This window comes from Coregonus lavaretus (assembly GCF_964263955.1).
Source record: "Coregonus lavaretus genome assembly, contig: HAP1_SCAFFOLD_1508, whole genome shotgun sequence".
In the NCBI taxonomy this organism is placed as follows: Eukaryota; Metazoa; Chordata; class Actinopteri; order Salmoniformes; family Salmonidae; genus Coregonus; species Coregonus lavaretus.
Genome location: NW_028157044.1, coordinates 847 through 72,935, shown reverse-complemented (window position 1 = coordinate 72,935; position 72,089 = coordinate 847). Strand labels below are relative to the sequence as shown.

General features: G+C 43.8%; 2 protein-coding genes across 2 annotated transcripts; both read left to right on the top strand.

Annotated features, from left to right (window-relative positions):
* Positions 1 to 17,530: 17,530 nt before the first annotated feature.
* LOC311125862 (uncharacterized protein) lies at positions 17,531 to 68,693 on the top strand (the record flags this gene model as incomplete). The annotated part of the gene is made up of 5 exons (XM_084199894.1): positions 17,531 to 17,664; positions 19,376 to 19,474; positions 29,975 to 30,091; positions 31,674 to 31,790; positions 68,550 to 68,693. Coding segments are annotated over exons 2-5 (416 nt in total), but the record flags the coding sequence as incomplete, so codon positions are not given.
* On the top strand, positions 45,037 to 53,551 carry LOC311125860 (uncharacterized protein; the record flags this gene model as incomplete). The annotated part of the gene is made up of 7 exons (XM_084199892.1): positions 45,037 to 45,074; positions 50,805 to 50,921; positions 51,283 to 51,367; positions 51,498 to 51,726; positions 52,092 to 52,409; positions 52,743 to 53,034; positions 53,315 to 53,551. The coding sequence occupies 7 exons, from the start codon at positions 45,037 to 45,039 to the stop codon at positions 53,502 to 53,504; spliced, it is 1,269 nt and encodes a 422-aa protein (XP_084056018.1). The 3' UTR covers positions 53,505 to 53,551.
* Positions 68,694 to 72,089: the final 3,396 nt, after the last annotated feature.

The window sequence follows — 72,089 nt, the reverse complement described above, 5'->3', positions numbered from 1 at the left end:
TCAGCAACCATCAGTCCTGTGTTCTAATGGCACGTTGTGTTTGCTAAGACAAGTGTATCATTTTAAAAGGCTAATTGATCATTAGAAAACCCATTTGTAATTATGTTAGCACAGCTGAAAACTGTTGTGCTGATTAAAGAAGCAATAAAACTGGCCTTCTTGAGACTAGTTGGGTATCTGGAGCATCAGAAATTGTGGATTCGATTACAGCCTCAAAATGTCCAGAAACAAAGAATTTTCTTCTAAAACTCGTCAGTCTATTCTTGTTCTGAGAAATGAAGGCTATTCCACGTTCAGTTTCATCTCAGCCGTCTCCCCACCCTGATAATAAAGTGTTTTATTGGTATCCTCCACTAGATGGCAGTAAACACCTGCTGTAACTAGACTTTGCAACAGTATGTGTTCGGTTTCTTGGTCCTGGTGACTCCTGGACCCTTATTCATAAAGGCAGTGTCCCAGAGGAGGAGTGCTGATCTAGGATCAGGTCCCCCCTGTCCATTTAATCTGTTTCATTATGATCTAAAAGGAAAAACTGATCCCAGATCAGTACTCCTACTCTTTATGAATACTGTCACAGGTGACTCCTCAAGATGAGGCTCATGATTTATAAGTTATATTCTTTAAGAATCAATTAACATAATTAAATGAACTGCTTTGCCATGAATATATATGTGAGGTCTTAACTTAAAGGTACTATATAGACCTTATGGTTATTTTAATGGGGTTGAACATTCATCCCATCAGATTGTGTAAAGGATTTTATGAGTTCAGAAAAATACTGACTTGGAAGCATCTCTCTGACCTCACCCTGCTGAAACACACCCAAGTAAAGACCACATAGCTACAGTTATATGCTTTTCTGTTTTTACCCACTTTTACAGACAATGAATGGACTGGTATCAATATGAATCAGTGGAATATACAGACTAGTTAACCATGAATAATGTTTACATATCTTGCACTACTCATCTCATATGTATATACTGCATTCTATTCTATAATATTCTACTGTATCTTAGTCCATGCCGCTCTGTCATTGCTTGTCCATATATGTATATATTCTTAAATCCCATTCCTTACTAGTTTCGTGTGTAGTGGGTATATGTTGTGAAATTGTTAGATATTACTTGTTAGATATTACTGCACTGTCGGAGCTAGAAGCACAAGCATTTCGCTACACCCGCTATAACATCTGTCAAACGTGTATGTGTCATGATCGTTATAAGATGAAGCGGACCAAGGCGCAGCGTGATAGGCGTACATACTTTATTAAGTACACTCATGAACAAAAAACAACAAACGATACGTGAAGTCCTAGGTTAAATAACACAAACCTTTCGGAACAAGATCCCACCAAATAACAGTGCCTAACAGGCTGCCTAAGTATGGTCCCCAATCAGAGACAACAAGCTACAGCTGCCTCTGATTGGGAACCACCCTGGCCAACATAGATCTAAACGATCTAGAACACAAACCTAGAAAACTAAACAATGAAACCTACACACCCTGGCTCAACATGAAAGAGTCCCCAGAGCCAGGGCGTGACAGTATGTGACAAATAACATTTGATTTTGATTTGATGAGGACTGTTATTTATTTAATCAATTGTAGAATGCTGTAACGTAACAAAATGTGGAAAAAGTCAAGGGGTCAGAATACTTTCTGAATGCCCTGTATCCTCCTCTTTCTACCTGGTTTCATTTTCCTCTGTCAACCACCAGCCTCTCATCTCCAAGACAAATGAATGAGGTGAGAAAAGGAAGAGGTGGATGTACTTAGGCGGCAGGTATTTAAGGGGGTCAGCCGCAGCACTAGCCGGGACTCCGGACTAATCACAAATTCTTACTCTGAATGTACCATATTTGAGTGATCTAATGTAGTGCCACATAACTACCTTCATTAGCAGCCAAGCATTTATCAACATGTCACCAGAATAAGACCCTGGATATTTATTGGAAAGGAGCATCAATCTCATCACCTTGCACGTTCACCATAATTTTTTTAACCTGTAGCCCAGGCCCGGCGGTAGGATTAACTCGGCAAGGGGGCATCAGGAATTACTATTTTTGCTTGCTGATAAAACAGGGTGGATAATAATCAATAGTACACAATGTATTTGCAGCCACGCACGGCTGTCTTGCCGCAAGAATACAGGCTACTGCACCGTTTTACAAACATGGACAATTCATAACAGGCTCGAGAAATTGCTAACATTAGCCTATTTTTTTATTTTTTTATTAATTTTTTATTTCACCTTTATTTAACCAGGTAAACCAGTTGAGAACAAGTTCTCATTTACAACTGCGACCTGGCCAAGATAAAGCAAAGCAGTGCGATAAAAACAACAACACAGAGTTACATATGGGGTAAAACAAAACAAAGTCAAAAATACAACAGAAATACATATATATACAGTGTGTGCAAATGTAGCAAGTTATGGAGGTAAGGCAATAAATAGGCTATAGTGCAAAAAAAGTACAATTAGTATTAACACTGGAATGATAGATGTGCAAGAGATGATGTGCAAATAGAGATACTGGGGTACAAATGAGCAAAATAAATAACAATATAGGGATGAGGTAGTTGGGCGGGCTAATTTCAGATGGGCTGTGTACAGGTGCAGTGATCAGTAAGGTGCTCTGACAACTGATGCTTAAAGTTAGTGAGGGAGATAAGTGTCTCCAGCTTCAGAGATTTTTGCAATTTGTTCCAGTCATTGGCAGCAGAGAACTGGAAGGAATGGCGGCCAAAGGAGGTGTTGGCTTTGGGGATGACCAGTGAGATATACCTGCTGGAGCGCAGACTACGGGTGGGTGTTGCTATGGTGACCAATGAGCTAAGATAAGGCGGGGATTTGCCTAGCAGTGATTTATAGATGGCCTGGAGCCAGTGGGTTTGGCGACGAATATGTAGTGAGGACCAGCCAACAAGAGCGTACAGGTCACAGTGGTGGGTAGTATATGGGGCTTTGGAGACAAAACGGATGGCACTGTGATAGACTACATCCAATTTGCTGAGTAGAGTGTTGGAGGCTATTTTGTAAATGACATCGCCGAAGTCAAGGATCGGTAGGATAGTCAGTTTTACGAGGGCATGTTTGGCAGCATGAGTGAAGGAGGCTTTGTTGCGAAATAGGAAACCGATTCTAGATTTAACTTTGGATTGGAGATTCTTAGTGTGAGTCTGGAAGGAGAGTTTACAGTCTAACCAGACACCTAGATATTTGTAGTTGTCCACATACTCTAGGTCAGACCCGTCGAGAGTAGTGATTCTAGTCGGGTGGGAGGGTGCAAGCAGCGTTCGGTTGAAGAGCATGCATTTAGTTTTACTAGTGTTTAAGAGCAGTTGGAGGCTACTGAAGGAGTGTTGTATGGCATTGAAGCTCGTTTGGAGGTTTGTTAACACAGTGTCCAATGAAGGGCCAGATGTATACAAAATGGTGTCGTCTGCGTAGAGGTGGATCTGAGAGTCACCAGCAGCAAGAGCGACGTCATTGATATACACAGAGAAAAGAGTCGGCCCAAGAATTGAACCCTGTGGCACCCCCATAGAGACTGCCATAGGTCCAGACAACAGGCCCTCCGATTTGACACATTGAACTCTATCTGAGAAGTAGTTGGTGAACCAGGCGAGGCAGTGATTTGAGAACCCAAGGCTATTTAGTCTGCCAATAAGAATGCGGTGGTTGACAGAGTCGAAAGCCTTGGCCAGGTCAATGAAAACGGCTGCACAGTACTGTCTATTATCGATCGCGGTTATAATATCGTTTAGGACCTTGAGCGTGGCTGAAGTGCACCCATGACCAGCTCGGAAACCGGATTGCATAGCGGAGAAGGTACGGTGGGATTCGAAATGGTCAGTGATCTGTTTGTTGACTTGGCTTTCAAAAACTTTTGAAAGGCAGGGCAGGATGGATATGGGTCTGTAACAGTTTGGATCTAGAGTGTCACCCCCTTTGAAGAGGGGGATGACCGCGGCAGCTTTCCAATCTCTGGGGATCTCAGACGTTACGAAAGAGAGGTTGAACAGGCTAGTAATAGGGGTTGCGACAATTTCAGCGGCTAGTTTTAGAAAATAAGGGTCCAGATTGTCTAGCCCAGATGATTTGTAGGGGTCCAGATTTTGCAGCTCTTTCAGAACATCAGCTGTCTGGATTTGTGTGAAGGAGAAGCGGGGGGGGCATGGGCAAGTTGCAGCGGAGGGTGCAGAGCTGGTGGCCGGGGTAGTGGTAGCCAGGTGGAAAGCATGGCCAGCCGTAGCAAAATGCTTGTTGAAACTCTCGATTATTGTAGATTTATCGGTGGTGATTGTGTTTCCTAGCCTCAGTGCAGTGGGCAGCTGGGAGGAAGTGCTCTTATTTTCCATGGACTTTACAGTGTCCCAAAACTTTTTGGAGTTAGTGCTACAGGATGCAAATTTCTGTTTGAAATAGTTAGCCTTTGCTTTCCTAACTGCTTGTGTATATTGGTTCCTAACTTCCCTGAAAAGTTGCATATCGCGGGGGCTATTTGATGCTAATGCAGTTAGCCACAGGATGTTTTTGTGCTGGTCAAGGGCAGTCAAGTCTGAGGAGAACCAGGGGCTATATCTGTTCTTAGTTCTGTATTTTTGGAATGGGGCATGTTTATTTAAGATTGAGAGGAAATTACTTTTAAAGAACAACCAGGCATCCTCTACTGACGGAATGAGATCTATATCCATCCAGGATACCTGGGCCAGGTCAATTAGGAAGGCCTGCTCGCTGAAGTGTTTTTGGGAGCGTTTGACAGTGATGAAGGGTGGTCGTTTGACCGCGGACCCGTTACGGATGCAGGCAATAAGGCAGTGATCGCTGAGATCCTGGTTGAAGACAGCGGAGGTGTATTTAGAGGGTAAGTTAGTCAGGATGATATCTATGAGGGTACCCATGTTTACGGATTTAGGGTTGTACCTGGTAGGTTCGTTGATAATTTGTGTGAGATTGAGGGCATCTAGTTTAGATTGTAGGATGGCCGGGGTGTTAAGCATATCCCAATTTAGGTCACCAAGCAGTACGAACTCTGAGGATTGATGGGGGGCAATCAATTCACATATGGAGTCCAGGGCACAGCAGGGGGCTGAGGGGGGTCTGTAGCAAGCGGCAACAGTGAGAGACTTATTTCTGGAAAGGTGGATTTTTAGAAGTAGAAGCTCAAACTGTTTGGGCACAGACCTGGATAGTATGATAGAGCTCTGCAGGCTATCTCTACAGTATATTGCAACTCCACCCCCTTTGGCAGTTCTATCTAGACGGAAAATGTTATAGTTGGGGATGGAAATTTCAGAATTTTTGGTGGCCTTCCTAAGCCAGGATTCAGACACTGCTACAACATCAGGGTTGGCGGAGTGTGCTAACGCAGTGAATAACTCAAACTTAGGAAGGAGGCTTCTGATATGTACGTGCAGAAAACCAAGACTTTTACGGTTACAGAAGTCAACAAATGATAGCTCCTGGGGAGTAGGAGTGATACTGGGGGCTGCAGGGCCTGGGTTAGCCTCTACATCACCAGAGGAACAGAGGAGGACTAGAATAAGGATACGACTAAAGGCTTTAAGAACTGGTCTTCTAGTGCGTTGGGTACATAGAATAAAGGGGGCAGTTCTCCGGGCGTTGTAGAAAAGATTGAGGGCATTATGTACAGAAAAGGATATGGAAGGATATGAGTACAGTTCAGGTAACCCTAAGCTTTGGGTAACAATGAAAGAGATAGCGTCACTGGAGGCACCGATTCAGCCGGTCTCGGCGTGTATGGGGGGTGGAACAAAGGAACTATTTGAGGTAGTTTGAGAGGGACTAGGGGTTCTACAGTGAAATTCTATAATAAGAACTAACCCAAACAGCAATAGGCAAGGCATAATTGACATGGGAGAGAGGCATAAAGCAGTCACAGGTGTTATTAGAGAGAGCTAAGACAACAACTGGAAATAGCGATAACGTTTGGGCTAAGGCTAAACAGAATAAACAGGACAGGGTACCGTGTAAAGGAACAGTCCAGCAGGCATCAGCTGTGCAGCTGAGTGATCATAAGGTCCAGTGAACAGCAATATGTGAGTCCGAGAGCAGTTCAAATTGGTGCTTCAGCACAGCTAGCAGGGAGCACAGTTGTAGTTTGCGTGTGCTAGCGGGCCGGGGCTGGAAGATGGATCTTCGTGGTCGTCGCAACGGGAAGCCTGTTGAAACCACATCAGACTATTTTGTCGGCAAACCAGTCGTGTTGGATCGGCGGGGCTCAGTGTCAACACTAGGAGGTCCCGTCCGGTTGACAGAGAGGTAGATAGCCGGGAGATGGGCCTGAGGCTAGCTCAAGGCTAACTGGTGCTTGCTATAGGGCAATGGTAATTAGCCAACAACAGGTTGCAGCTAGCTAGCTGGTTGCGATGATCCGGCGCTAGGGTCCAGTGATTCCGGCAGAAAGTCCAATAAGCTCTGGGTAGATAGCACGCTGTGCAGACTGGCCGACGAATTGTCCAGGCTAGAGCTAGAGCTGGCTGGTGGATAGTGTAGGCCACGGACAGTGGTGAAGACGCTAACGGTGACTAATAGCAAGTAGCCATTCAGTTGCAGCTACACTAGCTACACTAGTTACACTAGTTTCAGCTTAAGGTTCTTGATGAAAGTTATAAAGAAATAATAGAGTCCTTTCCACGTTGGGTGAGGCGGGTTGCAGGAAAGTATATTTAGTTATAGAATGAAAAGTAAAAATTGAGAAATATATAAAAAATAGACAAAATAACAAGAAACTGGATATTTACACAAGGACAATGAATAAAAGCGACTGCACTGCTACGCCATCTTGTCTACACATTATTCTGTACCACAGAAAATAACAGTTTTAAACAGTAGTAAAAACCCACTTCTTCCAGACAGAATAGTTCCTGTAGATTCAGACTTACTCATCACCAATCTTTTGTTATGTCTCGTGGGTTTCATAACCACGTCTGTATAACAATTCAATAATGATGAGACAGGAGACAGGAATCAGATCAACCATTTATCTGGAACGTGATCATCTCAACACATACAAACCCCCATGATGCTCTGCAGCACAACCCCAATATACAACAAATACATAGATAAGTAAATGGACACTAAACAAAACTCAAAGAGGAATTTAAATGTTCAGTTCTAGAAAGTAGGGCCATGGGATAGGGTCAGAAAGGTCAGTATGTTTGATAACTGGTTACAGAGGTGACATAACAAGCATAAGGTCCATTATAACACAGTGAAGTAGAGGTGGGAGCTAAAAGCAGACATGGACAGTGAGACGGTGTGAGGAGGTCAGGGATGAAACACTAGATCAGGACAGGTAGAAATGGCAGGGCTGGAAACAGACACAGAGACACATTCTGATCATGGCTCAGACCTGACCTGAGACACCCAAACAGAAGATGCCATAGCAAAGTCCTGTCCAGTAGGCTATATGGGATTTCCTTTCATCAAAATCCAACACATGGACATGAGGCATCTGTCAATAAAAAGTTACTTTAGAGTGTTAGTGAAAGGATGGAATGACTTAGTGTTACTAACATTTAGTGAAAGGATCGAAATGACTTAGTGTTCATAACATTTAGTGAAAGGATGGAATGACTTCGTGTTAATAACATTTAGTGAAAGGATGGAATGACTTAGTGTTCATAACATTTAGTGAAAGGATGGAATGACTTAGTGTTACTAACATTTAGTGAAATGAAACACACCAATTTTACCTGTTAGGAAACCATCTGGTGATTATCGTGTTGTGCAAGACCTTAGACTAGTAAACAATGCATTACTTGCTAGAGCACCCCTGGTGCCAAACACTGGTACCATTTTATACCAGGTGCCTCCAGGTAGTTGTTGCTTTTCGGTGATTGATTTGGCAAATGCTTTTTTCAGTATCCCCGTGGCTGAAGATTAACAGGAGAGGTTCTCATTTACGTTTCTTGGTAAAACAAATGGACTTGGACTGTGATGCCCCAGGGGTATGTTCAATCACATGCCATCTCTGCCCAAGAAATGGCTAGGAACCTAGAGGGTTTTGTTGCCCCTGGTGGAAGCATTTTGGTTCAATATTTTGATGATTTGTTGGTTTGCTCAAAATCAGAGGAGATATGTCACGAGGACACTCGGCATTGTTGATTTTCTTAGCAGAAAATAGTCATAAAGTTTCCTCCAGTAAGATGCAGTTATTCCAGAGCTCGGTTAAATATTTGGGTCATGACATTATTTCTGAGGGTCGCGCCCTCTCCAAAGATAGATTAGATGCAATTAAAGTTTTGCCTAAACCTGTTACCAAGCAGCACATGATGTCTTTGTTGGGTGTGGCTGGTTACTGTCGTCCGTGGTTGAAAGACTATGCAGAGATAGTTCAACCACTGCAGGATTGTATTTATGGGAGAAAGATGGAGGCGAGTGAAGATGTGGTCTGGACTGATGAAGCTGAGGCAGCATTGGTTGGTAGAATAAGGCTGTAACGTAACAACTGATGAAACTTGTGTTCTCTCTGTTGGAGGCTGTTCAACTCCCCTCGTCAATCTCGGTGATGAAGTGTCAGGCCCATACTCCCTCTAAGGTTTACATTTCTCTGGGGAATGCCAAGGCTGACTGCGGCTAAATTGTCTGCTTCTTCTTCTGTTTCCCCCTTCCTACAGATGGCAGCAGTTCCAGCTCCCACCAACCCTTTCTCTGTTAATGATATCATTGCTTTACAGGCCATCGCTGATGCTTTCAGAAACTCAAGTGGGCGGGGTGCTGTCATAAGGACACCTCGTGTGTATGGCTTGATGTGTGGAGCAGACCTGCCATGCCCCATTGTACATTCCAGTTCCTCGCAAAATTGTCACATGGTCAAGACCATGTGTCAAAAGGAGGGATGGTGGATCTTGTAAATAAATATTGGGGTACAGTAGGTTTTACTGTGTTTGCAGGAAATTTCATTAAGACATGCTTGATTTGTATGACTAACAATGTTGGACGCTGCATTTCAGTATCCCCCGCATCCCATCCAAGTTCTGAAGGACCTTTTGAGCAGTTAATAATGGAGTTCATTGAGTTGACCCCTTGTGAGGGGAATAAGTATTGTTTGGTGACTGATGACATGTTTTCTAAATGGATTGAAGCTATCCCTTGCAGAAGAGCCACAGCGGCTGCTGTGGCGAAAGCACTCGTGAGAGAGATCATACCTAGGTGGAGACTGCCATCAAAAATGTATTCTGACAATGGTCGACAGTTTGTGAATGAGATTATTCAGTCCCTGTCAGAGGCTTTGCAGATTGATTTGAGAACACATTGTGCCTATCATCCCCAATCTGGGGGCGCAGTCGAAAGGATGAACCAATCTTTGAAAACTAAATTAACCAAATGAATTGGTGAAACAAGCCTGACATGGGTGAACGTGCTTCCATTGTCACTGATGACGATGAGAGGCAGATCCCCTACAGTCACTGGTCTCTCTCCACATGAGGTGCTGACTGGCCGTACCATGCGGATGACAAATACACATTTTTCCCAGAACAGGTTGTCCCTGCAAGAAATGGAGGAAGGTGTGGTTGAGTGTTGTGTCACCCTTAACAGTGTTCTTAAGACTATTTTCCCCCGGTTGAAGGCGTCTTTGCTAAATCTAGCAGATGGAACTGAACACTGTTTGAACCCAGGTGATTTCATGGTGGTGAAAGACTTCAGGATAAATAGTTGGAAGGACCCCCGTGGAGTGGCCCGTACCAAGTTCTTCTGACCACCCCCCACTGCGGTGAAGGTTGCTGAGAGAGAGACCTGGACCCACCTGTCGCACTGCAGACGAGTTCCTGATCCAGAAGAAGATGGGGCCTGGCCAGTTCCGGTGGTGCAGTGTGGCCCTCCTCTGTATTAGCACAGTAGTGCTAATAAGAACAGTAGGTTGTCCTCTTGTTGGAGATCTGACAGAGGATGAGAAGAGTCCCGAGCCAAAGGGGCCAACGCAGGCCTGGAGTAGTGGCCCAGAAGTAGATGGTCATTGTAGAAGGAGAACCCTGCTGGGCCCTCACAACCATGAGGACAATTTGTTATTTTCTAGAGCAGAAATGGTTGCCGACCAGACATCCAAAGAAAAGGACTGTTGGGTGTGTGGGATGGGTCCAGTTAAGGTAGGGGCAGGCTTGCCCCTTATAGGAGTCCCAATAGGGGTGAACTTTACTATAGCATTGGCAGGAAAAATTCATTTTTATACTATGACCAGCAATGTTAAGGTATATAATCAACCCAATGTATCCTATTACCTGAGGCCTGGTAATGTCTCACTCCCGCCCATTTCAGTGGCTGGGGTGATGACTGCCCCTTGGTGTATTAGAGGATATGGAGATCACGATTTGGGTGAATTGAAATGTAATTGTACTATGAATCTTAATGGATCAAATGCTTGCAATTTAACAGTGATACAGGAGAATGGTCAGGCCGATAAGGAACCGTTTAAAATGTGGGTTGACAAACAGAGCACAACTCTGAAAGGAGCCCCGAATGGCACCTATTGGCTATGTGGTAAGATGGCTTACTACAGCCTTCCCTCGAACTGGGGAGGTACTTGTACTGTTGGGTTTTTGGTGACAGCTATGAGAACCGTTCCAGACAATGAAAAGGATCTGAAGGCTCTGTTTAGAGACTACAAACTTCCTGGAATGAGGAGAGATAAGAGGTCTCTAGCTGACGTCACTCACACTCAGGCACCAGCCTCCAGGTTCTTTGGGGTGTTTTTCTCTGGGTATGGAGTTGCATGTGCCCTAGACCAAATTCGTGACATCTCTAGACACATAGAGAAATTTGGCAATGCTACTAGAAATGCCCTGGAAGAATTGAATGGGGAACTAAAAGAATTGCTTAAGTTAGCTCTGCAAAACAGAGAGGCTCTTGACTATATTCTGGCAGGTCAAGGGGGCACTTGTGCAGTCATTGATGATGAATGTTGTACTTTTGTACTCCCAGATCACTCTTCTAATGTGACTGATCTTCCAGAAAACATTGCCACTATTTTCTAAGAATAATTCCCCAAAACCAGAGTGGATGCTTGCAACTTGGTTGGAATCCCTGTTTGGAAGTTGGGGATCCCAAATTGCCCAATGGGCTGCAGCATGCATTTTTTTGCTTAGTTTGCTATGTTGTGTTATTAACATGCTATAAGGCTATCAGTGTCTCCAGGGCTAATAAGATCTCAGCAGCTGTCATGTGTTTTCTTTTTTTGGTTTTGTTCCATCAACTTTGAAATGCAAGAGAAAGGCCACAATATAATATTGCAGTTTAGGCGCAGTTTAGATTTTGGCCGCTAGATGGCAGCAGTGTTTGTGCAAAGTATCAGATTGATCCAGTGAAGCATTGCAATACTGAACTATTTTGTATCAACTCTGCCCAAATATGTCGAATTGGTCAATTGATACATTTTCAAGTACATAACTATAGAGAACATACAAAAATGATATGGTTTTACAAAATGTAAGTTTACACACTCCCAGGAATGTCATAAATGATGGATCATTAGCTTATACACTAGCTTTCACACATCTAGATGGCCGGGCGGGGTGGGTGTGGAGCCAGAGACAGCAGGGGTTCAAACTGTAGAACCCAGTTCCTACATTTCAATATAAAAATGGATTTTATCAAACAAAACTATGTTACATTTGATCTCTGGGACCCTTAGGATGACAAATCAGAGCAAGATTACTGAATGTAAGTACATTATTTATCTTCAGAGGTGAATGTATCAAACCAGTTGCCGTGATACGTTAATGCAGAACATATGTTAATACAATCCGATTGTGGTAAGTAACTATGGAAACAATGGTTAAACCTTGAGAGATTTATTCACCTCTGAATCTACAGATCCCTTGTGTATGTGTGTGTATTTTTGATAGATCCACTCCCGTTGATAAAAGTATAACCTTATTGTAGATTTGAGCTTCATGATGATGATTATGAATTAAATTAGATTAGCTCCTGTTAATAGAAGGATAACCTTTATTATGATTTATTATGATGATAGTATTATCATTAATGAAATGATGTAATGTATTTTGATAGAGCCTCCTTTGATTTAAGTCATACGCATTACATTTGAACAATTATTATCATAGAAGTGATAAGAGGGGGAAATCTCTGTCCACTCTGTCATAAACAATCATTGGTTCCTGCCTGTGCTGGGTAAAGATATAAGGGGGGGGGGCGTCATGACTCCTTCCTTAAGACTATCTGGCAGAATGCCCAGAATATGTTCTATAAGTTAAGATAGGAGATGGTGCCAGTCACATGCAGGAACCAATCGTATGAATCATGTTTATGTAGGTTTTTGTGTAGCCGTATAAGGCATTATGAAAGGACCATCACTTCAGACCGGCACTTTATGCATCTAAGTTTGACTGTGACCTCTCCAGCTTGCTGACAATAAAGAATGATTCATTTAAGATTGACTTTGAGTGTCCTTGTGTTGAATTTCCATGACAGTTGCAACCGAGGACAGACGGTTTTACACACTTCAGCACTCGGCAGTCCAGTTCTGTGAGCTTGTGTGGCCTACCACTTTACGGTCGCTCCTAGACATTTTCACTTCACAATAACAGCACACAGTTGACCGGGGCAGCTCTAGCAGGGCAGAAATGTGATGTCTCAGAAATTTGACGAACTGACTTGTTGGAAAGGTGGCATCCTATGATGGTGCCACATTGAAAGTCACTTTGCTCTTTAGTAAGGCCATTCTACTTCCATTGTTTGTCTATGGAGATTGCATGGCTGTCTGTTCGATTTTATACACCTGTCAGCAACAGGTGTGGCTGAAATAACCTAATCCACTAATTTGAAGGGGTGTCCACATACCTTTGACCATGTAGGGTATATTGAGACAAATTACAGACAGTAGCCTACAAGTAGCAAAATAGAACTCAATTAATTGAACATGAAATGTATTTCAATATGATTGAAATAGGCCTATAGCCTAATGTGTATATTTTAATGCAGTCATCTCAGTTTTCATTTGAAGCATAATTGTATACATCACTTCTTTGTATCGACTGCGAAGACATTGGCAACTATGTATTTGTAGTCAACTTTGTTCTGAAGTTATTGGAAGTCACAGAGATACGGATACATCATGTAATTCTATGCTTAGCGGAGATCTTCCGTGTATAAAGTGACACCGGAAACCGGGCCCTGGATAAGAGCAACTGCTAAATTACTAAAATGTTAAAGGTAAATGTTTTATACCAAAAATCAATCAAATTGTATTGGTCACATACACATATTTGAAAAGCAGTTCAGTTCAGGGCAGTGTACTGGGCATAGGCCAGCTAGAAACAGTGACTAAGTTCAGGGCAGTGTACTGGGCGGAGGCCAGCTAGAAACAGTGACTAAGTTCAGGGCAGTGTACTGGGCGGAGGCCAGCTAGAAACAGTGACTAAGTTCAGGGCAGTGTACTGGGTGATAGCCAGCTAGAAACAGTGACTAAGTTCAGGGCAGTGTACTGGGCGGAGGCCAGCTAGAAACAGTGACTAAGTTCAGGGCAGTGTACTGGGCGGAGGCCAGCTAGAAACAGTGACTAAGTTCAGGGCAGTGTACTGGGCGGAGGCCAGCTAGAAACAGTAATGAGGTTTACCTTCTGAATTGATTGAAATTGAAATGGAATTGAGCCCAACCATGCTGTGCCCACTGACCACCAGAGGAGGCTGGTGAGGGGAGGATGAACAGCTCATAATAAGGACTGGAATGAAGTGAATGGAATTGTACGTATGTGTTTGATGCTTTTGATACCATTCCATTCATTTTATTCCAGCCATTATTAAGAGCCTGTCCTCCATGCCACCAGCCACCACTGCTGACCACAGACCAGAGACCAGACAAACAGTCTAACTGGCAACCCACGGATACATTAGTCTGGTCCCAGATCTGTGTGTGCTTTAGACAACTCCTTTAGATATACAGGGCATGACAATGAGTCAGAAGAGTTGGTTTAAACAGATTTGAATCAGGAAACTAAGAGTTGGTTTAAACAGATCTCAATCAGGACACGAAGAGTTGGTTTAAACAGATCTGAATCAGGAAACTAAGAGTTGGTTTCAACAGATCTGAATCAGGAAACTAAGAGTTGGTTTCAACAGATCTGAATCAGGAAACTAAGAGTTGGTTTCAACAGATCTGAATCAGGAAACTAAGAGTTGGTTTCAACAGATCTGAATCAGGAAACTAAGAGTTGGTTTAAACAGATCTGAATCAGGAAACTAAGAGTTGGTTTGAACCACACAGGTCTGAATCAGGAAACTAAGAGTTGGTTTCAACAGATCTGAATCAGGAAACTAAGAGTTGGTTTCAACAGATCTGAATCAGGAAACTAAGAGTTGGTTTCAACAGATCTGAATCAGGAAACTAAGAGTTGGTTTAAACAGGTCTGAATCAGGAAACTAAGAGTTGGTTTGAACCACACAGATCTGAATCAGGAAACTGATAGGACCACATACTAGACCTGGGTTCAAATAGTATTTGTTTTCCGTCAAACACTTTGAGCATTTGATTACATTTTTGAGTGTTTGCACTTTTGGCAATATTCCATTGGTTTCATTGTGCCAGGCAAGCTCAATCAAGCCCAGCTAAGACATTTGTAAGAAAACAAATCATATTTGAACCCAGATCTACATTATACATACCCATGTGTGAGTAAACTACAGAGAAGAACAGACAATCCAAGGTTCCAGTGGAAAGATGTACATAGTGTTTGCTGTTGAATGTTTATTACATGTCTACACACCTTTAGTACATAGTGGGGTTGAGTTGCTTTGTTGAGCTCAGTTCATTGTTAGAGCGCTTGTTGTTTTCATACTTTCTCCTCTGTGCCAAAGAGATAAAGCTGTGATATCAGCGTTCAGGAAAAAAGCCAACATTTAAAAAACATTTTAAATGTTTATTTTGCTTTACTATAGAGTAGTGTCAACTCCTAGCTTGTCATTGTCAAGTCAAACATGACAATTCCATAAAGAGTTGTCAAGAGAGCAAGAACAAAACACAAAAAAAGACAAAAAATGTTTAGATAAATAAAAACCCTTGAAATAATAATTCATTCGTTCACTCCAAACTGTCATGAATGACACATCTGCAGTACTGATCCTGACCACCAGGGGGGGCTGTAATGCAGAGGAACTGTTGTGAGACAGTCGTGGTTCCATAAAGTGTGTGTGTGTGACATTCCTACAGATTTGTGTGTGTGTGTTACACTCTAGACGTGACATTGTTTACGATGCTGACAGATGGATCTATAATGAGGTACAGAATACATATCTAGCTGAACCAACCACAGATGGATCTATAATGAGGTACAGAATACATATCTAGCTGAACCAACCACAGATGGATCTATAATGAGGTACAGAATACATATCTAGCTGAACCAACCACAGATGGATCTATAATGAGGTACAGAATACATATCTAGCTGAACCAACCACAGATGGATCTATAATGAGGTACAGAATACATATCTAGCTGAACCAACCACAGATGGCTCTATAATGAGGTACAGAATACATATCTAGCTGAACCAACCACAGATGGATCTATAATGAGGTACAGAATACATATCTAGTTGAACCAACCACAGATGGATCTATAATGAGGTACAGAATACATATCTAGCTGAACCAACCACAGATGGATCTTTAATGAGGTACAGAATACATATCTAGCTGAACCAACCACAGATGGATCTATACTGAGGTACAGAATACATATCTAGCTGAACCAACCACAGATGGATCTATAATGAGGTACAGAATACATATCTAGTTGAACCAACCACAGATGGATCAATAATGAGGTACAGAATACATATCTAGTTGAACCAACCACAGATGGATCTATAATGAGGTACAGAATACATATCTAGCTGAACCAACCACCGATGGATCTATAATGAGGTACAGAATACATATCTAGCTGAACCAACCACAGATGGATTGATAATGAGATACAGAATACATATCTAGCTGAACCAACCACAGATGGATATATAATGAGGTACAGAATACATATCTAGTTGAACCAACCATAGAACCAATGAAAGCTCTTGTGTGTCGATATCTTCACTAGTTGTTCCTGGCATCAAACCTGTAAAACAATCAGGATCAATTGAACTTCAGATACACACCTGGATCCCTTCTGCTGGAAACTAGGCAACAAGATACACACACAAACACTAAATATTTCAACAGAAATCAAGGGGTACATTTAAATGTGGTAATGGAAAAACAAGGTCTGAAAAGTGGTTTCGAAAAACAAAATAAAAAGTAAGGAACAAGTTGTATTTATCACATTGAATATTAACTTTGTAGTAGAGTGGAGTTGCTTGTTAAAAATCATGCAGATCACAATTCATCCAAACAACTTGGCATAAGTCCTTTCCACAGTGCTTCTGCTTGGAGCTAGGGTTGGGTTAGGGACAGGGTTGGGTTAGGGTTAGGGTTAGGGACAGGGTTGGGTTAGGGTTAGGGTTAGGGTTAGGGTTATGGACAGGGTTAGGTTAGGGTTGGGGTTAGGTTTGAGCCAGCATGTGGACGGACATGAGTCTACGGTTTGAGGATATATAATTCATTCTCTGGCTGTATTGACCTGATTTAAACCCAATTTCTAGTCCTGCAAACAGAGAGCGAGAGAACAACATACATGGAAATGTGTTTAACACAGTTTAATGCAATTTCCTTTTACTAAAATAGTTTAGTCATGTTAATTTGTAGCTCTCTCTGTATGGCAGATTCTCAGTAGGTTTCCATAGTCCATTAACCTAACAGCCTGGTAGGGAGAGAGAGAGAGAGAGAGAGAGAGAGAGAGAGAGAGAGAGAGAGAGAGAGAGAGAGAGAGAGAGAGAGAGAGAGAGAGAGAGAGAGAGAGAGAGAGAGAGAGAGAGAGAGAGAGAGAGAGAGAGAGAGAGAGAGAGAGAGAGAGAGAGAGAGAGAGAGAGAGAGAGAGAGAGAGAGAGAGAGAAGACAACACTCAGTCTGCCTCCTCAAATGGCACCCTATATAGTGCACTACAACAGCACTATTGGTCCTGGTCTAAAGTAGTGCACTATGTAGGGAATAGGGTGCCATTTGGGATGGAACCTCAGACTTGAATCACTGGTCCTGGACACTGCAAGTTGTTCATACGGTATTGTTTTTAATGATTAACCTTGTACTGCAGTGGGCTAAATCAGGGTCACACAGTGTTTCTTGGTAGTCTTAAACAAATCTACTTTGAAACAAAAGTACACACCTCACACACATGGTTATGGGCTTAATAAAAAGAAGACACCTGTACCATGTCAGATATAGAGTTGAGATGTATTACATTTTATATACATGACAGAATGAAATATAACAAAACCGTTTATTAATGATGAAATGATTAAAAATATAAATGCCATTCCATCCATGAGACCTCTAGCAGTAGCTACACAGCCATGTTGGAAACCCATGGCTTTTCTCCTAAACAGGTTCAACTGGTTTTCTGATTATTCTGACATGGGGTCAATGTCACTAGACTTTAGAATATGTTAAATTAATCAGTAACAAAAATTACACAAAGTCACTTGACATTGGGGAGGTGAATAAACTCTTCCCAAGGTTTCTTTCTCAGCACAAAGGAAAATCTCAATGACTTGACATGTTCTGGTTTTGAATTCAGGCTGCAAGGTAAGGACCGTACCAGGGATTATTTATGTATGATGTTGGTAGAATGTATACATTGGGATAGTAGTAAGGATCCTACCAGGGATTATTTATGTATGATGTTGGTAGAATGTATACATTGGGATAGTAGTAAGGATCCTACCAGGGATTATTTATGTATGATGTTGGTAGAATGTATACATTGGGATAGTAGTAAGGATCCTACCAGGGATTATTTATGTATGATGTTGGTAGAATGTATACATTGGGATAGTAGTAAGAGGCCGGTGGGTAAATGACTAAGATTCAAGCCTCCCGTCAGTTAGGGAGATTTGTTTCTTTATTGTGTGTTTAGTTGTACCTTTACCTTCCTGTAGTTGGTCATTTGGAAGGATTCTGTATGGAGGAATGGTCTAACATCACTCCAACTCAGAAAACATTTTAGAAAAAGGCTCAGTGCCGTTATCCTTGCAAGGGAGGTATTGAAAGGGAGAGCCAATTTTGACCACTACCTTTTTGAGAAAAAAAGTATTACTTGTTAACCAAAATCTATTTCTCTTAGCAATTGTATCAGTATAAAATCATCTACAAGGTAAGAATCTTCCAAGGGATTATTGTAAAGTGTGTAGGGAAATTAAATATATGGTGTAATTCCAGTGGTGGAAAAAGTACCCAATTGTGTCATACTTGAGTAAAAGTAAAGATACCTTAATAGAAATTGACTCAAGTAAAAGTGAAAATCACTATACTACTTGAGTAAAAGTCAAAAAGTATTTGGTTTTAAATATACATAAGTATCAAAAGTAAATGAAATTGCTAAAATGAACTTAAGTATCAAACGTAAAAGTACAAGTATAAATAATTTCAAATTCCTTATATTAAGCAAAGCAGATGGCCACGTTTTCTAGTTTTTATTTTATTTACGTATAGCCAGGGGCGTGCTCCAACTCATCATTTACAAACGAAGCATGTGTTTAGTGAGTCCCCCAGATCAGAGGCAGTAGGGATGACCAGGGATGTTCTCTTGGTAAATGTGTGAATTAGACCATTTTCTTGTTCTGCTAAGCATTCAAAATGCTTTGGGTGTCAGGGAAAATGTATGGAGTAAAAAGTATATTTTTTCTTTTAGGAATGTAGTGAAGTAAAAGTAAAAGTTGTCAAAAATATGAATAGTAAAGTACAGATACCCAAAAAAACTACTTAAGTAGTACTTTAAAGTATTTTTACTTAAGTACTTTACACCACTGTGTAATTTTAGTATAGTGAATGGAAGTAAAACACTCAAATCTAACAGTCCATTTCACCGGGACAGCTACGTGACAGTTCAATCATACAAAATGGCGCTAACTGGGCGTAGGCAAGTCAAATTCAAAAACATGTTGTTCATATATTCGTATATTGTGGTTATTTTACAATTTGCATATTTTTTTATGTATCATAGTTCGTCATAAATCATCTTTCAGAATATCGGAAAAATTGTTGTTTTCAAAATTACAATGAGCTCCTGCTTCCTGTGTAATTTGGTATGAAACCTGAACGTACTTTTCTTAACATTGATATTATGAATTAAATTCAATAATATCATAATAATAGCAGACCTGTTGAACAAAGCAACACACTAGAATGTTAGTACATATTTTATTTCTAAGAGATAATGAATAAAAGAGAACAATTGACATTCAATAATTAGTTGTCACTGTGTTAACCACAACCAACATGCTGGATCTCTGTTTAGGGGTCAGTGGTCTAAAAGGAGTCTCTCTGGAGAGAGAGAGGAGGGGGTCCCTGCCTCTAAAATGAGTCTCTCTGGGGAACATGACACCAAATCTAAGAGGTGAGATGACAATTTTTGTTTAAGAATGTATTTGAAGTATTTGAAATGTATTTGATGTCCAAAACGCTATATCCACCATTTCTTCACATTTGTGTTTTTCCATCAGAAATGAAGGTATTTAAAGTGCTTTCAGAAAGTATTCACACCCCTTGACTTTTTCCACATTTTGATGTGTTAAAGCCTGAATTAAAAATGGATACAATTCAGATTTTTATTATTATTGTTATTTTTATTTTTTATTTTTTATTGGTCACTGGCCTACACACAATACCCCATAATGTCAAAGTAGAGTTATGTTTTACGAAGTCTTTACAAATGAATAAAAAATGAAAAGCTTGAATCAGTAAGTATTCAACCCCTTTGTTATGGCAAGCCTGAAAAGGTTCAGGATTAGAAATGCGCTTAACAAGTCACATAATAAGCAGTAGGAGTGCGTGGGTCAAATCACTGGGGAAGCCAAGCCAGAAAAAGACATATTACAATCTATGTGTTGTGATAATTGCGCTGTTTGCTCTATAACCTGTTAGTTCATATGCACTAAACAACTATTGATTTAGAACCACGGAGAGTTAACGCAAGTCGCAAAGAAAACAGGAGCTTATTAAGTCACCAATGCTTAGTCTAATACAGTGACAACTAAAATAATCCAAAAACAATTTAGTCCAATCAATGTAAGCTAAATATGATGTGGCTGGCCATAGGTCTGATTTCTGTGAAACACCAATGACATCCTCCTCTTTCATGTTGACGATGTTGTGGAAATTCAACACAGGGACACTCAAAGTCAAACTTAAATTAATCATTGTTTATTAACAGTTAACTGGAGAGGTTCCAACCAACTCAGTACACATATTCTGGGCGTTCTGCCAATTGGTCTGAGGGTCACTGTCACGATCGTCAGGGAGAGACCAATGCGCAGCGTGTTGAACGAACATACTTTAATTAGTTAAAGTGTCAACAAAATACAAAACAAGGAACGACTCGTGAAGTCCACGGTATCAATGACCGAACACGGAACAAAAACCCACAAACACAAAGGGAAAAACAGACAGTTTAAATATGGCTCCCAATCAGAGACAACAAGCCAACAGCTGACACTCGTTGCCTCTGATTGGGAGTCACTCAGGCAAAACATAGAAATAGACGAACTAGAACCCCCAACATAGAAATACACCACATAGAACAAACACACCCTGGCTCAACAACTAGAGTCCCATAGCCAGGGTGTGACAGTACCCCCCCCTAAAGGCGCGGACTGCGACCGCGCCTCAAAAGAGCAAAACAGGGGAGGGCTGGGTGGGCATACCTCCTCGGCGGCGGTTCTGGCTCCGGGCTTGCCCACCACCCTCCAACAAACCCCCCATAGCGCCCCTGGTCCGGTCTGGCCCCGCTGGCTGGAGCTGGACTGGACGTAGCAGGAGCGGTTAGCTTCAACTCCGTAGTGGAGCCGTTGACCGGTACCTGGTTAGGCACCGGTGACCCAGGCACGGGTTGTGCCGGACAGACGACGCGCACCCCTGGCTTGGTGCGTGAGGCAGGAAAGGACCGGACCTGGCTGACGATGCGCACCCCTGGCTTGGTGCGTGGAGCAGCAACGTGCCGGACCGGGCTGACGATACGCACCCCTGGCTTGGTGCGTGGAGCCGGAACGGGCCTCACCGGACTGACGACTCGCACCCCTGGCTTGGTGCGAGTGGCAGGAACGGGCTGGACCAGGCTGACGACTCGCACCCCTGGCTTGGTGCGAGTGGCAGGAACAGGCCGGGTCGGGCTGGCGACGCGCACCGTAGACTTGGTGCGAGTGGCAGGAACAGGCCGGGCCGGGCTGGCGACGCGCACCGTAGCCTTGGTGCGTGGAGCAGGGACAGGCCGGGCCGGGCTGGCGACGCACACCGTAGGCCTGGTGCGTGGAGCAGGGACAGGCCGGGCCGGGCTGGCGACGCACACTGTAGGCTTGGTGCGTGGAGCAGGGACAGGCCGGGCTTGGCTGGCGACGCACACCGTAGGCTTGGTGCGTGGAGCAGGGACAGGCCGGGCTGGGATGGCGACGCACACCGTAGGCTTGGTGCGTGGAGCAGGGACAGGCCGGGCCGGGCTGGCGACGCACACTGTAGGCTTGGTGCGTGGAGCAGGGACAGGCCGGGCTTGGCTGGCGACGCACACCGTAGGCTTGGTGCGTGGAGCAGGGACAGGCCGGGCTGGGATGGCGACGCACACCGTAGGCTTGGTGCGTGGAGCAGGGACAGGCCGGACTGGGCGGGCGACGCACACTGTAGGCTTGGTGCGTGGAGCAGGGACAGGCCGGGCTGGGCTGGCGACGCACACCGTAGGCTTGGTGCGTGGAGCAGGGACAGGCCGGGCTGGGCTGGCGACGCACACCGTAGGCTTAGTGCGGGAAGCAGGAACGGGCCGGGCCGGCGACGCACACCGTAGGTTTGGTGCTAGAGGCAGGAACAGGCCGGGCCGGGCTGGCGACGCACACCGTAGGCTTGGTGCGAGGGGCAGGAACAGGCCGGGCTGGGCTGGCGACGTGCACCGTACACTTAGTGCGGGAAGCAGGAACGGGCCGGACCGGACTGGTGACGCACACCACTTGCTTGGTGTGAGGAGCGGGACTGGGTTTCATCATAACCCTCCGCTCCCTCAGCTGCCTACCGAGTTCCTCTCGCCGTGCCTCATTTCTCACCCTTTCCCTTATCGCCTCCAATAGCTCCATCCTCTGCAACACTAACTCCTGCTCCCTCTGCGCCAGTAGCCCCCTTAACCTGGTGGCCTCCTCACCTAATCGCCCTGTGGCAGCCTCCTGCTGCCCAGTTGCCCCTGCCGTGTGCCCCCCCCTACATTTTTTTTAGGGTTGCCTCTCGACCGTCCGACGCTGACACGGCTTACGCCGTTGCTCCTCTCTCCGTCGCCTCTCAACTGTCTCACTCCATGGCCGGCGATCCATCCCGGCCAGGATCTCCTCCCAGGTCCAGGACCCTTTCCCGTCCAATATCTCCTCCCATGTCCAGGCTGCCTGCTCCTGGACACGCTGCTTGGTCCTGGTATGGTCGGTTTTTCTGTCACGATCGTCAGGGAGAGACCAATGTGCAGCGTGTTGAACGAACATACTTTAATTAGTTAAAGTGTCAACAAAATACAAAACAAGAAACGACTCGTGAAGTCCACGGTATCAATGACCGAACACGGAACAAAAACCCACAAACACAAAGGGAAAACAGACAGTTTAAATATGGCTCCCAATCAGAGACAACCAGCCAACAGCTGACACTCGTTGCCTCTGATTGGGAGTCACTCAGGCAAACATAGAAATTAACAAACTAGAACCCCCAACATAGAAATAAACCACATAGAATGAACACACCCTGGCTCAACATATGGAGTCCCAGAACCAGGGTGTGACAGTACCCCCCCCTAAAGGCGCAGACTGCGACCGCGCCTCAATAAGAGCAAAACAGGGGAGGGCTGGGTGGGCATACCTCCTCGGCGGCGGTTCTGGCTCCGGCCTTGCCCACCACCCTCCAATAATCCCCCCATAGCACCCCTGGTCCGGTCTGGCCCCGCTGGCTGGAGCTGACCTGGACGTAGCAGGAGCGGCTCGCTTCAGCTCCGTTGTGGAGCAGTTGAGCGGTACCTGATTTGGCACCGATGACCCAGGCACGGGTTGTGCCGGACTGACGACGCGCATCCCTGGCTTGGTGCGTGAGGCAGGAACTGACCGGACCGGGCTGACGATGCGCACCCCTAGCTTGGTGCGTGGAGCCGGAACGGGCCTCACCGGACTGACGACTCGCAACCCCGGCTTGGTGCGAGTAGCAGGAATGGGCCTCACCGGACTGACGACTCGCACCCCTGGCTTGGTGCGAGTAGCAGGAACGTTCTGGACCAGGCTGACGACTCGCACCTCTGGCTTGGTGCGAGTGGCAGGAACAGGCCGGGCCGGGCTGGCGACTCGCACCCCTGGCTTGGTGCGAGTGGCAGGAACAGGCCGGGCCGGGCTGGCGACGCGCACCGTAGGCTTGGTGCGAGTGGCAGGAACAGGCCAGGCCGGGCTGGCGACGCGCACCGTATACTTGGTGTGAGTGGCAGGAACAGGCCGGGCCGGGCTGGCGACGCGCACCGTATACTTGGTGCGAGTGGCAGGAACAGGCCGGGCCGGGCTGGCAACGCGCACCGTAGACTTGGTGCGAGTGGCAGGAACAGGCCGAACCGGGCTGGCGACGCACCCCGTAGGCTTGATGCGTGGAGCAGGAACAGGCCGGGCCGGGCTGGCGACGCACCCCGTAGGCTTGGTGCGTGGAGCAGGGACAGGCCGGGCTGGGCTGGCGACGCACCCCGTAGGCTTGGTGCGTGGAGCAGGGACTGGCCGGACCGGGCTGGCGACGCACCCCGTAGGCTTGGTGCGTGGAGCAGGGACTGGCCGGACTGGGCTGGCGACGCACACCGTAGGCTTGGTGCGTGGAGCAGGGACAGGCCGGCCCGGGCTGGCGACGCACACCGTAGGCTTGGTGCGTGGAGCAGGGACTGGCCGGACTGGGCTGGCGACGCACACCGTAGGCTTGGTGCGTGGAGCAGGGACAGGCCGAGCCGGGCTGTGGACGCACACCGTAGGCTTGGTGCGTGGAGCAGGGACAGGCCGAACCGGGCTGTGGAGACGGATAGGAGCCCTGGAGTGAAGAGCGGCCACAACCCGTCCTGGCTGAATGCCTACCCTCACACACTCTGTGTGAGGCATCCGCACAGGACGTACAGGGCGGTGTATCCGTAACCTGGTGGCCTCCAGAATCCGCCCCTCTTTTGCCTCCGTCAGCCCCGTCATCCATGGCGTGTGCCCCCCCCTAAAAATTTTCTGGGGTTGCCTCTCGACTGCGCGACGACGACCCTGTTCACGCCGTTGCTCCTCTCTACGGCGCGCCTCCACCGTCTCTTCTCCCGGCGCTTCCTCCCATGTCCAGCCCAAGAGCTGCCCCTGGACACGCTGCTTGGTCGTTGCATGGTGGGTTTTTCTGTCACGATCGTCAGGGAGAGACCAATGCGCAGCGTGTTGAACGAACATACTTTAATTAGTTAAAGTGTCAACAAAATACAAAACAAGAAACGACTCGTGAAGTCCACGGTATCAATGACCGAACACGGAACAAAAACCCACAAACACAAAGGGAAAAACAGACAGTTTAAATATGGCTCCCAATCAGAGACAACCAGCCAACAGCTGACACTCGTTGCCTCTGATTGGGAGTCACTCAGGCAAAACATAGAAATAGACGAACTAGAACCCCCAACATAGAAATACACCACATAGAACAAACACACCCTGGCTCAACAACTAGAGTCCCATAGCCAGGGTGTGACAGTCACAGTCACCTGCATGAACCAAAACAGAGTGAGAGAAGAGATAACAATCTCTTCAGCAACAAAATTCCAGCACAACAAAACGGTCTTATCACTCTGTCATACAGTACACACTTTTATTTGTTGTTGTCCTAGGCTACCTGGCTAAAAAGCTTGCTTGGTAGCCTAACTTCCATCCATGGGCAAAGTTAGCTAGTTAACATTATCCGTCTACATCTAGCTACATATTGAACTTCCATCCTCTCAGGCCAGGGGCACAACAATGTATGAATTAATGGTTAGTTCAGAATCGCCGTTATAATCATTAGCCAGTACGGAGAATTAAGTAAATCCACAAGTCCAAATTCCTATCTCCATCCATGGCTAATTTAGGAAAAGATTGATTTTAGCTAGCTGGCTAGCTAGCCACCGGAGGACAACAACACAACGAGATACAACCATTTAAGTGATTTTTTTCAATGACGTATGCTCTCAATGCTATTTGATAGGAGTGAAGCCAAATCCAAACTGGCTTCCCTTGATACTTTTTTTTGGGACCATTCACAGTTGAGCTCACTCAGTTTAACTCAATGCTGATTGGCTATAATTGTAAAAAAAAATAATCAAGGGAGGCCAAATGCTCGCTGGCTTCACTTGCATTCAATGCTACAGGCGGCAACTATGTCATACTCATTTGGACCAGACAGCATCAGATAGATGGCCTACACATACAGAGACAGAGGGGCGCTGTTTCGCTCGCTCTGATGCTTTCTCCGGTGAGATACATCCAGCCTCTGAAGGAAAATGATGAAACACAGAGAGACGGAAATAAATAGTTTTAGATTAAGGCTGTAACACAACAACATGTGGAATAAGTCAAGGGGTATGAATACTTTCTGAAGGCACTGGTACCTGTTTCCAACTAGCTTCAGCTTTCTAGGGTTCTAGGTTGGGAAAGTATTGTTAGCTACAGTAGGTTTTCCCCCAGTTTCACCTGTCTACAGGGTTTGCTCCATATCTGATATATGATTGTACAATTGGAATACTGTGGATTTGTTATATACAGTGCATTCGGAAAGTATTTAGATCCCGTGAATTTTCCACATTTTGTTACGTTACAGCCTTATTCTAAAATGGATGAAAAAATAAATAATCCTCATCAATCTACACACAGTACCCCGTAATGACAAAACAAAAATTACTTTTACAAAAGTATTCAGACCCTTTACTCAGTACTTTGTTGAAGCACCTTTGGCAGCGATTACAGCCTCAAGTCTTCTTGGGTATGACGCTACAATCTTGGCATACCTGTATTTGGGTAGTTTCTCCCATTCTTCTCTGCAGATCCTCTCAAGCTCTGTCAGGTTTGATGAGGAGCGTCGCTGCACAGCTATTTTCAGGTCTCTCCAGAGATGTTCCATCGGGTTCAAGTCCGGACTCTGGCTGGGCCACTCAAGGTCATTCAGAGACTTATACCGAAGCCACTTCTGCGTTGTCTTGGCTGTGTGCTTACCATCGTTGTCCTATTGGAAGGTGAACGTTCACCCCAGTCTGAGGTCCTGAGTGCTCTGGAGCAGGTTTTCATCAAGGATCTCTATGTACTTTGCTTTGCTCTGTTCATCTTTCCCTCGATCCTGACTAGTCTCCCAGTCCCTGCCGCTGAAAAACATCCCCACAGCATGATGCTGCCACCACCATGCTTCACCATAGGGATGGTGCCAGGTTACCTCCAGACAAGACGCTTGGCATTCAGGCCAAAGAGTTCAATCTTGGTTTCATCAGATCAGAGAATCTTGTCTGAGAGTCTTTAGGTGCCTTTTGGCAAACTCCAAGCGGGCTGTCATGTGCCTTTTACTGAGGAGTGGCTTCTGTCTGGCCACTCTACCATAAAGGCCTGATTGGTGGAGTGCTGCAGAGATGGTTGTCCTTCCGGAAGGTTCTACCATCTCCACAGAGGAACTCTGGAGCTCTGTCAGAATGACCATCGGATTCTTGGTCACCTCCCTGACCAAGGCCCTTCTCCCCTGATTGCTCATATATATATATATATATATATAGACCACCTGATAGAACCCAGGTCTTATCTCTCTATCACTACTAACCACTACTACTGACACTATATATATAGACCACCTGATAGAACCCAGGTCTTATCTCTATATCAGTACTAGCCACTACTACTGCCACTATATATATAGACCACCTGATAGAACCCAGGTCTTATCTCTATATCAGTACTAACCACTACTACTGCCACTATATATATAGACCACCTGATAGAACCCAGGTCTGATCGCTCTATCACTACTAACCACTACTACTGCCACTATATATATAGACCACCTGATAGAACCCAGGTCTGATCGCTCTATCACTACTAACCACTACTACTGCCACTATATATATAGACCACCTGATAGAACCCAGGTCTTATCTCTCTATCAGTACTAGCCACTACTACTGCCACTATATATATAGACCACCTGATAGAACCCAGGTCTTATCTCTCTATCACTACTAGCCACTACTACTGCCACTATATATATAGACCACCTGATTGAACCCAGGTCTTATCTCTCTATCATTACTAGCCACTACTACTGCCACTATATATATAGACCACCTGATAGAACCCAGGTCTTATCTCTCTATCACTACTAACCACTACTACTGCCACTATATATATAGACCACCTGATTGAACCCAGGTCTTATCTCTCTATCAGTACTAGCCACTACTACTGCCACTATATATATAGACCACCTGATAGAACCCAGGTCTTATCTCTCTATCAGTACTAACCACTACTACTGCCACTATATATATAGACCACCTGATAGAACCCAGGTCTTATCTCTCTATCAGTACTAACCACTACTACTGCCACTATATATATAGACCACCTGATAGAACCCAGGTCTTATCTCTCTATCACTACTAACCACTACTACTGCCACTATATATATAGACCACCTGATAGAACCCAGGTCTTATCTCTCTATCAGTACTAGCCACTACTACTGCCACTATATATATAGACCACCTGATAGAACCCAGGTCTTATCTCTCTATCAGTACTAACCACTACTACTGCCACTATATATATAGACCACCTGATAGAACCCAGGTCTTATCTCTCTATCAGTACTAACCACTACTACTGCCACTATATATATAGACCACCTGATAGAACCCAGGTCTGATCTCTCTATCAGTACTAACCACTACTACTGCCACTATATACTGTTGAAGTCGGAAGTTTACATTTGAACTCAGTTTTTCACAATTCCTGACATTTAATCCTAGTAAAAATTCCCTGTTTTAGGTCAGTTAGGATCACCACTTTATTTTAAGAATGTGAAATGTCAGAATACTAGCAGAGAGAATTATTTATTTCAGCTTTTATTTCTTTCATCACATTCCCAGAGGGTCAGAAGTTTACATACACTCAATTAGTATTTGGTAGCATTGCCTTTAAATTGTATAACTTGGGTCAAACGTTCCGGGTAGCCTTCCACAAGCTTCCCACAATAAATTGGGTGAATTTTGGCCCATTCATCTTGACAGAGTTGGTGTAACTGAGTCAGGTTTGTAGGCCTCCTTGCTCACACACACTTTTTCAGTTCTGCCACACATTTTCTATAGGATTGAGGTCAGGGCTTTGTGATGGCCACTCCAATACCTTGAATTGTTGTCCTTAAGCCATTTTGCCACAACTTTGGAAGTATGCTTGGGGTCATTGTCCATTTGGAAGACCCATTTGCGACCAAGCTTTAACTTCCTGACTGATGTCTTGAGATGTTGCTTCAATATATCCACATACATGATGCCATCTATTTTGTGAAGTGCACCAGTCCCACCTGCAGCAAAGCACCCCAACAGCATAATGCTGCCACCCCCCTGATTCACGGTTGGGATGGTGTTCTTCGGCTTGCAAGCAACCCCCTTTTTCCTCCAAACATAACGATGGTCATTGTGGGCAAACAGTTCTATTTTTGTTTCATCAGACCAGAGGACATTTCTTCAAAAAGTAAGATCTTTGTCCCCATGTGCAGTTGTAAACTGCAGTCTGGCTTTTTTATGGCGGTTTTGGAGCAGTGGCATCTTCCTTGAGGAGCAGCCTTTCAGGTTATGTCGATATATAGGACTCGTTTTACTGTGGATATAGATACTTTTGTACCTGTTTCCTCCAGCATCTTCACAAGGTCCTTTGCTGTTGTTCTGGGATTGATTTGCACTTTTCGCACCAAAGTACGTTCATCTCTAGGAGACAGAATGCGTCTCCTTCCTGAGCGGTATGACGGCTGCGTGGTCCCATGGTGTTTATACTTGCGTACTACTGTTTGTACAGATGAACATGGTACCTTCAGGCATTTGGAAATTGCTCGCAAGGATGAACCAGACTTGTGGAGGTCTACAACTTTTTTTCTGAGGTCTTGGCTGATTGCTTTTGATTTTCCCATGATGTCAAGCAAAGAGGCACTGAGTTTGAAGGTAGGCCTTGAAATACATCCACAGGTACACCTCCAATTGACTCAAATTATGTCAATTAGCCTATCAGAAGCTTCTAAAGCCATGACATCATTTTCTGGAATTTCCCAAGCTGTTTAAAGGCACAGTCAACTTAGTGTATGTAAACTTCTGACCCACTGGAATTGTGATACAGTGAATTATAAGTTAAATAATCTGTCTGTAAACAATTGTTGGAAAAATTACTTGTGTCATGCACAAAGTAGATGTCTTAACCGACTTGCCAAAACTATAGTTTGTTAACAAGACATTTGTGGAGTGGTTGAAAAACGAGTTTTAATGACTCCAACCTAAGTGTATGTAAACTTCCGACTTCAACTGTATGTATTAAAAATGTATTACATTTGACACTGTACAACCCAGATTTCTATTTCTATGAGAGTGAGGCAATCTCTGATATTAAACAGTCAATTGATAGATTTTAAACAAATACATGTCTGTCATTTTACAACCAACCCCATGCCATGATTAGATAGTGAAATAACACATCAATCTCTTTCCAAGTTTTTATAAACAATAAAATCTAATTTACCAACATTTCTGGAAATGGATATATAGCGTTTTGGAATGAAACTCTTGTTTCCCCATCTGAGCTCAGAGTAGATGAGAGATGTAATGTTTGTCTCTGTTGTGTTGAAGCCCAATCAAGCAGGAGAGACCAGCCTCCCCTGTACCCAGCTGTGTGTCCATGAAGAGTGACCGGTCTATGGCTCACCCTCTATCCTTCAGAGAGGGAGACTTTTCTACTCAACAAAGGTAAGAAGAACTCATGGGTCATGGTCAGTGAGTTAAACAACACTGTCTCTAGTCATTTCTCCTCTCCCATTTTACCATTTATTTTACCACTGCACATTGACTCAGTACTGGTACTCCTTGTATATAGTGTAGTTATTACCTCAACTACCTGGTACCCTGCACATTGACTCAGTACTGGTACTCCTTATAGCCTCATTATTGTTATTTCATTGTGTTACTATTTCCTTTTTTTATTTAGCTTATATAGCGGTTATAGAGGTTGCAACACGTCAGCATCTCAGAAGTAAATGTCAGTTGGCTTTTCATAGCCGAGCATTCAGAGGTTGAGACAGCAGGTGTGGGAGAGAGAGAGAGAGAGAGAGAGGGAGGGAGAGAGAGAGAGAGAGAGAGAGAGAGAGAGAGAGAGAGAGAGAGAGAACAGCAGGTTTGGGACAAGGTATCACGTCCGATGAACAGGTCAGGTTTCCATAGCCGCAGGCAGACCAGCAGAAACTGGATAAGCAGCACGACAAGTTTGGATGTCCGGTGGAGCATGTATCGATACTGATATGGTCGAAAGAAAGGGGAGCGCTGCTCTCGGATCAGCTTTCTCCATTCAAATATTTCCTTAACATTATAATTATTGCACAGTGCTGATAACAGATCAGCTCCTAGAAAGATATTATCACCTACGGCTGCAAATATTGAGGCAGCTTATTCTAGTGCTTACACAATACAAATGCACTAAATCACAGATTCGGCACATCATTGGGCACATGTTAGGCTACACATCATGAAATATATTGAGACAAATTACAGACAGTAGCCTACAAGTAGCAACATAGAACTAAATATATTGAACATGGAATATATTCCAATATGATTGAAATAGGCCTATAGCCTACTGTTTATATTTTAATGCAGTCATCTCGGTTTTCATTTGAAGCATCATTTTATACATCGCTTGTTTGCATCAATTGCAAAGACATTGGCAACTTTGTAGTTGTAGATCAACCTTGTTCTGAATTTATCGGCGGTCACAGAGAGACGGATGAACCATGTGATTCTATGTTTAGCGGAGATCTTCTGTGTATAAAGTGACGCGAGAGGGCAAAAAAGCATCTAACGATGCACTTGGCTATTCTACGTTAATAACGATGGTTTTGGGAAACAGCTCAGAGATTTAACAATGCTCCTATGAAGGTTTTAATGATGAACTTGGCTTTAAGATGCCCTGGATAAAAACATCTGCTAAATGACTAAAATGTTGAACGTAAATGTTTTCTTTGACTGGTTCTGTATATGTATTACAAATGTAGTTATTTGTTACATTTGACTGTGTGCATCCCATATTTTTATTTCTATGAGAGCGAGGCAATCTCTGACATTAAACCATCAAGTGTGTCATTTTACAACCAACCCCATGCCATGATTAGATAGTGAAAGAACACACCAATCTCTTTCCAAATTTTTTTAAACAATAAAATCTAATTGACCAACATTTCTGAAAATGGATATTTATCGTTTTGGAATGAAACTCTTGTTTCCCCATCTGAGCTCAGAGTAGATGAGAGATGTAATGTTTGTCTCTGTTGTGTTGAAGTCCGTTCAAGCAGGAGAGACCAGCCTTCACTGTACCCAGCTGTGTGTCCATGAAGAGTGACTGGTCTATGCATCATCCTATAATGTTTAGAGAGGGAGACTTTTCTACTGAACAACGGTAAGAAGAACTCATGGGTCACGGTCAGTGAGTTAAACAACACTGTCTCTAGTCATTTCTCCTCTCCCATTTTCCCATTTCTTTTTGTTGTTTTCAGAATCCATAGGCTAATCCTTTTTTTTCCATTTTCATAGTCCTGAAACAATATTAAACTAACACAACATTCCCTCCCTGTGTGTGTGTGTGTGTGTGTGTGTGTGTGTGTGTGTGTGTGTGTGTGTGTGTGTGTGTGTGTGTGTGTGTGTGTGTGTGTGTGTGTGTGTGTGTGTGTGTGTGTGTGTGTGTGTGTGTGTGAGTGTGTGTGCACTCCCTGGATGAGGAGATGTAATCTCTATCCTGATTGACATGTCACTTTTCTCCCTACCTACATGTACATATTACCTCAACTACCTGGTACCCCTGCACATTGACTCAGTACTGGTATTCCTTATAGCCTCATTACTACCTCAACTACCTGGTACTCCTGCACATTGACTCAGTACTGGTACTTCTTGTATATAGTCTCATTACTACCTCAACTACCAGGTACCCTGCACATTGACTCAGTACTGGTACTCCTAGTATATAGTCTAGTTATTACCTCAACTACCTGGTACCCCTGCACATTGACTCAGTACTGGTACTCCTTGTATATAGTCTCATTACTACCTCAACTACCTGGTACCCTGCACATTGACTCAGTACTGGTACTCCTTGTATATAGTCTAGTTATTAACTCAACTACCTGGTACCCCTGCTCATTGACTCAGTACTGGTACTCCTTATATATAGTCTAGTAAATACCTCAACTACCTGGTACCCCTGCACATTGACTCAGTACTGGTACTCCTTGTATATTGTCTAGTTATTACCTCAACTACCTGGTACCCCTGTACATTGACTCAGTACTGGTACTCCTTATAGCCTCATTACTACCTCAACTACCTGGTACCCCTGCATATTGACTCAGTACTGGTACTCCTTATATATAGTCTAGTTATTACCTCAACTACCTGGTACCCCTGCACATTGACTCAGTACTGGTACTCCTTGTATATAGTCTAGTTATTACCTCAACTACCTGGTACCCCTGTACATTGACTCAGTACTGGTACTCCTTATAGCCTCATTACTACCTCAACTACCTGGTACCCCTGCACATTGACTCAGTACTGGTACTCCTTATATAGAGTCTAGTTATTATCTCAACTACCTGGTACCCTGCACATTGACTCAGTACTGGTACTCCTTGTATATAGTCTAGTTTTTACCTCAACTACCTGGTACCCCTGCACATTGACTCAGTACTGGTACTCCTTCTATATAGTGTAGTTATTACCTCAACTACCTGGTACCCATGTACATTGACTCAGTACTGGTACTCCTTGTATATAGTCTAGTTATTACCTCAACTACCTGGTACCCCTGCACATTGACTCAGTACTGGTACTCCTTGTATATAATCTAGTTATTACCTCAACTACCTGGTACCCCTGCATATTGACTAAGTACTGGTACTCCTTATATATAGTCTAGTTATTACCTCAACTACCTGGTACCCCTGTATATTGACTCAGTACTGGTACTCCTTGTATATAGTCTAGTTATTACCTCAACTACCTGGTACCTCTGCACTTTGACTCAGTACTGGTACTCCTTATATATAGTCTAGTTATTACCTCAACTACCTGGTACCCCTGCACATTGACTCAGTGCTGGTACTCCTGTTATATAGTCTAGTTATTACCTCAACTACCTGGTACCCCTGCATATTGACTCAGTACTGGTACTCCTTATATATAGTCTAGTTATTACCTCAACTACCTGGTACCCCTGCACATAGACTCAGTACTGGTACTCCTTGTACATAGTCTAGTTATTACCTCAACTACCTGGTACCCCTGTACATTGACTCAGTACTGGTACTCCTTATAGCCTCATTACTCCTCAACTACCTGGTACCCCTGCACATTGACTCAGTACTGGTACTCCTTATATAGAGTCTAGTTATTATCTCAACTACCTGGTACCCTGCACATTGACTCAGTACTGGTACTCCTTGTATATAGTCTAGTTATTACCTCAACTATCTGGTACCCCTGCACATTGACTCAGTACTGGTACTCCTTCTATATAGTCTAGTTAATACCTCAACTACCTGGTACCCATGTACATTGACTCAGTACTGGTACTCCTTGTATATAGTCTAGTTATTACCTCAACTACCTGGTACCCCTGCACATTGACTCAGTACTGGTACTCCTTGTATATAGTCTAGTTATTACCTCAACTACCTGGTACCCCTGCATATTGACTAAGTACTGGTACTCCTTATATATAGTCTAGTTATTACCTCAACTACCTGGTACCCCTGTACATTGACTCAGTACTGGTACTCCTTGTATATAGTCTAGTTATTACCTCAACTACCTGGTATTCTGCACATTGACTCAGTACTGGTACTCCTTATATATAGTCTAGTTATTACCTCAACTACCTGGTACCCCTGCACATTGACTCAGTACTGGTACTCCAACTTTATAGTCTAGTTATTACCTCAACTACCTGGTACCCCTGCACATTGACTCAGTACTGGTACTCCTTATATATAGTCTAGTTATTACCTCAACTACCTGGTACCTCTGCACATTGACTCAGTACTGGTACTCCTGGTATATAGTCTAGTTATTACCTCAACTACCTGGTACCCCTGCACATTGACTCAGTACTGGTACTCCTTCTATATAGTCTAGTTATTACCTCAACTACCTGGTACCCCTGCACATTGACTCAGTACTGGTACTCCTTGTATATAGTCTAGTTATTACCTCAACTACCTGGTACACCTGCACATTGACTCATTACTGGTACTCCTTCTATATAGTCTAGTTATTACCTCAACTACCTGGTACCCCTGTACATTGACTCAGTACTGGTACTCCTTGTCTATAGTCTAGTTATTACCTCAACTACCTGGTACCCCTTTACATTGACTCAGTACTGGTACTCCTTGTATATAGTCTAGTTATTACCTCAACTACCTGGTACCCCAGCACATTGACTCAGTACTGGTACTCCTTGTATATAGTCTAGTTATTACCTCAACTACCTGGTACCCCTGCACATTGACTCAGTACTGGTATTCCTTATATCCTCATTACTACTTCAACTACCTGGTACCCCTGCATATTGACTCAGTACTGGTACTCCTTGTATATAGTCTAGTTATTACCTCAACTACCTGGTACCCCTGCACATTGACTCAGTACTGGTACTCCTTGTATATAGTCTAGTTATTACCTCAACTACCTGGTACCCCTGCACATTGACTCAGTACTGGTCCTCCTTCTATATAGTCTAGTTATTACCTCAACTACCTGGTACCCCTGTACATTGACTCAGTACTGGTACTCCTTGTCTATAGTCTAGTTATTACCTAAACTACTTTGTACCCCTGCACATTGACTCAGTACTGGTACTCCTTGTATATAGTCTAGTTATTACCTCAACTACCTGGTACCCCTGTACATTGACTCAGTACTGGTACTCCTTGTATATAGTCTAGTTATTACCTCAACTACCTGGTACCCCAGCACATTGACTCAGTACTGGTACTCCTTGTATATAGTCTAGTTATTACCTCAACTACCTGGTACCCCTGGACATTGACTCAGTACTGGTACTCCTTGTCTATAGTCTAGTTATTACCTCAACTACTTTGTACCCCTACACATTGACTCAGTACTGGTACTCCTTGTATATAGTCTAGTTATTACCTCAACTACCTGGTACCCCTTTACATTGACTCAGTACTGGTACTCCTTGTATATAGTCTAGTTATTACCTCAACTACCTGGTACCCCAGCACATTGACTCAGTACTGGTACTACTTGTATATAGTCTAGTTATTACCTCAACTACCTGGTACCCCTGTACATTGACTCAGTACTGGTACTCCTTATAGCCTCATTACTACCTCAACTACCTGGTACCCCTGCATATTGACTCAGTACTGGTACTCCTTGTATATAGTCTAGTTATTACCTCAACTACCTGGTACCGCTGCACATTGACTCAGTACTGGTACACCTTGTATATAGTCTAGTTATTACCTCAACTACCTGGTACCCCTGCACATTGACTCAGTACTGGTCCTCCTTCTATATAGTCTAGTTATTACCTCAACTACCTGGTACCCCTGTACATTGACTCAGTACTGGTACTCCTTGTCTATAGTCTAGTTATTACCTAAACTACTTTGTACCCCTGCACATTGACTCAGTACTGGTACTCCTTGTATATAGTCTAGTTATTACCTCAACTACCTGGTACCCCTGTACATTGACTCAGTACTGGTACTCCTTGTATATAGTCTAGTTATTACCTCAACTACCTGTTACCCCAGCACATTGACTCAGTACTGGTACTCCTTGTATATAGTCTAGTTATTACCTCAACTACCTGGTACCCCTGCACATTGACTCAGTACTGGTACTCCTTGTATATAGTCTAGTTATTACCTCAACTACCTGGTACCCCTGCACATTGACTCAGTACTGGTACTCCTTGTATATAGTCTAGTTATTACCTCAACTACCTGGTACCCCTGTACATTGACTCAGTACTGGTACTCCTTGTATATAGTCTAGTTATTACCTCAACTACCTGGTACCCCAGCACATTGACTCAGTACTGGTACTCCTTGTATATAGTCTAGTTATTACCTCAACTACCTGGTACCCCTGCACATTGACTCAGTACTGGTCCTCCTTCTATATAGTCTAGTTATTACCTCAACTACCTGGTACCCCTGTACATTGACTCAGTACTGGTACTCCTTGTCTATAGTCTAGTTATTACCTAAACTACTTTGTACCCCTGCACATTGACTCAGTACTGGTACTCCTTGTATATAGTCTAGTTATTACCTCAACTACCTGGTACCCCTGTACATTGACTCAGTACTGGTACTCCTTGTATATAGTCTAGTTATTACCTCAACTACCTGGTACCCCAGCACATTGACTCAGTACTGGTACTCCTTGTCTATAGTCTAGTTATTACCTCAACTACTTTGTACCCCTGCACATTGACTCAGTACTGGTACTCCTTGTATATAGTCTAGTTATTACCTCAACTACCTGGTACCCCTTTAAATTGACTCAGTACTGGTACTCCTTGTATATAGTCTAGTTATTACCTCAACTACCTGGTACCCCAGCACATTGACTCAGTACTGGTACTCCTTGTATATAGTCTAGTTATTACCTCAACTACCTGGTACCCCTGTACATTGACTCAGTACTGGTACTCCTTATAGCCTCATTACTACCTCAACTACCTGGTACCCTTGCACATTGACTCAGTACTGGTATTCCTTATATCCTCATTACTACCTCAACTACCTGGTACCCCTGCATATTGACTCAGTACTGGTACTCCTTGTATATAGTCTAGTTATTACCTCAACTACCTGGTACCGCTGCACATTGACTCAGTACTGGTACTCCTTGTATATAGTCTAGTTATTACCTCAACTACCTGGTACCCCTGCACATTGACTAGGTACTGGTCCTCCTTCTATATAGTCTAGTTATTACCTCAACTACCTGGTACCCCTGTACATTGACTCAGTACTGGTACTCCTTGTCTATAGTCTAGTTATTACCTAAACTACTTTGTACCCCTGCACATTGACTCAGTACTGGTACTCCTTGTATATAGTCTAGTTATTACCTCAACTACCTGGTACCCCTGTACATTGACTCAGTACTGGTACTCCTTGTATATAGTCTAGTTATTACCTCAACTACCTGGTACCCCAGCACATTGACTCAGTACTGGTACTCCTTGTATATAGTCTAGTTATTACCTCAACTACCTGGTACCCCTGGACATTGACTCAGTACTGGTACTCCTTGTATATAGTCTAGTTATTACCTCAACTACCTGGTACCCCTGCACATTGACTCAGTACTGGTACTCCTTCTATATAGTCTAGTTATTACCTCAACTACCTGGTACCCCTGTACATTGACTCAGTACTGGTACTCCTTATAGCCTCATTACTACCTCAACTACCTGGTACCCTTGCACATTGACTCAGTACTGGTACTCCTTATATATAGTCTAGTTATTATGTCAACTACCTGGTACCCCTGCACATTGACTCAGTACTGCTACTCCTTGTATATAGTCTAGTTATTACCTCAACTACCTGGTACCCCTGTACATTGACTCAGTATTGGTACTCCTTATATATAGTCTAGTTATTATCTCAAATACCTGGTACCCCTGTACATTGACTCAATATTGGTACTCCTTGTATATAGTCTAGTTATTACCTCAACTACCTGGTACCCCTGCACATTGACTCAGTACTGGTACTCCTTGTATATTGTTTAGTTATTACCTCAACTACCTGGTACCCCTGCACATTGACTCAGTACTGGTACTCCTTGTATATAGTCTCATTACTACCTCAACTACCTGGTACCCCTGTACATTGACTCAGTACTGGTACTCCTTATAGCCTCATTACTACCTCAACTACCTGGTACCCCTGCACATTGACTCAGTACTGGTACTCCTTGTATATAGTCTAGTTATTACCTCAACTACCTGGTACCCCTGCACATTGACTCAGTACTGGTACTCCATATATATAGTCTATTTATTACCTCAACTACCTGGTACCCCTGCACATTGACTCAGTATTGGTACTCCTTGTATATAGTCTAGTTATTAACTCAACTACCTGGTACCCCTACACATTGACTCAGTACTGGTACTCCTTGTATATAGTCTAGTTATTACCTCAACTACCTGGTACCCCTGGACATTGACTCAGTACTGGTACTCCTTGTATATAGTCTAGTTATTACCTCAACTACCTGGTACCCCAGCACATTGACTCAGTACTGGTACTCCTTGTATATAGTCTAGTTATTACCTCAACTACCTGGTACCCCTGCACATTGACTCAGTACTGGTATTCCTTATATCCTCATTACTACTTCAACTACCTGGTACCCCTGCATATTGACTCAGTACTGGTACTCCTTGTATATAGTCTAGTTATTACCTCAACTACCTGGTACCCCTGCACATTGACTCAGTACTGGTACTCCTTGTATATAGTCTAGTTATTACCTCAACTACCTGGTACCCCTGCACATTGACTCAGTACTGGTCCTCCTTCTATATAGTCTAGTTATTACCTCAACTACCTGGTACCCCTGTACATTGACTCAGTACTGGTACTCCTTGTCTATAGTCTAGTTATTACCTAAACTACTTTGTACCCCTGCACATTGACTCAGTACTGGTACTCCTTGTATATAGTCTAGTTATTACCTCAACTACCTGGTACCCCTGTACATTGACTCAGTACTGGTACTCCTTGTATATAGTCTAGTTATTACCTCAACTACCTGGTACCCCTTTACATTGACTCAGTACTGGTACTCCTTGTATATAGTCTAGTTATTACCTCAACTACCTGGTACCCCAGCACATTGACTCAGTACTGGTACTCCTTGTATATAGTCTAGTTATTACCTCAACTACCTGGTACCCCTGTACATTGACTCAGTACTGGTACTCCTTATAGCCTCATTACTACCTCAACTACCTGGTACCCTTTCACATTGACTCAGTACTGGTATTCCTTATATCCTCATTACTACCTCAACTACCTGGTACCCCTGCATATTGACTCAGTACTGGTACTCCTTGTATATAGTCTAGTTATTACCTCAACTACCTGGTACCGCTGCACATTGACTCAGTACTGGTACTCCTTGTATATAGTCTAGTTATTACCTCAACTACCTGGTACCCCTGCACATTGACTCAGTACTGGTCCTCCTTCTATATAGTCTAGTTATTACCTCAACTACCTGGTACCCCTGTACATTGACTCAGTACGGGTACTCCTTGTCTATAGTCTAGTTATTACCTAAACTACTTTGTACCCCTGCACATTGACTCAGTACTGGTACTCCTTGTATATAGTCTAGTTATTACCTCAACTACCTGGTACCCCTGTACATTGACTCAGTACTGGTACTCCTTGTATATAGTCTAGTTATTACCTCAACTACCTGGTACCCCAGCACATTGACTCAGTACTGGTACTCCTTGTATATAGTCTAGTTATTACCTCAACTACCTGGTACCCCTGGACATTGACTCAGTACTGGTACTCCTTGTATATAGTCTAGTTATTACCTCAACTACCTGGTACCCCTGCACATTGACTCAGTACTGGTACTCCTTGTATATAGTCTAGTTATTACCTCAACTACCTGGTACCCCTGTACATTGACTCAGTACTGGTACTCCTTATAGCCTCATTACTACCTCAACTACCTGGTACCCTTGCACATTGACTCAGTACTGGTACTCCTTATATTTAGTCTAGTTATTATGTCAACTACCTGGTACCCCTGCACATTGACTCAGTACTGCTACTCCTTGTATATAGTCTAGTTATTACCTCAACTACCTGGTACCCCTGTACATTGACTCAGTATTGGTACTCCTTATATATATTCTAGTTATTATCTCAAATACCTGGTACCCCTGTACATTGACTCAATACTGGTACTCCTTGTATATAGTCTAGTTATTACCTCAACTACCTGGTACCCCTGCACATTGACTCAGTACTGGTACTCCTTGTATATTGTTTAGTTATTACCTCAACTACCTGGTACCCCTGCACATTGACTCAGTACTGGTACTCCTTGTATATAGTCTCATTACTACCTCAACTACCTGGTACCCCTGTACATTGACTCAGTACTGGTACTCCTTATAGCCTCATTACTACCTCAACTACCTGGTACCCCTGCACATTGACTCAGTACTGGTACTCCTTGTATATAGTCTAGTTATTACCTCAACTACCTGGTACCCCTGCACATTGACTCAGTACTGGTACTCCATATATATAGTCTATTTATTACCTCAACTACCTGGTACCCCTGCACATTTACTCAGCATTGGTACTCCTTGTATATAGTCTAGTTATTAACTCAACTACCTGGTACCCCTACACATTGACTCAGTACTGGTACTCCTTGTATATAGTCTAGTTATTACCTCAACTACCTGGTACCCCTGGACATTGACTCAGTACTGGTACTCCTTATAGCCTCATTATTGATATTTCATTGTGTTACTATTTCCTTTTTTTATTTAGCTAATATTTATTACACTATATATATATATATATATATATATATATATATATATATATATATATATATGCCATTTAGCAGACGCTTTTATCCAAAGCGACTTACAGTCATGCGTGCATACATTTTTGTGTATGGGTGGTCCCGGGGATCGAACCCACTTTTTAACTGCATTGTTGGAAAAGGGCTCGTAAGTAAGCATTTCACGGTAAAGTGTACACCTGTTGTATTCAGCGCATGTGAGAAATACAATTTGATTTGAAGGTCATTGGCAGAAACACGTCATTGGGTCTAACGGTCGTCTCGTTCCGAACAGCGCATGTTTGGATGTTGAAGCACTGTGGCTAGGAAAAACTCCCTAGGAAGGCAGGAACCTAGGAAGAAACCTAGAGAGGAACCAGGCTCTGAGGGGTGGCCAGTCCTCTTCTGGCTGTGCTTGGTGGAGATTATAAAATCAGCAAAAAAAGAAACGTCCTCTCACTGTCAACTGCATTTATTTTCAGCAAACTTAACATGTGTAAATATTTGTATGAACATAACAAGATTCAACAACTGAGACATAAACTGAACAAGTTCCACAGACATGTGACTAACAGAAATTGAATAATATGTCCCTGAACAAAGGGGGAGTCCAAATCAAAAGTAACAGTCAGTAGCTGGTGTGGCCACCAGCTGCATTAAGTACTGCAGTGCATCTCCTCCTCATGGACTGCACCAGATTTGCCAGTTCTTGCTGTGTAATGTTATCCTATGCTTCCACCAAGGCACCTGCAAGTTCCCAGACATTTCTGGGGGGAATGGCCCTAGCCCTCACCCTCCGATCCAACAGGTCCCAGATGTGCTCAATGGGTTTGAGATCCGGGCTCTCCGCTGGCCATGGCAGAACACTGACATTCCTGTCTTGCAGGAAATCACGCACAGAACGAGCAGTATGGCTGGTGGCATTGTCATGCTGGAGGGTCATGTCAGGATGAGCCTGCAGGAAGGGTACCACATGAGGGAGGAGGATGTCTTCCCTGTAACGCACAGCGTTGAGATTGCCTGCAATGACAACAAGCTCAGTCCGATGATGCTGTGACACACTGCCCCAGACCATGACGGACCCTCCACCTCCAAATCGATCCCGCTCCAGAGTACAGGACTCTGTGTAACGCTCATTCCTTCTACAATAAACGTGAATCTGACCATCACCCCTGGTGAGACAAAACCGCGACTCATCAGTGAAGAGCACTTTTTGCCAGTCCTGTCTGGTCCAGCGACGGTGTGTTTGTGCCCATATGTGACGTTGTTGCCGGTGATGTCTGGTAGGGGCCTGCCTTACAACAGGCCTACAAGCCCTCAGTCCAGCCTCTCTCAGCCTATTGCGGACATTCTGAGCAGTGATGGAGGGATTATGCTTTCGTGGTGTAACTCGGGCAGTTGTTGTTGCCATTGTGGTCCTCTGTACCTCAGCTGGTAGAGCACGGCGCTTGTAACGCCAAGGTAGTGGGTTCGATCCCCGGGACCACCCATACACAAAAATGTATGCACGCACGACTGTAAGTCGCCTTGGATAAAAGCGTCTGCTAAATGGCATATTATATTATTATTATTATTATTATTATTATTATTATTATTATTATTATTATCCTGTACCTGTCCCGCAGGTGTCATGTTTGGATGTATCGGTCCTGTGCAGGTGTTGTTACACGTGGTCTGCCACTGCGAGGATGATCAGCTGTCCGTCCTGTCTCCCTGTAGCGCTGTCTTAGGCGTCTCACAGTACGGACATTGCAATTTATTGCCCTGGCCACATCTGCAGTCCTCATGCCTCCTTGCAGCATGCCTAAGGCACGTTCACGCAGATGAGCAAGGACCCTGGGCATCTTTCTTTTGGTGTTTTTCAGAGTCAGTAGAAAGGCCTCTTTAGTGTCCTAAGTTTTCATAACAGTGAACTTAATTGCCTACCGTCTGTAAGCTGTTAGTGTCTTAACGACCGTTCCACAGGTGCATGATCATTAATTGTTTATTACATTTACATTTAACATTTTAGTCATTTAGCAGACGTTCTTAACCAGAGCGACTTACAGGAGCAATTAGGGTTAAGTGCCTTGCTCAAGGGCACATTAACGTCATTTAGCAGACGCTCTTAGCCAGAGCGACTCACAAATTGGTGCGTTCACCCTATAGCCAGTGGGATAACCACTTTACAATTTGGGGGGGGGGGGGGGGGGGGGGTTAGAAGGAATACTTTATCCTATCCCAGGTATTCCTTAAAGAGGTGGGGTTTCAAATGTCTCCGGAAGGTGGTGAGTGACTCCGCTGTCCTGGCGTCGTGAGGGAGCTTGTTCCACCATTGGGGTGCCAAAGCAGCGAACAGTTTTGACTGGGCTGAGCGGGAGCTATGCTTCCGCAGAGGAAGGGGAGCCAGCAGGCCAGAGGTGGATGAACGCAATGTCCTCGTTTGGGTGTAGGGACTGATCAGAGCCTGAAGGTACAGAGGTGCCGTTCCCCTCACTGCTCCATAGGCAAGCACCATGGTCTTGTAGCGGATGCGAGCTTCAACTGGAAGCCAGTGGAGTGTGCGGAGGAGGGGGGTGACGTGAGAGAACTTGGGAAGGTTGAACACCAGACGGGCTGCAGCATTCTGGATGAGTTGTAGGGGTTTAATGGCACAGGCAGGGAGCCCAGCCAACAGCGAGTTGCAGTAGTCCAGACGGGAGATGACAAGTGCCTGGACCAGGACCTGCGCCGCTTCCTGTGTGAGGCAGGGTCGCACTCTACGAATGTTGTAGAGCATGAACCTGCAGGAGCGGGTCACCGCCTTGATGTTGGCGGAGAACGACAGGGTGTTGTCCAGGGTCACGCCTAGGCTCTTCGCACTCTGGGAGGAGGACACAGCGGAGTTGTCAACCGTGATGGCGAGATCATGGAACGGGCAGTCCTTCCCCGGGAGGAAGAGCAGCTCCGTCTTGCCAGGGTTCAGCTTGAGGTGGTGATCCGTCATCCATACTGATATGTCTGCCAGACATGCAGAGATGCGATTCGCCACCTGGTTATCAGAAGGGGGAAAGGAGAAGATTAGTTGTGTATCGTCAGCGTAGCAATGATAGGAAAGGCCATGTGAGGATATGACAGAGCCAAGTGACTTGGTGTATAGGGAGAATAGTGTATTCATGGTGTATAGTGTATTCATTGAACAAGCATAGAAAACAGTGTTTAAACCCTTTACAATTAAGATATGTGAAGTTATTTGGATTTTTACGAATTATCTTTGAAAGACAGGGTCCTGAAAAAGGGACGTTTCTTTTTTTGCTGAGTTTACATTATAACCTAGCCTACTTTACATAACATAACATCTGTTACTTGTTGCAAAAAAAAACTTTCTGAATGTATCAATGATTTCATTTTTTACATTTTTAGTCATTTAGCAGACACTCTTATCCAGAGCGACTTACAGTTAGTGAGTGCATACATTATTTTTTTCATACTGGCCCCCCATGGGAATCAAACCCACAACCCTGGCATTGCAAACGCCATCCCTGCCGGCCAAACCCTCCCCTACCTTGGACGACGCTGGGCCAATTGTGCGCCGCCCCATGGGTCTCCCGGTCGCGGCCGGCTACGACAGAGCCTGGATTCGAACCAGGATCTCTAGTGGCACAGTCCTTAGACCACTGCGCCACTCGGGATTTCCCCTCAGATAAATCAAGCCCGTTTTAGCCCTTCTGTCTACATTCTCAGATACGTTTAGAAAAGAACAGATTCAAAGACAATAAATCGCCTACATTTAATGAATACAAGTAAGTGTGAGACATGGCCTTGTGTTGTTGCACTGTCTATGACTACCTTAACAAACAGTGACTTATTATTATTATTGACAGTTAACATGGAGAAGAGATGTCACAACCAGATGTTCATGTGATTGCATTAAATAACCTCACTGTTTGGATATGTCTGTTAGTAAATGTTTTATTTCTAAGAGATCATGAATAATAGAGAACAATGGACATTCTAGAATGAGTTGTCACTGTGTTCACCACAACCAACATGCTGCATCTCTGTTTAGGGGTCAGTGGTCTAAAATGAGTCTCTTTGGGAGACCTGACACCAAAACTAAGAGGTGAGCTGACAATATTGTTTAAGAATTTATATTCCAAAACGCTATATACAAAGAAAATTCACATTTGTGTTTTTTTCATCAGAAATGACTGCTTATTGGTTGGTACCTTCAATATTTCTGTTCTAGATTTGAGATGTGTATGAAAATTGGATTTTTTTTCAAAACGCTATATATCCAATGTTTAGCTGGAATGGGATGTTCGTATCCTGTATATTTGACTGTGATATGTGGTTGTCTCACTTAGCTATCTTAAGATAAATGCACTTACAGATGCCATATCTTAATTTGATCCAGTTTCTCACAGCAGAAATAGAAAGAATATCCTGTAGCAACAGGAAATTTGAATTATTATGTGGATTATAATTCATTAAAATATTTTGTAAAATCAAGTTTTTTAAAAGCTAAATTACACTATAATACGGCAATTGTATTGTAAGTCACTCTGGGCCCGGTTTCCCGATAGCGATGGAATTTAGGCTTACCAGTGTTTTAAGATGCATCTTTCCTACAACGGCTGAAGATGTAAGATGTATTTCCCACGCACCACGCAGAGAGAACGGTCGCTATAATGACTGAAAACACAACCGTGGGACGAACAAGTGGCATATTTCTGGGCAAGGGCGGTCCATTTAAAATTAATTCATTCTTCCCTCACCCTTTGCCCTGCAAATGTCAACTCATCATACGTCATGATACGTCATCAGAAGTGTCCACTCATCATACGTCATGATACGTCATCAGAAGTGTCCACTCATCATACGTCATGATACGTCATCAGAAGTGTCCACTCATCATACGTCATGATACGTCATCAGAAGTGTCAACTCATCATACGTCATGATACGTCATCAGAAGTGTCAACTCATCATACATCATGATATGTCATCAGAAGTGTCCACTCATCATACGTCATGATATGTCATCAGAAGTGTCAACTCATCATACGTCATGATATGTCATCAGAAGTGTCCACTCATCATACGTCATGATACGTCATCAGAAGTGTCCACTCATCATACGTCATGATACGTCATCAGAAGTGTCCACTCATCATACGTCATGATACATCATCAGAAGTGTCAACTCATCATACGTCATGATATGTCATCAGAAGTGTCCACTCATCATACGTCATGATACGTCATCAGAAGTGTCCACTCATCATACGTCATGATACGTCATCAGAAGTGTCCACTCATCATACGTCATGATACATCATCAGAAGTGTCAACTCATCATACGTCATGATACGTCATCAGAAGTGTCCACTCATCATACGTCATGATACGTCATCAGAAGTGTCCACTCATCATACGTCATGATACGTCATCAGAAGTGTCCACTCATCATACGTCATGATACATCATCAGAAGTGTCCACTCATCATACGTCATGATACGTCATCAGAAGTGTCCACTCATCATACGTCATGATACGTCATCAGAAGTGTCCACTTAACTTGAGGGCTGAGGGGAGAGGGAGTCTTTTAAGTGTTTGAAACACTGCCATGGATAGTTTCGAAGTAACATAACCACATGATCAATGACGTCCGAAGCTTTGTTTGATCTCATGCTTTTTCGAACCATGTGTTGCAAAATGCGAGAGATCTCACTGATTTCTCCCTGGTGCCGGTGCTTTTTTCAAAGCAAAGTATTTACCTCCACTGGACACCTTATTTACACATTTAGTTTGATGTCTTCCAGTTTGTAGCCACTGAATGGTAGCTCAGCAGGTAGGGATGGGGATTTGGATCAGACATCAACATAGGCACAAGATTGAATCCCTGCTATAGTTGAACAATTATTTTCTGTGGAACCACACTATCTTCCCATCCTTGTTTAAATAATGAGTTTTATTTAGTGTAGCCTATGATAATATTCTGTCTTTAGTATCCTAAATAATACCACATATGCATCGTTTTTGAAAACATAGTGAACCTGGAGGCAAAAAGCGAACCACACATTCTAACTAAATGTTGTTTATTGGACTCAAATCTATCAATGGCATTTTCGGCACAATTTGGTGAAAGCCCCAAAGCGTTCAGAAAGCCTCTGATTCCCACCACTAGTGGACACCCCCATGAGTGTCTTTCAGAACCCCTCCTAAAACCACCTGTTTCGTTTTGGTTGTTGTTAGTGACTCTTTGTTAGTTCCTTCTTCTGTTTGAGAGACAATGTTTTATTTCTTGTTGAGGAACGTAACAATGTTCCTGTGATTAAATTAAATCACCCGACTGTTTGGATGTGTCTGTTAGTAAATGTTTTATTTCTAAGAGATCATGAGTAAAAGAGAACAATTGACATTCTAGAATGAGTTGTCACTGTGTTCACCACAACCAACATGCTGCATCTCTGTTTAGGGGTCAGTGGTCTAAAATTAGTCTCTCTGGGGAGAGAGAGGAGGGGGGCCCTGCCTCTAAAAGGAGTCTCTCTGGGGAGAGAGAGGAGGGGGTCCCTGCCTCTAAAATGAGTCTCTCTGGGGAACATGACACCAACGCTAAGAGGTGAGATTACAATTTTATGAAGAATTTATTATGTTTATTTCTAAAATAAATAGCTATCTTAAAATGAATGCACTTACTGTAAATCACTCTGGATTAGAGTATCTGCTAAATCAGGAGTTCTCAATCCGGTGTCAGTGGAGGTACTGCAGGGGTTCTGCAGCACCCTGACTGGACTCGTTGCAATGGAAGACATTTAATAGAATTTTCACGACACGACCACTTTGCCTAATCTTCATTATTGCCTAATATAATGGAATGCATATTTCTTTAACCAATTCTGATGGTTGTTACAAGCGGAATTTTGACAATATTACCGTTATACCAACACACTCTTCACACCCGTTTAACAACTCTAAATAGCTTTGGCAAAAAAAAACATTTGTCTCTCTGAAATGAAGCCATTAAGTGATCGATTTTAAACAAACACATGTCTGTCATTGAACAACACCATGCCATGATTAGCTAGTGAGAAAACACAACCATTTATTTGATAATTTCTGTAAACAATAGAAGCTAATTTACGAACATTTCTGAATATGGATATATAGCGTTTTGGAATGAAACTCTTGTTATGTTTCCAAATCTGAGCTCAGAGTAGATGAGAGACGTAATGTTTGTCTCTGTTGTGTTGAAGTCCAATCAAGCAGGAGAGACCAGCCTCCCCTGTACCCAGCTGTGTGTCCATGAAGAGTGACCGGTCTACTGAACAACCTATAGAGTTTAGAGAGGGAGACTTTTCTAGTGAACAAAGGTAAGAAGAACTCATGGGTCATGGTCAGTGAGTTAAACAACACTGTCTCTAGTCATTTCTCCTCTCCCATTTTCCCATTTATTTTTGTTGTTTTCATAATCCATAGGCTAATCCTTTTTTCCATTTTCATAGTCCTGAAACAATATTAAACAAACACAACATTCCCTCCCTATGTGTGTGTGTGTGTGTGTGTGTGTGTGTGTGTGTGTGTGTGTGTGTGTGTGTGTGTGTGTGTGTGCACTCCCTGGATGAGGAGATGTAATCTCTATCCTGATTGCCTAGTCACTTTTACCCCTACCTACATGTACATATTACCTCAATTACCTCAACTTCCTGGTACCCCTGCACATTGACTCAGTACTCCTTATAGCCTCATTATTGTTATTTTATTATGTAACAATTTCCTTTTTTTATTTAGCTAATTTTTGTGACTTTTTCATCTGCATTGTTGGGAAAGGGCTCGTAAGTAAGCATTTCACGGTAAAGTGTACCACTGTTGTATTCGGCGCATGTGAGAAATACAATTTGATTTGTTTTGAAGCTCATGCGCAGAAATATGTCAATGGGTCTAATGGTCGTCTTGTGCCGAACTGCACATGTGCAGGCCGTCAACTCAAAGCCACTCCTTCGATATAAAGTTGTTTTTGACTAACATGAAAATGTGTCAGTTTGTTAAACTACTTAAGACAGAACATTTTCAAAATGAACAACTAAGGAAGTCATTTTTACCTCTCATTGACTTCTCAAACCCCAAACCCTGGCCTGGTTTGCTTCATATGTATTCCCAGAATACATTTTCTACATCAGCAGTTGTCACAAAGTGCTTATATAGAAACCCAGTCTAAAACCCCAAAGAGCAAGCAATGCAGATGTAGAAGCACGGTGGCTAGGAAACACTCCCTAGAAAGGCTGGAACCTAGGAAGAAACCTAGAGAGGAACCAGGCTCTGAGGGGTGGCCAGTCCTCTTCTGGCTGTGCTGGGAGGAGATTATAAGAGGATATGGCCATTAAGTTCAGATCGTTCTTCAAGATTTTCAAATGTTCATAGATGACTAGCAGGGTCAAATAATAATCACTGTGGTTATAGAGGGTGCAACACGTCAGCACCTCAGGAGTAAATGTCATTTGGCTTTTCATAGCCGAGCATTCAGATGTCGGGACAGCAGGTGTGATAGAGAGAGAGAAGGAGAGGGAGAGAGAGAGAGAGAGGGTTGAAACAGCAGGTTCGGGACAAGGTCGCACGTCCGGTGAACAGGTCAGAGTTCCATATCTGCAGGCAGACCAGTAGAAACTGGATCAGTCACGTCCGGTGGAGCATGTATCGATACTGATAGGATCGAAAGAAAGGGACCGCTGCTCTCGGATCAGTTTTGTCCATTAAAATCATTCCTTAACATTAAAATTATTTCACAATACTGACCACGGATCAGCTTCTAGAAAGATATTACTACCTACAGCTGCAAATATTGAGGTAGTTTATTCTAGTGCTTACCCAATAAAAATGCACTAAATCACAGATTCGGCACATCATTGTTCACATGTTAGGCTACACATCATGAAATATATTGAGACAAATTACAGACAGTAGCCTACAAGTAGCAAAATAAAACTAAATATATTGAACATTGAATATATTCCAATATGATTGAAATAGGCCTATAGCCTACTGTTTATACTGTAATGCAGTTATCTCGGTTTTCATTTGAACCAAATTTGTGTACTTCCCTTGTTTGAATCAATTGCAAAGACATTTGCAACTTTGTATTTGTAGTCAACTTTGTTCTGAATTTATCTGCGGTCACAAAGAGACGGATAAACCATGTGATTCTTTGTTTAGCGGAGATCTTCTGTGTATAAAGTGACGCGGGAGGGCAAAAAAGCATCTAACGACGCACTTGGCTGTTCTACAAGTGGTCTGAGGCAGGTGTTAGAATATGAGCGTTTTCAAGTGCAACGTTAATAATGATGGTTTTGGGAAACAGCTCAGAGATTTAACAATGCTCCTACGAAGGATCTATCAATAAACTAGATAGATTCTAATGATGAACTTAGCCTTAAGATGCTATTGTGAGACCCTGGATAAGAACATCTGCTAAATGACGAAAATGTAAATGTTTTATGTACAGATCTCATATTACTGTATTGAATTTTGTACATTTGTACAGATGTTTATTAAAAATGTAGTTATTTGTTACATTTGACTGTGTAAAACCTAGCAGTACTACTTATTTCTCAGAGAGTAAGGCAGATATATATATTATTACTGTGTAAAACCTAGCAGTACTACTTATTTCTCTGAGAGTGAGGCAGATATATATTTTTACTGTGTAAAACCTAGTAGTACTACTTATTTCTCTGAGAGTGAGACAGATATATATCATTTGGCAAAGAAAACTACATTATTTGTCTCTCTGAATTAAACCATCAAGCGATTTAAACAATGAGAGAAATAATGTTTGTCTCTGTTGTGTTGAAGTCCAATCAAGCAGGAGAGACCAGCCTCCCCTGTACCCAGCTGTGTGTCCATGAAGAGTGACAAGTCTATGGTTCAACCTATACGGTTTAGAGAGGGAGACTTTTCTACTGAACAAAGGTAAGAAGAACTCATGGGTCATGGTCAGTGAGTTAAAAAACACTGTCTCTAGTCATTTCTCCTCTCCCATTTTACCATTTCTTTTTGTTGTTTTCATAATACATAGGCTAATCCTTTTTTCCATTTTCATAGACCTGAAACAATATTAAACAAACACAACATTCCCTCCCTGTGTGTGTGTGTGTGTGTGTGTGTGTGTGTGTGTGTGAGAGTGTGTGAGTGAGTGTGTGTGTGTATGTGTGTGTGTGTGTGTGTGTGTGTGTGTGTGTGTGTGTGTGTGTGTGTGTGTGTGTGTGTGTGTGTGTGTGTGTGTGTGTGCACTCCCTGGAAGAGGAGATGTAATATCATGTTTTGTCCACAGAAACCAACAGGAGAGATCAGAGTCAGAGATTATCAGTGGTCAGTCTTCCCAGAGTCATCAAACAGACCTGGCCTCCATTTTCAGTGTATGTGGTCCTGTTATGTACATTTGTTTTTGTTTACCTCAAGTAAAGTTAATCTGTCAATCATTCATTAATGTGTTAATGAGAAAGCGTTTTTGTCTCTTGCTTAACTTATTTACTTGATTTATTTCAGTTACTTGAAGAGAATATTATGACATTTGTGAAGAACGAGCTGAAGATGTTCAAGAGGATTCTTAGTCGAGAACTCCCAGAAGGCTTTGAGAGTCAGAAGCAGGATAAGGAAGTGGTGGATGCTGAAGATGAGAAGCAGGAGAGCAGTGCCAGAGAGGGGGCTCTGAAGATCACACTGCACGTCCTGAGGAAAATGAACCAGAAGGAGCTTGCTGACACACTGGAGAAAAGTAAGAGCTGTCTGCCTCATGTTGAATGCTGTTTTAGAACATTTAAAAGCTGTAGCTAAAATACAGCTAAAGTAGCTGTGTAACTCAATGATATTGTAGCAGCCTTAACACAACAACTAGTGACCTCATCAAATGATTAATTTAGACAGAGAGAAGAGGAGTGAGGAAGAGAGAGATAGACAACATTAAAGATACCATCAGTAACACCGAATAATAATAATATAATCAGTCATTATGAAAACATTTACACATTTTTACAGTCAGTTAAGAGAATAGATTACTTTTATTTAAAACTTTATAACAGTCCTACAATAGTGTAGGCATTAAAACAGACGTAATATTAATATCCTCTGTGTTATTTCTAGATTTCTGTTGGATTTCTGCAATAGTCCTTGAACACATGCTGAAACATAAGAGAGAAGAGATGCCCAAGACTCTGACTGAGATGTACACACACCTTGTGGAGTTTCATACCAAACAGAAGAATGAAAAGTATCTTGGGAAAGAAGAGACAGGTCCACACTGGAATAAAGAGAGCATTCTGTCACTGGGAAAACTGGCTTTTCAACAGCTTGTGAAGGGCAATCTGATTTTCTATGAAGAAGACCTGAAAGAGGCTGGCATTGATATCAATGAAGCCTCAGTGTACTCAGGATTGTGCACACAGCTCATTAAAGAGGAATGTGGGCTGTACCAGGACAAGGTGTACTGCTTCGTGCATCTGAGCATTCAGGAGTTTCTGGCTGCTGTATATGTGTTCCTCTCATTCATCAACAACAATGAGAATCTAATGGCCAAACCTCAATCAACGTCCAGTAACTTTTCTGTGAGGATCAGACACAAGCGTAAAGTTACTGTCTACAAGAGTGCTGTGGATGAAGCCTTACAAAGTGAGACAGGAAACCTGGACCTGTTCCTCCGATTCCTTCTGGGCCTCTCAATGGAGTCCAATCAGAAGCACTTACGAGGTCTACTGACAAAGACAAGAAGCAGCTCACAGAGCCATGAAGAAACAGTCAAGTACATCAAGGAGAAGATCAGGGAGAATCCCTCTCCAGAGAGGTGCATCAATCTGTTCCACTGTCTGAATGAACTGAATGACCATTCTCTAGTGGAGGAGATCCAAAGCTACCTGAGATCAGGAAGTCTCTCAGAAGAAGAACTTTCACCTGCACAGTGGTCAGCTCTGGTCTTTGTGTTGCTGACTTCAGAAAAGGAGCTGGATGTGTTTGACCTGAAGAAATTCTCCAGATCAGAGGAAGGTCTTCTGAGGCTGCTGCCAGTGGTCAAAGCCTCCAGAGCTGCTCTGTGAGTATATAAAATGACATTTAAGTACTAATCATCAGGAAGAAATGTTCAGAGAAATATACGTATTATAATATGTATATAATTAATATTGAAAAACATACTGAATCAATGCATTGATGTTCATATTAGTATAACAATATGACCATACAATTCTAGGAGACGGAAGATGAATCTATATGTTGTTTAAGAGAATAAACCAAATGCATCTGCCATAGTCCTTCTACACTACTGGTGTTAAATTAACAGTGTGTTTGTGAAATCATTATGATCTCTCTGTCAGGCTGTCAGGCTGTGGAGTCACAGAGGAAGGCTGTGCTTCTCTGGTCTCAGCTCTGAAGTCAAACCCCTCACACCTGAGAGAGCTGGACCTGAGTAACAATGACCTGAAGGATTCAGGAGTGAAGCTGCTCTCTGCTGGACTGGGGAATCCCCACTGTAAACTGGAGACTCTGAGGTCAGTATTCCTGTAGTTGGTCAACAAGTGGTAACTGTTCACCAGATCCACATGTGTTTACCAGGCACACATAGTCCACACCATATGTGTTTGGACAGTGAAGCTTACAGTTTTAAAATTTGGTGCTATGCTCCAGCATTTTGGATTTCAGATAGAATGTTTCATATTAGGTGACAGTACATAATTTTACATTTACATTTTACATTTTAGTCATTTAGCAGACGCTCTTATCCAGAGCGACTTACAGGAGCAATTAGGGTTAAGTGCCTTGCTTAAGGGCACATCGACAGATTTTTCACCTAGTCGGCTCGGGGATTAGAACCAGCGACCTTTCGGTTACTGGCACAACGCTCTTACCCACTAAGCTACCTGCCGCCCCTGTAACCTTTTATTTGAGGGTAATGGTGAGAGGTTAGTATGTTTTGTTGTAGCCTCTGTAACTTTCTCACTCATTATTATTCATGATTCATTCATGATATTTCTCAATCTTGGCATCATCAGGATTACTTTAGTAGTGTTTAGAAACATGTTATCTACTCACTCAGACAGAAAATGACTCAACTCCAAAGAATAGTAGTGTGGTTTTAATATGATTTGACGCTTTGCAGGCTGTCAGGCTGTCTAGTTACAGAGGAAGGCTGTGCTTCTCTGGTCTCAGCTCTGAAGTCAAACCCCTCACACCTGAGAGAGCTGGACCTGAGCTACAATCACGCAGGAGACTCAGGAGTCAGACTGCTCTCTGCTGGAGTGGAGGATCCACACTGCAGACTGGAGAAACTCAAGTATGTAGAGGGTTTATGTCAATGTTCATATCAGACATGTTGGAGTTATCAGGCTAGTTAAGACAAACATTCTGACCACAACTTGGACTTAGTTATATAAAGACTGTGTGTGTGTGTGTGTGTGTGTGTGTGTGTGTGTGTGTGTGTGTCCAGTGTGTGTGTGGGTCCAGTGTGTGTGTGTGTGTGTCCAGTGTGTGTGTATCCAGTGTGTGTATGTGTGTGTTTCTGTGTCCAGTGTGTGTGTGTGTGTGTGTGTGTGTGTGTGTGTGTGTCCAGTGTGTGTGTGTGTGTGTGTGTGTGTGTGTGTGTGTGTGTGTGTGGGTCCAGTGTGTTTGTGTGTCCAGTGTGTGTGTGTGTGCACGTGTATCAGTACACACACTGGACACACAAACACACACTGGACCCACAAACACACACACACTGGACACACACACACACAAACACTGGACACACACACACTGGACAAACACACACTGGACACACACAAACACTGGACAAACACACACACACTGGACAAACACACACACACACACTGGACACACACACACACACACACACACACACACACAAACACACACTGGACACACACACAAAAAGGAAACAAACACACACACTGGACACACACACACACACTGGACACACACACACTCACACTGGACACACACACACTGGACACACACACACTGGACAAACACACACACACTGGACACACTCACACACACACACACACACACTGGATACACACACACACACACACACACACTGGACACACTTGACACACACACACACACACTGGACACACATATACACTGGACACACACAGACACACACTGGACACACACACACACACACACACTGGACACACTTGACACACACACACACACACACTGGACACACATATACACTGGACACACACACTGTTCACACACTGTACACACACACACACACACACACTGGACACACACAGACACACAAACACACACTCACACTGGACACACACACACACACACACACACACACACACACACACAATGGACACACACATTCACACAGACACTGGAGACACACACAAAGGAAACACACACACACACACACAAAAGAAAAACACACACACTGAACACATACACACACACATACACTGGACACACACACACACTGGACACACGCACACATACTGGACACACAGACACATACACTGGACACACACACACACACACAAACACACACACACAAACACACAAATTGGACACACACAAACACACACACTGGACACAGACACACACACACACACACACACACACACACTGGACACACACACTGAACACATACACACACACACACTGGACACACACACACACAATGGACACACACACACAGGACACACACACACATACTTGACACACACACACACACTGGACACACAAACACAAACACACACACTGAACACATTACCATGTGTAGGATTTTGATGAAAGGAAATCCCATATAGCCTACTGGACAGGACTTTGCTATGGCATCTTCTGTTTGGGTGTCTCAGGTCAGGTCTGAGCCATGATCAGAATGTGTCTCTGTGTCTATTTCCAGCCCTGCCATTTCTACCTGTCCTGATCTAGTGTTTCACCCCTGACCTCCTCACACCGTCTCACTGTACATGTCTGCTTTTAGCTCCCACCTCTACTTCACTGTGTTATAATGGACCTTATGCTTGTTATGTCACCTCTGGAACCAGTAATCAAACATACTGACCTTTCTGACCCTATCCCATGACCCTACTTTCTACAACTGAACATTAAAATTCCTCTATGAGTTTTATTTAGTGTCCATTTACTTATCTATGTATTTGTTGTATATTGGGGTTGTGCTGCAGAGCATCATGGGGGTTTGTATGTGTTGAGATGATCACGTTCCAGATAAATGGTTGAACTGATTCCTGTCTCCTGTCTCATCATTATTGAATTGTTATACAGACGTGGTTATGACACCAACGAGACATAACAAAAGATTGGCGATGAGTAAGTCTGAATCTACAGGAACTATTCTGTCTGGAAGAAGTGGGTTTTTACAACTGTTTAAGACTGTTATTTTCTGTGGTCCAGAAAAGGCTAATGTTAGCATAGTGTATTGATAGCAGAGGCAGGTGAATAGTCTAGCTAGCTAAGAGAGAGAGTTAACATCGTCATGGACGGCAGAAAAGGACTGGAGACGGACGTCGGAGCGGGAAAACAAAATGATTAAAAGGGAGGAACATACAGTGGGGAAAAAAAGGATTTAGTCAGCCACCAATTGTGCAAGTTCTCCCACTTAAAAAGATGAGAGAGGCCTGTAATTTTCCTCATAGGTACACGTCAACTATGACAGACAAATTGAGATTTTTTTCCCCAGAAAATCACATTGTAGGATTTTTTATGAATTTATTTGCAAATTATTGTCACGGTTTCGGCCGAGGCTGCTCCTTCTCCTTGTTCGGGCAGGCTTCGGCGGTCGTCGTCTCCGGAGTACTAGCTGCCACCGTTCTATGTTTCTATGTTTTATTAGTTTTGTCTGATTGTTACACCTGTTCATTGTTAAGTGTTCATTATGCGTCCTATTTAGTTCTCTTGTGTTTGGTCAGGTGTTGTGTGTAATTGTTCGATGTCATGTGTAGTAGTTGGTTCGCTGTTCTGTGCTCTCTGTATTTCGTTTTGTTTGAGAGAGTCCTGCACGTTGTGCGCATTTACTTTGGTTCACACCAGTGTGAGTATGTTTCGCCTGTGGCCTGTTGCCGTGTTTGGCTTGTATTTTCGGACTTCACTAAAGGCATCTGTTTCAAATCTCTGTGTGTCCTGCGTGTGATTCCACGTTACCTCTACACTCAACCCTGACAGAATTACACACCATCTCTATGGAATCAGCAGGAGCACCCGTATGCAAAGAGATCATCGAGGAGCGCCTTCGTGGACAGGAGGACAGGATCAACCAAATCGGGCACGCCCTGGACCGAGTGATGAACACCCTCCATCGATGGGAGACCAGCGGGGTACCCACACCCCCACCTACCGTACCATCACCATCGGTCAGCCCGCCTGTCCAACTTCCGGAACCCAGTGGGATTCGGCTCTCGCTCCCGAGGGCGTACGACGGCACCGCTGCCGGGTGTCAGGGGTTCCTGTTGCAAGTTGAACTCTACCTCGCCACCGTACACCCGGCGCCCTCGGGACACGAGAGCGTTTCCGCCCTCATCTCCTTTCTCACCGGCAAGGCGTTGGAGTGGGCCAACGCCGAATGGAGGAGAATAGACGCCGCTACTATCACCTATGCAGTTCTCCCGCCGCTTCCGTGCTGTGTTTGACCATCCACCGGAAGGGAAGGCGGCGGGGGAGCATCTATTCTACCTCCGGCAGGGGATGAGGAGCGCTTAGGAGTTTGCACTGGAGTTCCGGACTCTAGCGGCAGATGCAGGGTGGAATGAGCGGGCACTCATAGACCACTTCCGCTGCAGCCTCCGGGAGGACGTCCGCAGAGAGTTGGCGTGCAGGGATACTACGCTTTCATTTGACCAATTGGTTGACATGGCCATTCGGCTGTACACCCTGCTCGCTACCCGTGGGCGTCCCAGGTGGGGGTCGCCCATTCCACCCTCCAGCACCTCCGAGCCGAGCCCTATGGAGCTCGGAGGTGCTGGCGCTAGAGGAAGGAGAAGAAGGAGCCCGAGGGGGGCCGTCCCCTGCACCAACTGTGGCCGTGGAGGGCACACCGCGGCTAGGTGCTGGGGAGGGTCTCCTGGTGGAGGAGAAGGCAGGCCACACATTGGGGAGTCCTCCCAGGTGAGTAGGTGCCCCACTTACCCAGAGCTTTCTGTCGTACACATAACCATACCTGTTTGTTTTCCACAGGTTGCACCTCGTTCCCAGCATAAGGCGCTAGTAGATTCAGGCGCAGCTGGGAATTTTGTAGATCGCAAATTCTGTGTAGAGTTAGGGATTCCCCTCCTTCCGGTAAATAATCCTTTCCCTGTACATGCCCTAGATAGTCGTCCGTTAGGATCAGGGTTGATTAGGGAGGTCACAGTGCCACTTAGGATGGAGACGCAGGGGGGTCATGAGGAGACGATTCAGCTCTATCTGATCGACTCTCCTGCGTATCCGGTGGTGCTGGGGCTTCCCTGGTTGATTACCCATGATCCTACTCTTTCGTGGCGAGAGAGGGCTCTTAAGGGGTGGTCTGCTCAGTGTGAGGGGCTATGTCTGGGTGTTTCCGTAGGGGCGACCTCGGTGGAGAGTCCGAACCAAATGCCCGCATTGCACATTCCCCCCGAGTATGAGGATTTGGCACTCGTGTTTAGCAAGACGAGAGCGGCGCGGTTGCCACCTCATAGACAGGGGGATTGTGTGATAGACCTCCAGGCAGGAGCTGCGCTCCCGCGGAGCCATGTGTATCCTTTGTCACAGGAGGAGAAGAGGGCAATGGAGACATACATTGCCGAGTCTCTGAGACAGGGATACATACGGCCCTCCACTTCACCCGCGTCCTCAAGCTTCTTTTTTGTGAAGACAAAGGATGGAGGTTTGCTCCCGTGTATTGTTTACCGCGGTCTCAATCAGATTACTGTGAAATATAGTTATCCACTCCCGCTGATTGCGACTATGACGGAGTCATCACATGGGGCACAGTTCTTCACAAAATTGGACCTCAGGAGCGCATATAACTTGGTGCGCATTAGAGAGGGCGATGAATGGAAGACAGCATTTAGTACTACCTCCGGTCATTACGAGTATCTCGTCATGCCATACGGGTTAATGAATGCTCCATCAGTCTTCCAATCCTTTGTAGATTAGATTTTCCGGGACATGCAGGGGCAGGGAGTAGTCGTGTACATAGACGATATTCTGGTGTACAGTTCTACCCGGGCCGAACATGTAGCCCTGGTGCGCCGAGTATTGAGGAGGCTGTTGGAGCATGACCTGTATGTCAAAGCCGAGAAATGTCTGTTCTTCCAGGAGTCGGTCTCCTTTTTGGGTTATCAGTTGTCTGCGTCAGGGGTGAGGATGGAGGTTGACCGTGTGTCAGCCGTGCGTAATTGGCAAACCCCAACCACGGTTAAAGAGGTGCAGCAGTTCTTGGGTTTTGCGAATTACTACCGGAGGTTTATCCGGGGTTTTGGACAGGTGGCAGCTCCCATAACGTCCCTTCTGAAAGGGGGTCCGGTGCGCTTGCGGTGGTCAGCTGAGGCGGACAGGGCTTTTGGGAGACTGAAGGACCTGTTTACCTCGGCTCCAGTGCTGGCGCACCCGGACCCCGCTTTACCATTCCAAGTGGAAGTGGACGCGTCTGAAGCCGGTATCGGGGCTGTTCTCTCACAACGGTCCGGCACACCACCTAAACTCCGCCCCTGTGCTTTTTATTCGAAAAAGCTCAGTCCGGCGGAGCGTAATTATGACTTAGGGGACAGGGAGCTGTTAGCCGTGGTACAAGCCCTAAAGGTGTGGAGGCATTGGCTTGAGGGGGCTCAACACCCTTTTCTCATTCTGACTGACCACCGTAACCTGGAATACATTCGGGCAGCTAGGAGACTGAATCCTCGCCAGGCTCGGTGGACTATGTTTCTAGCCCGGTTCGTGTTTAAGATCACTTACATCCCTGGGTCCCAGAACGGGAAGGCAGATGCCCTGTCTCGGCGGTATGACACGGAGGAGAGGTCCGTTGAGCCCACTCCCATACTACCTAAGTCTTGTCTGGTTGCATCGGTGGTATGGGAGGTCGATACGAGATCGAGCGGGCATTACGCACCGACCCTAGCCCTCCACAGTGTCCGGTGGGTCGGACGTACGTCCCGCTCGAGTTCCGGGATCAGCTCATTTATTGGGCTCACACGTCACCCTCCTCTGGGCATCCAGGTATTGGCCGGACAGTGCACTGCCTTAGCACAAAGTACTGGTGGCCAACGTTAGCCAGGGATGTGAGGATTTATGTCTCCTCCTGCTCGGTGTGTGCCCAGTGTAAGGCGCCCAGACACTTGCCCAGGGGTAAGTTACAACCCCTGCCCGTTCCACAACGACCCTGGTCTCACCTCTCGGTGGATTTTGTTACAGACCTTCCCTCCTCACAGGGGAATACCACCATCCTGGTCGTTGTGGATTGGTTCTCGAAGGCCTGTCGTCTCCTTCCCATGCCGGGTCTTCCTACTGCCCTACAGACCGCTGAGGCTCTATTTACCCACGTCTTCCGTCATTACGGGGTACCCGAGGATATAGTGTCTGATCGAGGCCCCCAGTTTACCTCCAGAGTCTGGAGAGCGTTTATGGAACGGTTGGGGGTTTCGGTGAGCCTTACCTCGGGTTACCACCCGGAGAGTAATGGGCAGGTCGAACGTGTCAACCAGGATGTGGGTAGGTTTCTGAGGTCATATTGCCAGGGCCGGCCGGAGGAGTGGGCGAGATATGTTCCCTGGGCCGAGATGGCACAGAACTCTCTCCGCCACTCCTCCACTAAACTAACCCCTTTCCAGTGTGTGTTAGGGTACCAGCCAGTTCTGGCACTTTGGCATGAGAGCCAGATCGAGGCCCCTGCGGTGGATGAGTGGGTGCGGCGCTCGGCGGAGACGTGGAACGCTGCACACATCCATCTGCAGCGAGCCATCCGTCGACAGAAGACGAGCGCTGATCTCCACCGCAGTGAGGGGCCAGTGTACGCACCTGGAGATCGAGTCTGGCTCTCAACCAGAAACCTGCCCCTCCGCCTGCCCTGCCGGAAGCTGGGTCGGCGGTTTGTGGGGCCTTTTAAAGTCCTGAGGAGATTGAACGAGGTGAGTTACAGGTTACAACTGCCCATTGATTACAAGAATATTAACCCCTCATTCCATGTGTCTCTCCTCAGGCCGGTGGTAGCTGGTCCACTCCAGGACTATGAGATAGAAGAGACTCCTCCGCCCCCGTTGGACATCGAGGGGGCTCCGGCGTACACTGTTCGGTCCATCCTAGATTCGAGAAGCCGGATGGGGGGTCTCCAATATCTCGTGGAGTGGGAGGGGTACGGCCCGGAGGAGCTGTGCTGGGTGCCGAGGAGGGACATCCTAGACCCGTCTCTTCTGACCGAGTTCCATCGTGGTCATCCTACGCGCCCTGCTCCGCGTCCTCCTGGTCGTCCCCGAGGCCGGGGTCGGTGCACGGCTGGAGCCGCGCGTCAAGGGGGGGTACTGTCACGGTTTCGGCTGAGGCTGCTCCTTCTCCTTGTTCGGGCAGGCTTCGGCGGTCGTCGTCTCCGGAGTACTAGCTGCCACCGTTCTATGTTTCTATGTTTGATTAGTTTTGTCTGATTGTTACACCTGTTCATTGTTAAGTGTTCATTATGCGTCCTATTTAGTTCTCTTGTGTTTGGTCAGGTGTTGTGTGTAATTGTTCGATGTCACGTGTAGTAGTTGGTTCGCTGTTCTGTGCTCTCTGTATTTCGTTTTGTTTGAGAGAGTCCTGCACGTTGTGCGCATTTACTTTGGTTCACACCAGTGTGCGTATGTTTTGCCTGTGGCCTGTTGCCGTGTTTGGCTTGTATTTTCGGACTTTACTAAAGACATTTGTTTCGAATCTCTGTGTGTCCTGCGTGTGATTCCACGTTACCTCTACACTCAACCCTGACAATTATGGTGGAAAATAAGTATTTGGTCACCTACAAACAAGCAAGATTTCTGGCTCTCACAGACCTGTAACTTCTTCTTTAAGAGGCTCCTCTGTCCTCCACTGGTTACCTGTAATAATGGCACCTGTTTGAACTTGTTATCAGTATAAAAGACACCTGTCCACAACCTCAAACAGTCACACTCCAAACTCCACTATGGCCAAGACCAAAGAGCTGTCAAAGGACACCAGAAACAAAATTGTAGACCTGCACCAGGCTGGGAAAACTGAATCTGCAATAGGTAAGCAGCTTGGTTTGAAGAAATCAACTGTGGGAGCAATTATTAGGAAATGGAAGACATACAAGACCACTGATAATCTCCCTCGATCTGGGGCTCCACGCAAGATCTCACCCTGTGGGGTCAAAATTATCACAAGAACGGTGAGCAAAAATCCCAGAACCACACGGGGGGGGGGGGGGGGGGCCCTAGTGAATGACCTGCAGAGAGCTGGGACCAAAGTAACAAAGCCTACCATCAGTAACACACTACGCCGCCAGGGACTCAAATCCTGCAGTGCCAGACGTGTCCCCCTGCTTAAGCCAGTACATGTCCAGGCCCGTCTGAAGTTTGCTAGAGTGCATTTGGATAATCCAGAAGAGGATTGGGAGAATGTCATATGGTCAGATGAAACCAAAATATAACTTTTTGGTAAAAACTCAACTCATCGTGTTTGGAGGACAAAGAATGCTGAGTTGCATCCAAAGAACACCATACCTACTGTGAAGCATGGGGGTGGAAACATTATGCTTTGGGGCTGTTTTTCTGCAAAGGGACCAGGACGACTGATCCGTGTAAAGGAAAGAATGAATGGGGCCATGTATCGTGAGATTTTGAGTGAAAACCTCCTTCCATCAGCAAGGGCATTGAAGATGAAACGTGGCTGGGTCTTTCAGCATGACAATGATCCCAAACACACCGCCCGGGCAACGAAGGAGTGGCTTCGTAAGAAGCATTTCAAGGTCCTGGAGTGGCCTAGCCAGTCTCCAGATCTCAACCCCATAGAAAATCTTTGGAGGGTGTTGAAAGTCCATGTTGCCCAGCGACAGCCCCAAAACATCACTGCTCTAGAGGAGATCTGCATGGAGGAATGGGCGAAAATACCAGCAACAGTGTGTGAAAACCTTGTGAAGACTTACAGAAAACGTTTGACCTGTGTCATTGCCAACAAAGGGTATATAACAAAGTATTGAGAAACTTTTGTTATTGACCAAATACTTATTTTCCACCATAATTTGCAAATAAATTCATTAAAAATCCTACAATATGATTTTCTGGATTTTTTTTGTCTAATTTTGTCTGTCATAGTGGCGTGTACCTATGATGAAAATTACAGGCCTCTCTCATCTTTTTAAGTGGGAGAACTTGCACAATTGGTGGCTGACTAAATACTTTTTTTCCCCCACATTGAATAAAGGAAAGGACATTTATTCAACTGTGAAGATGAACTTTGGAATAAAAAATTGCTAAATGAGTGAACTTAGGAGGAAACGTCAGTGAGTGAAGTGATCGAAGATCACGTGACTGAGGAAAATATTGCTGTGGTTGAGGACAATATTGAAGTGAGTGACAATCAGGAGCTTGTTGAGAAATGAAAAATTATTGGAATTGTTGGAAACATTGGACAGTTTGATAAAAGTATTGAGCAGTGGAGCTCATATACAGAACGGTTTGAATATTTTGTTCTTGTAAATGACATGGATGAGGACAACATTGTGCCTACATGTTTTAGTGTAATGGGGCCAAAGACATTTAATTTACTAGGCAGCCTGCTACAGCCAGACAGAACAGGTAATAAGACGTATGGGGATATTGTGGAGATACTTAAAGGACATTTTTCACCAGAACCACTAGTTAATGCTGAAAGGTTCAGGTTCCACAGGAGACATCAGGAAGAGGGAGAATCAGTAACAATGTTTGCTGCTGCATTAAATAAACTATCAGAACACTGTGAGTTTAATGCTGTTCTAAATGACATCATTAGAGACAGACTAGTATGTGGGCTACGGAGTGAAGCTACACAAAAGAGACTGTTGACTGAAAGTCATCTGACCTTGGCAAAGGACATTGAAATCAGTGTGTCCATGGAACTAGCTGCTAAAGAGGCTCACCAGTTGAGTTCATCATGAACTTAGTGGGTTCATCTAACAATCCTAATCATCAGCTGATACATTTTAATCTCATACACAGGGTATACCTTCCACCTAGAAAACATCATTTAATAAAAATCACAACCGCTCCTCTGTGTGATCTATGTAATCAAGGTGCCTTGGACTCCTTTAATCATATGTACTGGGAGTGACCAGGGGACATGTTTTGGAAAGAGGTATCCTCATACCTTGTTCCCCCTAACTGTTATTACTGAATGATAATTCACCACTGTCATTACAGCAAAGACGTATAATGTTGTCAGGTTGGACAGCAGCTAAAAAGATGTTGGAACTAAGATGGCAACCAACATACCTCATTGGATCAGCACTTTTACAGATATCATTTATTTAGAACTATCCACTGCTAGGATCCATGGGGCTAGCCAAACAACAATTGCAGCTGAAACCATAAAATAACTCCTGTAGTGGGTTTTACCCAACAGATTGACCGTTAATTATAATTTTCGTGCAAATGTGTACCTTGATTTAGTATTTAATTTAATGGAGATCAGGTTGGGTGTGTTGGGGTGGTCCCAGGAGGAGTTGGAGGGTGGGTTGGGGTGGTCCCAGGAGGGGTTGGAGGGTGTGTTGGGGTGGTCCCAGGAGGGGTTGGAGGGTGGGTTGGGGTGGTCCCAGGAGGGGTTGGAGGGTGGGTTGATGCAGTTGAGGTGGGTGATTGTATATGTGGTTTATTATAATTGTATGTATCTGCAATAACTAATTTCCATAATATACTGATATATATTTTAACAGTATTGTGTCTCTAGCTGTATAACCATTCCTGCTGCTATTTGTTCTGATATATATTTTAACAGTATTGTGTCTCTAGCTGTATAACCATTCCTGCTGCTATTTGTTCTTGTCTGTGTTCCTTTGAAAATAAAAAAAAAGTTAATCATAAAAAAAGGAAAAGTGCACAGAGTTTCAACTGAAAATCAGAGACAGGGAAATCAAGTCACTTGCTTCCACTGTGGCAAGGTGGGACATCAGGTATCAACATGTTGGTGGAAGGACATGGATTGTCCAGCCTGTGGTAAAAAGGGCCACATCGGACAAGTCTCCAGAAACAAAAAGAGAACAGAGAAATCACAAAAACGGGAAACAAGAAACAGACATTCCAACGAAAGACACATAGACATGTTCACACTGTTGAGTAAGAGAACACTGAGGTGAGTGACTCATCAGACGAGGAAGTCACACTGAAAATCCGGACTTTTTCCTGGCGGGCCGCACGGCTACTATGTCTCCCCCTTGCTAGAGGGACAGCCGGTGGGTATGGAGATTGACACAGGGGCAGCTGTATCTCTTGTGTCAGAAAAAAGACACTGAAACACCTTCCACTTCAACCAGCGCACCTCGTGTTAAAGACTTACACAGGTGAATCTGTCGCTGTGAGAGGCATCACTGATGTCACAGTTCAGGTAAACAGACAAACTGAAAAGCTGCCACTCTATGTTGTGAAAGGAGACTATGCATCACTACTGGGAGGTTCATAGTTGGAGAAAATCACACTGGACTGGCCATCAGTGCATACAATGACACATGGAGACACAGACCTACCTGCCATCTTAAAGAAACATGGAGAAGTCTTTAATGGACAGCTGGGTAGTATGAATGACGTCTTGGCATTGTGTATTTTTCCCCAGTGGGAGCTGTGGTGCTTGGGGAAGAGGGAGAACAGGACCTGCTGTCTTGGCATTGTGTATTTTTCCCCAGTGGGAGCTGTGGTTCTTGGGGAAGTGGGAGAGCAGGACCTGCTGTCTTGACATTGTGTATTTTTTGGGGGGGCTCCACGTGTCTCAAAACCACAGTCTCAGACAGTCTCTCACTCAGCTGGTCTGGTTTAATCTTTCCCCAGATATGGAAAGACACTGAGCAAGTTGGTTTCGGCATCCGCTGCTAACAAAAACAGAAGTCACATGCGTCATTATCAGTTTCTATCTGGTTTCTATTGGCCATTCATCCATTGACGACAGAATATTATGTTACTCGTTGTTGCTTAGTAACCAGAGCAATGCTGGCACTAGAGTGGTCATGTGCTAAATGAATGAACAGCAGGGATGTTGGTGAAAAAATGAAATTTGGAAATAGAGCTTCACCTCTTGAATTTGGAGAGTTATTTGATAAAGGTAAGTGTCATAGAAACTGCAGAATATGCTCTTTCAGATACAGCACTATATAGAAATCACAATGTTTTACCTGCATGTGACTCTGAAGGAGGATTTGATAAAGAGATGCTCCTTTCCCTGCATCTGTCAATTACAAGATGCGTCCATCTCTTCATGTACAATTTGACAACTGATAATATTGTCACTCATCAGATTATTGTCAATGTAATCTGGTCTATAGGCTAACTCTTATCATGTGTGCAATGAGTTGAGGTATAGTTCAGGTGTAGTTTTGATGGGCCGGCTGTGAGGCTGACTGGCATCAGTTTGTTTCCCGCTCATCAACTTGGATAGATTCAAGGATATTATTCTAAAGGCCTTCTGCAACTCATAGCACGTTTTTGTTTCCCACAATACATTTAATTAGTAACAGAGTTATAGAAAATAAATCCGTCCCATTTACAAAGTAAAACATAAAAGATAAATGTATCAACCCACAAGGCGTGTGGTCAAATGATTTGCTGCTGATAAACAGGCATAACACAAACTCATCATTACACTATTGTTCTAAACGAATTCAACATCTGCACCCTCCTTATCATTCAGTTAGGCCTAATTCAAATTCAATTGTGAAGTAAGGTGCAAAACTATTGCCCATTCATCCATTTGTTATTTATTCAGTGAGGAAAGAGAGACTCATTAGTGGCACATTGTCTTGGCAGATTAAGTTGGGAATAGGTGTGAAAACAACGGGTAACAAGGCATATAATACTTTTCTGTTCGTGATGTAAAAATTCTGACAAATGAGCAGTGTAAAATACAAACATTTAGGAAAAGTCAGGGAGCAGGACATAGGTTTTTTTAGGGTCTGATTCTAGTGTTAAAAGGCAATTCCTCCACTTTTCAACCTCATATTCATCCTCTCCAGCAACTGTTCAAATGGGGGTCTATAACATCCAATCACATAGGTTTACAGCAGCTGACAGTTGCAACATCATTGCCAATAATGCAAACTGCCTTGATTTAGATAAAGACAAGCTCTGTACAGATGTAGGATCTTAATTTAATCAGCCTGTTGCAGGAGAAAGAAAACTTGTTGTGTATTTGAGGGTTAAAAAGGCTTCTGAAGTTTGTAATTTCCACTTTTCCATCTTTCCCTTTTGAAAAAGTGTTGCCTCAGGATTATTTTCCTGCTGTAGCAAACGGCCTCAAATTAAGATCCTACATCTGAAGCAATATACCTGTCTTTAATGTACATGGCTATATTAGGAGGACATGATTCTCTTTAGACCATTGTTTTTTGACCATTTGACATATTTTATTTACTATTGTTTAGGCTGGTTGAATGAGTTCCCTATGAGAGGCTACTTCATCTGCAAGAAAACAGGCGGCCGCACCAGTTTCCTCATATGAAATTAAAAGTAAGTGTGTAGCCTACGCACTTACAAAATGGCTGTTTAAACTGTGGGACACATTGCTCGGCAACATTAAAATTAGGGTAAATGTGTTGATTTGAAGGAAAGACGGGCAGACTCTGGTAAGTCTAGGCTACATAGAACTATTATATTAGCAAGTTAGGTCGTTTACAGACATTCAATAGTCAGAGTAGGTTTGATATATGATCACTTATCATGCTGACCAACTTGATGGTCTCTGTTGGAAATGTGAAACATGTCATGCCTAGGCTACAAGCTCTGTCCTGCTACTGTTAGGTCTATAACGTTATGGGAACTGATCTGAACAGGTTTAGGCTGGTCATCTAGGATATGTAGGCTATAGCTGAGGTATAGACCTCCTGCTGTATAAGGACTAGGCTCCTGCTACTGTTACTGTTATAACGTTATGGGAACTGATCTGAACAGGTTTAGGCTGGTCATCTAGGATATGTAGGCTATAGCTGAGATATAGACCTCCATCTGCATATCACTAACAAACCTCTGTTATATATTATAACCTAGCCTACGTTACAAAATATAAATCTCCTACTTGTTGCAAAAATACTTTCTGAATGGATCAATGATTTCCCCTCAGATAAATCATGCCTGTTTTAGCCCTTCTGTCTACATTCTCAGATTCAAAGACAAAAAATGGCCGACTTTTAATTAATACAAATAAGTGTGAGACATGGCCTTGTGTTGCTGCACTGTCTATAACTACCTTAACAAACAGTGACCTATTATTATTATTGACAGTTAACATGGAGAAGAGATGTCACAACCAGATGTTCATCTGATTGCATTAAATAGCCTGACTGTTTCAATATGTCTGTTAGTACATTTTTATTTCTAAGAGATCATGAGTAAATGAGAACAATGGACATTCTAGAATTAGTTGTCACTGTGGTAACCACAACCAACATGCTGCATCTCTGTTTAGGGGTCAGTGGTCTAAAATGAGTCTCTCTGGGGAGAGAGAGGAGGGGGTCCCTGCCTCTAAAATGAGTCTCTCTGGGGAGAGAGAGGAGGGGGTCCCTGCCTCTAAAATGAGTCTCTCTGGGGGACATGACACCAAAGCTAAGAGGTGAGATTACAATTTTGTTTAAGAATTCGTACGTTTATTTCCGAAACGCTATATCCACAATTGTTTTTCAGCAGAAATGATTGCCTTAGGTCCCTTCAATATTACTGGGTACCTTCAATATTACTGTTCTCAGATTTTTTATTAATGGATTTGAGATGTGTATAAAAATAAAAGTTTTTTTGGCTAAATGCTATATATCCTTTGTTTAGCTGGAATGTAATGTTCGTATCCTGTATATTTGACTGTGATACGTGGTTGTCTCACCTAGATATCTTAAGATGAATGCACTTACAGATACCATATCTTAATTTGACCCAGTTTCTCACAGCAGGAAAATAATCCTGCAGCAATAGGAAATGTAAATTATTATGTGGAATTATAATTCATGATTTTTTTTTGTAGTGGTCGGTAAATTTTTCATTAGGGCAAATCAAGTTTGACATTTTTTAAGTGGAAATTACAAACTCTAGAAGCCTTTTTAAAGCTTGAATACACTACAATATGGCAACTGTATTGTAAGTCACTCTGGGCCCGGTTTCCCGATAGCGATGGAATTTATTATTACTGTGTAAAACCTAGCAGTACTACTTATTTCTCTGAGAGTGAGGCAGATATATTATTACTGTGTAAAACCTAGCAGTACTACTTATTTCTCTGAGAGTGAGGTAGATATATATTATTACTGTGTAAAACCTAGCAGTACTCCTTATTTCTCTGAGAGTGAGCCAGATATATTATTACTGTGTAAAACCTAGCAGTACTACTTATTTCTCTGAGAGTGAGCCAGATATATATTATTACTGTGTAAAACCTAGCAGTACTACTTATTTCTCTGTGACTGAGGCAGATATATAGCATTTTGCAAAAAAACATGATTATTTGTCTCTCTGAAATGAAACTATCAAGTGATAGATTTTAAACAAATACATGTCTGTCATTGAACAACCCCATACCATGATTAGATAGTGAAAAAACACACCAATCTCTTTCATCATTTCTTCAAAAAATAAAAGCTAATTTACGAACATTTCTGAAAATGGATATATAGCGTTTTGAAATGAAACTCTTCTTATGTTTCCCCATCTGAGCTCAGAGTAAATGAGAGATGTAATGTTTGTCTCTGTTGTGTTGAAGCCCAATCAAGCAGGAGAGACCAGCCTCCCCTGTACCCAGCTGTGTGTCCATGAAGAGTGACCTGTCTATGAATCTTCCTATAGAGTTCAGAGAGGGAGACTTTTCTACTGAACAAAGGTAAGAAGAACTCATTGGTCATGGTCAGTGAGTTAAACAACACTGTCTCTAGTCATTTCTCCTCTCCCGTTTTCCCATTTATTTTTGTTGTTTTCATAATCCATAGGCTAATCCTTTTTTCCATTTTCATAGTCCTGAAACAATATTAAACAAACACATCATTCCCTGTTTGTGTGTGTGTGTGTGTGTGTAGGTGTGTGTGTGTGTGTGTCTGTGTGTGTGTGTGTGTGTGAGTGTGTGTCTGTGTGTGTGTGTGTCAGTGAGTGTGTGTGCACTCCCTGGATGAGGAGATGTAATCTCTATCCTGATTGCCTAGTCACTTTTACCCCTACCTACAGTTGAAGTCAGAAGTTTACATACACTTAGGTTGGAGTCATTAAACTCGTTTTTCAACCACTCCACAAATTTCTCGTTAACAAACTATAGTTTTGGCAAGTCAGTTATGACATCTACTTTGTGCATGACACAAGTAATTTTTCCAACAATTGTTTACAGACAGATTATTTAACTTATAATTCACTGTATCACAATTCCAGTGGGTCAGAAGTTTACATACACTAAGTTTACTGTGCCTTTGAACAGCTTGGAAAATTCCAGAAAATGATATCTTTGCTTTAGAAGCTTCTGATAGGCTAATTGACATCATTTGAGTCAATTGGAGGTGTCCCTGTGGATGTATTTCAAGGCCTACCTTCAAACTCTGTGCCTCTTTGCTTGACATCATGGGAAAATCAAAAGAAATCAGCCAAGACCTCAGACATAAAATTGTAGACCTCCACAAGTCTGGTTCATCCTTGGGAGCAATTTCCAAACACCTAAAGGTACCACGTTCATCTGTACAAACAATAGTACGCAAGTATAAACACAATGGGACCACGCAGCCGTCATACCGCTCAGGAAGGAGACGCGTTCTTGTCACGCCCTGACTCAGGGGACTCGTATATGTTGAGTGAGGGTGTGTAGTTTCTATGTTGTGTATTTCTATGTTGTATTTCTAGATCGTGTAGATCTATGTTGGCCGGTGTGGTTCCCAATTAGAGGCAGCTGTAGCTCGTTGTCTCTGATTGGGGACCATACTTAGGCAGCCTATTGGCACTAGTGGGTTGTGGGATCTTGTTCCGTGTTAAGGTATGTTGTGTTGTGCTGCCTTGGACTTCACGTATCGTTTGTTTATTGTTTTGTCGTTGTGTTTATTCGTTAATAAACATGTATGCATATCACGCTGCGCCTTGGTTCTACCAGTCTTTGAACGAGCGTGACAGTTCTGTCTCCTAGAGATGAACGTACTTTGGTGCGAAAAGTGCAAATCAATCCCAGAACAACAGCAAAGGACCTTGTGAAGATGCTGGAGGAAACAGGTGCAAAAGTATCTATATTCACAGTAATAACTAGTCCTATATCGACATAACCTGAAAGGTCGCTCATCAAGGAAGAAGCCATTGCTCCAAAACCGCCATAAAAAAGCCAGACTACGGTTTGCAAATGCACATGGGGACAAAGATCGTACTTTTTGGAGAAATGTCCTCTGGTCTGATCAAACAAAAATAGAACTGTTTGGCCATAATGACCATCGTTATGTTTGGAGGAAAAAGGGGGGTGGATTGCAAGCCGAAGAACACCATCCCAACCGTGAAGCACGGGGGTGGCAGCATCATGCTGTGGGGGTGCTTTGCTGCAGGAGGGACTGGTGCACTTCACAAAATAGATGGCATCATAAGGAAGGAAAGTTACGTGGATATTTTGAAGCAACATCTCAATGCTACCAAATACTAATTGAGTGTATGTAAACTTCTGACCCACTGGGAATGTGATGAAAGAAATAAAAGCTGAAATAAATCATTCTCTCTACTATTATTCTGACATTTCACATTCTTAAAATAAAGTGGTGATCCTAACTGACCTAAGACAGGCATTTGTGAAAAACTGAGTTTAAATGTATTTGGCTAAGGTGTATGTAAACTTCCAACTTCAACTGTATGTAGGATCTTAATTTGAGCCAGTTTGCTACAGCAGGAAAATATTCCTGCAGCAACAGGAAATGTGGATCATAATTTATGTACATTTTTGTAAGGTTGATATATTCTTCATAGAAAAAATATATTCTGAAACTTTAGAAGCCGTTTTAAACCTCAAATACATTTCCTG